The sequence below is a fragment of the Felis catus genome, chromosome C1 (assembly GCF_018350175.1).
Source record: "Felis catus isolate Fca126 chromosome C1, F.catus_Fca126_mat1.0, whole genome shotgun sequence".
In the NCBI taxonomy this organism is placed as follows: Eukaryota; Metazoa; Chordata; class Mammalia; order Carnivora; family Felidae; genus Felis; species Felis catus.
In genome coordinates this window covers 20,442,896-20,508,618 of record NC_058375.1, presented here as the reverse complement: position 1 = coordinate 20,508,618, position 65,723 = coordinate 20,442,896, and the positions used below count along the sequence as shown (strand labels likewise).

The following is a 65,723-nucleotide window of genomic DNA, read 5'->3' as shown; positions in this document are numbered from 1 at the left end:
CTATATTCGCTAAGGTATGTACACACACGTGAATGGTGTGCACGCGTGCCTAGGCTCCACAGGCGTGCACTCACATGTAGACGTACGTTCATATATGCCTACAAATAGGCATGTGTAACATGTAAGTGTACATGTTTGCAAGTCTGTATATATGTGACTATATTTGTGTGCTTAGGTGAGGTGTGTTTGGATGTACATGTGTAAGTGGTTTCTGTGTATCTGGCAGGTACATTTATGTACGTGTAACATGTTTACACACGTACTGGGTTTGTTCATGAATGTACTTGGGTATATGCAAATACATGCATTTGTGTAAAAAAGCAGAGTGAATTCTATCCATTCACATGACTGGGGAGTGTATGTAAATGTGTGTGCAGGGAAGGTTTCATGTGACTGTGTACACATGAATCATAGGGGTGCCCTCCCAAGGGAATATGATGTCAGTGTTCACCTAAGCTCTGGCTCCAGCCAGGCACTGGGCTCATAGCACCCCCACCCCACCCCCGCACTCTATTCCCCAGACCCATCCTGCTTGGCCAATTTGCAGCCTCTCGCTCCCAGCTCCCGAGAAGGCCTGCAGCAAAGTCAAGGGGCTGGTGGCCAATTAGCGAGGGGGTTAATCAGGGATCTGGGGACCCCCGGGGGGCGGGAAGCTGAAGGCAGGCATTGGGGTTGGCAGGAGCACTTGCTGCCTGTCATGGGGGTGGGGGAGGGGAGAGGTAAGGAGAGGAGGCAGAGCCAGCCTACTGGCTGGAAACTGAGGGTCTGCCTGTGAATTCATGATTGCTGAGCACTGATAGCAGCGGGGAGCCTGTGTGACACTGTGTGCAAAAGGACATATATACATGCATTCAAGTCCTTGAATGTGGTCCTATATGCAAATGTGCGTACCTGACCAGATACCATCTGTATATACATGTGCAGTTTTGTGTCTGTATATATGTGGGTGTGCAGTGGTGTGCAGATGGGTTTGCAAGCATGTCTGGACCCTCGTGCACATGTGTATACAGGGGTAAGTCTGTGTGTATACTCTGTGTGAAGGCATGTACATACACTGAAGTAGGTATATCTGCCTGCAAATGTGCACGTGAAGTCGATTAGCATGTGTGCAGTGATATATCTGTGTGCACACTGTATGTACCAGTGTGCAAATACATCTGGGCGTACACGCATGTCTGGATGTATGGGCATATGTGTGTTTGGCCAGGGGCCTGGACCCCCCCATGTGTGCCTGTGTGTGCCCATGTGTGTGTACTCATAGGTCTGCGTGTATAACAGGCCTCAGCATGTAGGAAACTAGGGAACGTGGGGCTGGCGGGCTCCGGGCTCCAGGAGAGAATCTGACAGACGATGAGACTTGCCGCAGCCCCCAGCCCCGGGAGCCTGTTTTCCAGCCCGCGGAAGCTGTGAGCCCGTGAACTCATCTTATATTAATAGCTGCTGTCTCCTCACTTATTGCAGGGAGAGGCGGTCATGGCCCCAGCGGGGGCTCAGCACTCAGGGCTCCTCCCCTCCCCCACACAGGACCTGGGAAGAAGAGGAGGAGAGATGGGCCTTAGGGCCTATCCAAGCAGGAAGGCAGGGCTCTAGACCCCAGCCCTTACCTCCCCCCAATCCTGGGGACTCCCCCTTCTGCTGCCTAGGTCACCCTCCCAAGTCTCTGGTAGGGTGGGATCAGGCACCGGGTTGGAAAAGTGTCAGGGGCTTGGAGACACCCCCAAAAAACAGGTACACACATACAGCCAGGCACGCAGTGCTGAGCAGCTCCAGGCTGAGTACCAGATGAATTGAGGCTGAAAGAGACATAGAAGGCTTCATTCTGAGAGGGCAGGCATGTCCCTTCTCTCAGGGACCCTCAGTTGCAAGAGGACACACAGCCCTGCCTTCGGGGGGGCCCCCATGCTGACAAGAGGTCAAGCTCTATAATGTTTACTCGAGAAGTGTGGCAAGGTATGTTGCATAAAGCACATCTTCACGGCCATAGGAGGACTTAGCCAAGGAGGCTTCCTGGGAGGAAGCACAGGGTGGGGGTACAGGGAGGACCTCAGCTGTATCTACAGAATCCCTGGAAGAAGGAGAAGCCAGCCAGTTCCACCTCACACACAGGCTGCAACCCAAGGGGCAGATTCAGATATCCCTCAGGGTGGGCCCAGAGCCCAAGGCAGAGACACCCCAGCTGCAGGCGCCCAGAAATGCCTCAGATCCACCACACAACCACACCCGGATAAACCGAGGAGGACCCTCGGCACGGGGCACCCTCAGGCCCTCCCAGACAAAAAGGCTTAGGCTCTGCTGAGCCCCGGATACCGAAGCTGGGAAGGGGAGGCCAAAGGCTGAGTCTGCCCAGAATAGTATGGGCACCTGATCTCCTTCTGGTCTCCCCTGGCGGGGCTCCTTGGCCATGGGAGAGGCAGTAAGGAGGCCCTTCTACACATTGCCCACTCCAGAGGTCTGGGGGGAGTCTGGAGACCCCCAGCTTCTCCTCAGCCTGGGGAAAGTGTTCCCTGCCGCAGTTTCTTTGCTTGCCCTTTCTGAGTTGCTCTTGAAACTCACTCCCTTACCCAGGAAAACAAACAGATTTGGAGTCAAATGGACCTGGGTTCAAATCCCAGTTCAACTCTTTACTATGTGACTTTGAGCAGATCAAATGTCCCCTTCAGAGAGGCCTTTTTTTGGGAGCCCTTGTTTACAGAGTACATGTACTCCCTGTGGCCCCCTTTCGTACTTTATTTTTCTCTGCGGATTATTCACTCTCTGACATTGCCAAATCTTAAATTTGTCTCCTTATTACTATCTCCCCGAGCTGAAATTCAAGTTGTCCATAAGGACAGCAGTGAATGAATGAGAGCCTCTACTCTCAGAGCCTCAACTACCTCTTTTGTAAGATGGGAAGAAAGCCATCACCGAAAAGGCCATGGTGATGTGTGAAATGTTTGCACCAAAGCTTGGCATGGGGGAGGTGTTTGCTCAGTGGGGGTCTTTTTCCGGGGACCTTCCAGGAAGGTGGGGAAGAAAAGACTCCACCTGACCTGACCCTGCTTTGTATTTGCACTGGAGCTGGGTCTGCCCTCCACCAGCTCTGACCCAGCCCCTGTTGGCATGTCCACTCCCCTTGGAGTCCTGTGGCCACTATGGGGAAGGAGCCTTGAATACTTGGCGAGAGAGCTCTGGCCAGAGAAATGGAGAAAGACCTGAGTCCTAGCCTGGAGCAGCTGTGTGGGTTTGAGCAAGTGGTTGTTCTTCTCCAGGCCTCAGTCTCCCCATCTGTACAATGGAGGGGTGTGCTCTGAGGGTCCCATCTCTAGGCTTTGCCTACCTGTGAGGCCTGGGAGGCTAAGCTTCATCAGTCAAGAGCTTCCTCTTTAGCCACACTCCCAAAAACCTGCTCCTGCCCTTGCCTGGTGACCATACTCTTTCTGGTTCCCAAACACCCACGCTCAGGGTCCTGCACACTTAGGTCGTCAAATGCACACAAGGGTACATGCGCACATTTACCATCACTCTCCTTTGGATAGGAAAGAAGCTCTTTCCGCTCCAGAATGACCGTATTCCATCCAACCTCCTCCCAAATGTGGCCTCTGGCCCCGAGAATGAACCCCAATACCAACCAGGCTCGGGAAGGAAGGAGATGAGAGGCTGTTGGCCAATAGAGCACACAGATTGTGGAAATGGATGTTCCCTTGGGCCAGTCAGCAGCCCTCCCTCAGCCTCGGTTTTCTCATCTGTAAAACGGAGAAGGGATTACCTGTGCCACGGGATGCTTGTTTGGTGTAAATGTGGTAACATACGTAGTGTGCTGGCACCGTGCCTAGCACACAGTAAACACCCACAATTCGGAGCTGTTATTAAGGAAATGGACATGCTTTGAGCATCTACTTCATGCTAAAGCTCCAAACAAAAGCTAACCTGGGCATCCTCAACCCAAGAAGGGTCTAGCACCCTGGTTCCTGTCCCCAGGATAAGATGGGCGTCCTTGCTTGGCAATGCCCTGGTCTGAGCAGAGGAGTGGGGCCCATCAGATCCTCTAAAGGGGTGGGGATGTCACCTGAGAGCCACACGCCGCTCTGGGTCTCCAGCTCCCCAGATCCCTCAACAGGCTCCCAGGCTTGGCCTAACCCTCCCATTCGGGGCTCACCCCACATCAGCCCCACTCCACCCTCTTCACACATACAGACAGAAACATTTATCACAAAATCATTCTTTATTGAGGGATGGGTCAGGGATGGCATTAGGGAAGCACTGGAGGCCATACCCCGATTGGCAGAGGAATCAGGTGTTGGCTCACACCCTGCCTCCTCTAGGGCACCGCAGGGTGGGGCTTGGCCCCCAGGTCCTGGCTGTGGCGCTGGACGCCAGGCTGGAGTGGAGGTGGGGTCGCGCGGTCCGGTCCGGGCAGCCTGGCCGGGCTGCAGTTCCCCCCAAACGGCCACCAGAGGGCAGCCGGCCCCCAGCGCAGAGGAATTCTCGGTTGCTCAGGTGATGGCTTCTTAAAAAAATAAAAAACCAGAGGCTGGTGTGTTCTCCCAGCAAACCCGAGAGGGGCGGGCCTGGGGAGAAGGCTCTGGTTTCTATGATCTCTTTGATAAAAAATAAGCAAAAATAATAACAAAATACGTGGTTTCTCTTTCTCCCTTTTCCCCCTCTAGGAACTGAGGTCAGCAATGGGGGTCTGGGGACTGGGGATACCCTGGTATGGCCTGGATTTCAAGGTGTAGGTCTCTTGTTTTCCCCTTACCACCCATAAATAAATTCATAAATAAATAAGTAAATAAATAAATTATAAATAGATACTCTTTTTGTATGTGCACATATATAGAGATACATCTTTCTTTCTCCTATCTAGGCAACTGAGTGATTAACTTCTCTGACTCTTTAGCTCAGAAATTCAAAAGTAAAGTGACATGATTAAGGTCAAGGGAGGGGGAAGATCAGGGACTTGGAGTGGCACTGTAAAACCCCCAGCAGCATCCTGGAACTCCAAGCCAGCTGGGCTGTTTCTGAGTGGAACCCTGGCCACCTGAACATTCGAGAACCATGGAGCCAGCTGGGCCCTGTAGGGATCTGAACAGAATCCTGTGAAACACCCAATGTCCTAGAACTCCAGAACCAGCTGGGTCTTCGGGGTGTGGAGCTGGGCGGGGGGGGGGGGGGGGGGGGTTGGAACAAAGCCCTGGAGGACCTAACATTCTGGAATTCTGTAGTGATCAGGGCTGAAGGGTCACCAAGATATGACTAGACATCACTGGGGGAACGGGATCGGAAGGGGATCTTGGAAGAGGAACAACAGCAGCAGATGGCCCACAGCACCTTCTGCACGTCCTGGTTGCGGAAGGCGTAGATGATGGGGTTGATCATGGAGTTATAGGTCGCAGGGAGCAGGGTGAGATAGGTGTAGAGGGGTGGGGAATGGGCATCGCCCAGCAGGCAGTAGACAGTGAAGGGCAGCCAACAGGCAGCAAAGGCGCCAAGCACCACGGCCAGTGTGGCGATGCCTTTTCGGGTGGCCACGTAGTGGGAGGCGGGCAGCAGATGCCGCTGGAGGGCAATCTGCTGGGCATGGCGGCAGACGATGCGGCAGATCTGGGCATAGAGCTGCAACATGATGCCAAACACCATGAAGAAGGCAATGGCCAGGACCACCAGATGGTTCTTGGAGAGTGGATATACCACGCCACAGGTGGCCCGGGCATCCAGACAGTTCCAGGCCAGCACAGGCAGCAGCCCCAGACCCAGGGCGCCCCCCCACACTAGGGCCAGCATCACATAAGTCCGAGTCACCGTTGTCTCTGAATAGTAGGTGAGGGCATTGTACAGAGAAAGGTAGCGATCGACGGTGATGGCGAGTAGGCCGCCGACACTGGCGGTGAAGGCCATCGCCAGCACGCCAACCAGCACCAGGCTCATCTCCGCCGAGCCGATGCAGAACACAGCAGCAAAGTGCAGGACCAGGCCCAGGCCTGCCAGCAGGTCGGCCACGGCCAGGCTGCCCACCAGCAGGAACATGGGCGCGCGGAAGGTGGGAGTGCCCACAATGATGGCCACCACCAGCGCGTTCTCACAGGACACCAGGGTGCCTGAGATGCACAGCACCACATCCCAGGCCTTGGGTGAGGGTAGCGGTGCGCCTGGGCCTGTGGGCCCCTCTGCTGAGCCCACGCTGCTCACATTCACGTTTCCTGAGCCAGCAGAGAGCCAGGCCAGGGGGCTGCCTGCACCCCACATCATGGTACCTGTAGGAGAAAGGCCCTGTGAAAAGTTGGCTGGACCGGGTGCTGGGTGAAGGGGTCTGGAGGGGATGAGGTGCCACTCAGGATACATTGTTAAGAGTATCTCAGAATACCTGGCTGGGTCCCAGTGCCTTGTCCCCCCAGTCATGCCCCAGGGCTCCTTCCAGGATACCTTTGTCTCCCCCACATACACACCCCCAGGCCAGCAGGTCTCCAGCAGACCCCAGGCCTGGGTCTTTTCACTCTCCCTTCCAAACCCCTGGGTCCTGCAGGCCTCTTTCTCCCACGTGTGCGACCAGAGAAGAACCAGATGAAGGACTACCATTAGTGGACGGGGGCCCATAGGATCCAGAAGATGCGAGGTAAGCCCAGGACTGGGGAAGGGAAACATCTCTAGACTGAGGGGAGCTCTACTTCCTCCGGATCAGGATGACGCTCAGTTTCTGAGGCTCACCAGACCCCTCACGATTCTCTGGACTGTCAGTCCCAGGCTCCGCCCCCAGGGAATGCGCGGTGAAGCTCCTGCCAGCCCCCACTCTCCACTCCTGGGGTATCACCACCTAGGAACTCAGCCCCACCTCCGACATACACCGGCCCAGACTTCTGTCCCCGCCAGACCTCTATTTCTTCCTGAATCTCAGGATCTTTGGAACAGACACCCTCTGCTGGAGGCCTGGATCCCTGAGTCAGACCCCTCCTTCTGCCCGGACACCTGGATCTTGGATCCGTAAGTCTGGATCCCTAAGTCAGGCACCTCCTCCTGCTCGGACGCCTGGGTGCCTGCCCCAGATGCCTCCTGCCGGTCTCACCGGCCCAATCTCATAGGACCATCAGTCCCTTCAAGGGCCTCGGGGCCTTGGAGGAGTGCGCACCCCGCGCGGGGTCACCCAGCTGACGGCTCTCAGCACCCGGACGCTGGGTCCCCGCCTGCTACCCCAGATTCTGGGCTCCGGGTCTCGACCTCCGACCTCGGCCAGCCGCTGGGAGCCTGTCCGCGGACCCAGTGCCCCAGCATCCTGCGTGCCCTTCCGGACGCCTGGCGCCCGCGCGGGCCCCCCTACTCACCTCTCGGGACTCGGCGTGGCCGGGCCGCGGGGAAGCTCTGCTCGGGTCCGGGCGGCGCAGGGTGTGCGCGGACCCGGAGAAGCCCCCGCGGCCGCGGGAGAAGCGGCGTGAGTCACCCCGCCCCGACCCGCCCCCGGCCACCGGTTCGGTGACGTAAGTGGCCCGGCCGCCCAATGGGTGCGTCGCGCTGGGGCGCAGCGCGCGTCGCGCGGCATAGTAATGAGGCCTCGCACCGCCCGCTCCCCCATTCATAAAAAGCGACCGTGGCTGCGGCCCCGCCCCCCTCCCCAATCGGCCCGCGCTGTCCTTGACGCGGCGCCCTCTGCGGGCCGGGGTTTCGGGGGGCGCTGGTGGGAGAGCCTCGGAGCAGTCGCAGGGAGGCTGCGGGGAATATGTAGCAAAAGCAGAAAGGGGCCCCGGAAAGGCTGTGGGGTGATGGGACCCTCAGGTGGTAGAGACGGACGGGATTCGGGTGACGGAGACCGAGGGATGAGGCTGAATGGGCGTCCTCGGCGAGGATGACGGGGGTTGCCAAGATGATGGGGCCCTGAGGTGATGGTGACAGCAGCGCGAGGGAGCAGGGAAGTGGGTGGCGGTGACAGTACGAGCATGGTGACAGGATCTTGGGGATGGTGGCCATGGGGCCACGGTGCCATAGAAAGCGAAGCCCCCAGGGCAACCAGAGCAGGGTCAGGTGACTGACATGATGGGGCTCAGGGATCCCAGGGTGTCAGAGGCAGTGGGGAGGGAAAGGGAAGACGGTGTGTCCAGATGATAGGACTTGGGGTCACCATGACCCTGTCACAAGTGTTGAGGTACTGAGGTGACAAAACGACGAGAAGAGGGTTGTAAGGTCCTGGAGTGAAGATACCAGGTGACTGTGGTGAATGAGCCCCAGGGTGAGAGGGACAGGGTACGCGGTCTAGGCGGAGAGTGACCAGGCAAGTGAGTTGCTCTCAGGGCAGGTCCTCGTGATGCTGGGGCTGGGATAAGGAGTTGGGTGACGTCACTCATGTCAGTCCAATAGCACCCTCCCAGCACGGGAGAGGTGGGCCTGGCAAGATTTCAAACCCTGAATTATTTATTCAGGGATCTGGAAAGCCAGCAGGGGTGGGGGGTGGGGGGCACTTCCCCGAAGCAGCAGGAGAGGGGGAGCCGGGAAGAACTTGGAAGCAGAAAACCTGGCAGCTCAGTCCCCTGAGCAGGCCCCTCTTGACCTCCCACCTTAGGCATCCTGGCAGGGTGGGGGGGTATGGAGAAGGGGCTCCGTCTTCCCCGCCCCTGCCTGTCCTTTGTCCCGGGGACATACACTCCCCCCAGCTGACTTTTCCAGATGTGCCAGATGTGCCCAGGGGGAGAGGAACTGGCCACTTCTCCTTCCTCTGTCTCTAGCTTTGGTCCTCAGTGCAACCATCCGGGCCTGTGGGGTGGGGGTGGAGGGCAGGGATCAGGTTAGGGGTTAAGGAATCGAGAGGGGCTCAGATCCCAGGCCCCACCGACTTCTTCCCTCAACACGACACCCCTGTAGTTGTTGGGGGAGGGGGTGACAGGCCAGTGGCAGGGTAGAGGGAAGAGGAGCCGGTAGGAGCTGGGGAAGATGAGGCGGTTCAGGTTGGGTGTGGCGAGTTGGGGGTGGAGATGGTCAAATCCCAATTCCTCCATTTCCTGTGTGACTTTGGGTGAGCTTCCTAGGCCCGTTGTGCCTGTTTTGTCATCTGTGAGATGGGGATAATGTTAGTGTCTACCTCAGGATTGTTGGGAGGGCCTGGTGCCATATCAGCACTGGCTGTGTGGGCTGCCAATTGTATACTTGGCAGGAGGAGGACGCCTGGGAGGCACAGATGTGCAGGTAATAATTGAGGTTCTAGGGGTAGATGATACCACGCAGGGGAGGGAGCGGAGAGTGAGGAAAAAAGCCCCAGGGAACATGGCCGCTGAGGGCACAGACTGTGGATGAGTGTGTCCTTGCCAATTTCCTCCCTCTCCCTAGAACCCCTTCACTTCCTTCAGGACTTTGCCTTCAAGTCACTTCTTCTGAAGCAGGCTTCCCTGACATCTGTCCTCGATTACCCCTCCCCCCATCACTCTCTCCCCCACTTTCCTTGATTTCTTATTTTTCAGAGCACTAACCCCTCCTTACATTATCTGTTTATGCACGTAGCTTCTTTTTTACCATGGGTCAGCCCCACCAGAATGTAAGCTTCATGAAGGTAGAGACTTTGTTCTGTTCTGGGCTGAGAACAGAACCTGGCTATATAGTAGGCGTTCAACAAACACTTGTTGATTGGATGGTTAAAGTAAAAAGCAGTATCTAGAGAGAGAGGAGAATAATGATAGGCACACTGTCAAGAGAGTGGGGTCGCCATCAAGAGAGAATACAGGGCCATCAGTCCCCCAGACCTCAGGTATCTGCTCTCTCCCCCATCAGAGCTGGGTCCCAACAACCACCCAGCTGGTCTCAGGGATGCGTAAAGGTGGCTGGGAGGTAGGCAGGAAAGAGTGGCATGAGGGACTGTCTTCTGTCATTCTCAGTAGCAGTTATGGTTCTTTATTAAAATTTTTTTCCATAAATAAACATTAAAAAAAGACGGGGCGGCTGGGTACCTCACTCAGTTATGCTTCCAACTCTTGACTTCGATTCAGGTCGTGATCTCATGGGTTCATGAGATGGAGCTTTGGGCTCTGCGCTGACATCGCAGAGCCTGCTTGGGATTCTCTCTCTCCCTCTTTCTCTCTGCTCCTCCCTGCTCACGTGAACGCATTCTCTCTCTCTCTCTCTCTCTCTCTCTCTCTCTCTCTCTCTCAATAAGTAGAGGTGCCTAGGTGGCTCAGTCGGTTAAGCATCCAACTCTTGATTTCGGCTCCGGTCATGATCTCACGTTTTGTGGGTTCGAGCCCCACCCACATCAGGCTGTGCACTGACAGTGTGGGACCTGCCTCAGATTCTCTGTCTCCCCTCCCTCCCTGCCCCTCCCCAACTTGTGCATGCGCTCTCTCAAGATAAACATTTAAAAAAAAATGTTCATAGCTTATTAATCCTCTCATGAAAAGTTGGCACAATCACCACAGATAGTCATGGCAGAATCTTTACTTCTTCTGTTTGTCTACACCAACATTGGCCTGTGTGGAGACCTGACTTTCTTCATTCTGTTCTCCTGTGCCATTCGCTCTTTTCTTGAGGTCTTTTTCTTCTCATGCAGCCCACGTTCTGCAAGGCTCTCTTTGGGTTCATTTTTCTTTGCATAATCCAGGGAATTGTAAATCAGGCCCAAGCCAGGTGTGCCACCACCAAAGTGGGTTCTGACTCAAAATATAAAGATGACAGCTGGTGTGGTCTTGTACATTTTGGCTAGTTTTTCTCAAAGTTCTGTCTTAGGTACTGTTGCCTTCTCAGGGCAAAGAACATCAGTGACCATGCTTCCACTGAAGTAGTTGGTTGGTTAGAACGCCCTGATCCATAGAGTTACAGTGTCGTTCAGGATGGAAGTCGGTCCTCAGGCAGCCAGGAAAGAGAAGAGGGCAATGATATTTCTAGTCATGAGAAACCCCAGAGACTCAAGCAAAGTTATGGATTTTCACATGGGTACTCTCTCCACGCTCCAAACTGCCCTATATCAATGGCACGATGGAGGCCAACACTGCCAACTGGGTCTCTCTTCTCTAAAGGGCTACCGTGCGGCCCCTCCTCTTCCTTCCTCCTTATGCCCTCTGCCATACCTCCTTGCTTCCTTCCCACCGCTGATACCCTGTCCAGTCCTTCCCAGCTACCAGGTGCCAGACTAGATCGAAGGGCTTACAACAACCCTGCATCCCCATTTCACAGTTGAAGTCTGAAGAAGCTGAAGGACTTGCCCCAAATCACAGAGTAGATGGCAGAGCTGGGATCTGAAGCCAGTGTATGCGTAGCCAAATCCACTGTGCCTTCCATTCTATCCTAAACATCACCGTCTCCCCTGAAGCAGCGGGGAGTGAAATTTAACCAGGGCTGACAATACCTGCAGTTCCCCCAGGTGACCACCAGATGGCCGTGAGCGCTCGCCTCCAGGTAAGACTTCTTCCTTTACCATTCTCTCTCCAATCAGGGGAATCCCATGGGCCTAGGCTCTCATTGGCGGTGGGTGTGTGGCCGAGGCACAGATAATATTCACACAAGCTCCGTGTCCAAGCCCCAAGAATCTGGGCATCATCAGCGCACACATTCTTAGCACAGACCCATTTGTTCATTCAGCCAGTATTCACTGAAAATTCCCTGGGCTTCGAGTGGGTGCTATGGACAGAGAGATGATCTGGCCACATCCCTGCATGTTATTTCTCTCTCTGTAAAAAAAAAAAAAAAAAAAAAAAAAAAAAAAAAAAAAAAAAAAAATTATTTTGTAAGTAAACTCCATGCCACACATGGGGCTCAAACTCACAACACTGAGATCAACACATCCTCTACCACCTGAGCCAAACCGGCGCCCCCACATCCCTGCATTTTCAACATGCAATAAATAGTTATTGAGCATTGTGCTATTTTCCAGGCATGGTTCTAGGCCCAGGGGATGCAGCAATGAACAAAAATCCTTGGCTTCTTCACAGAGCTTCCATTCTGATGGGGGAAAGAGGCACAATCTATAAGTAGACGCTTAACATGATATTAACTAGGGGGTCCTTGAGGGTCTCACAGACCAGAAGGACAGACTAACATGCACACAGTCACAACACGATACAATATGGTTACTTAATAAACACCTACTTTGTTGGGATGAGCGCTGGCTGATGTATGGAAACCAATTTGACAATAAATTTCATATGAAAGAAAAAAAAGAACCCCCCCCCCCAAATAAACACCTACTTAGCCCTTAAGTGTATAGGGAGTTAACTACAGAAGAAGATAAACAGGGTTGCTCCCTTCATAGGAATTATAGCCTAGGAAACAAAAGAGTAATTCGTTATACATATGATACATATTCTGAAGGAAAAAGGAAGTAGCATGGAGAATAACCAGGGGCCCTCTTTGAAGCAGGGAGGTCATGGAACAAGCCATTGAAGAGAGAAAAGAAGAGTTTCAAGGAGAAGGCACACCAGTACGAAGTCTCTGAAGAGGGAAAGAGCTGATGTGGCTGAGACAGAGAGAGGGGATGGAGACGAGATCTTGGTTTCCATTCAGGAGCTTCCCTGAGTGGGGAAGAGAAAGAGGGCAGTTTCAGAGACCTGAGGCATACTCAGGTGGAGGTGCCCACGAAGCAGATGGACCCACTGGATCCTGGGCTTACATCCTGGCCCCCCTCTTTGCAACTATGTGCCCCTGAGCAGGTGATTTTTACCTTTTTTAGTTTATTTGCTTATGTTTAGTAATCACTACACCCATCGTGGGGCTTGAACTCACGACCCCGAGATCAAGAGCCGCGTGCTCGTCTGCCTGAGCCAGCCAGGTGCCCCTGATTTTACCTCCAAAGCCCACAGATTGGGGATAACAAAACCCACGCCTAGAGGGCAGTTGTGGACATTAGATGAGAAGCTGCAGGTAAAAGCTCTTAGTGGAATGTATATTCTGCTAATAGCAAGAGGTCAAAAGTGTGAAGTATGTATTAGTTACAGGTGGCAGCTGGGGAGGGGGCCGGAGATGGCGCTATGAGACCTGATGGCTTTCAGATGGGAACTAATGGCGGAGGAATGGCCAAAATGGCCCCAGGAGAGGTGGACTAGGGCTCAGGAAGGAACCGGGCCACCGGGGAAGAAGAGGGGGAAAGAGGAAAAGGAGGAGGAGCAGCAGAGAAGGGGCAGGAGAGTGGACGTGAAAGAGGAGGGGGGAAAGAGAGAGAGGAGGTGCCCTCCGAGGAACCTGGGAAGTAGCCGCAGAGGGGGAAGAGCCAGAAGAGGCCGGTGCCAGGGCAGGAGTTGAGGCTGAAGGGGAGGCTGTGTAAAGTCCCAACTGTCCTACTAATAATGAGACCAGAGAGTGTGGTGGGTTGGAGGCAGACGTGGGAGGCTGAGGGGCAGAAGAGAGTACGATGCAAGGGGTGAAGCAAGGTGGGCAGCCGGAGCCTAGGGGCCCGCTGAAGCCAGTCCCCCAGTCGTGGAGCCTGGTTGGTGGGGTTCACTCGACAAGGCCCGGCCTGCGAGGATGTAACCTCGCGTGGAATCCAGATTTTGCCACTGTGACCTCCGCCTACCCACTCACCTTTCCTGAGCCTTAGTTTCCTCACCTGTGAAGTAGGGACAATAACTCTCTACCGAGCAGAGTTTTCGTGAAGCCGTTGGTGGGGCCTCCCAGGACCAGGTGTGAGGCTAGCGTTGGATCCCGCCCCCTTTTGTCCGAGCCCCGCCCCGGATCGCCCAACCGAGTTCCACCAGGCCACACCCATCAACCACGCCCCTACCTGGCCCCGCCCCCTACGACCTGGCCCCACCCCGGCCGCGCCAATGGCTCCGCCCCAGGATGACCACGCCCACCTGGCCACGCCCAGGTTGCCCGGGTCTCGCTCCCCACACCCCAGCGGAGCCGAGTCCGGGAGGGACGCATCACACCAGCTCTCTCCGCCGACCCCCAACCCCCGCCCCGCCCATGGCCGCGCCGGGACCCCGCGCCTTACGGGCCGCGCTCTGTGGCGGCTGCTGCTGCCTCCTCCTGTGTGCCCAGCTCGCTGTGGCTGGTAACGCGGACCAGGATCTGGTTGAGGGCCCAGCCCGGGCTGGGGCAGGGGGAGCGTGCCCTTCATCCAGCCGCCTCTTCTGGAGCAGTCTGGCCTGGGGGTGGGGGGCAGGAGGGGACTTTCCAGACGAGTTCGGGGCTCTAGGGGTAGTTGAAGGGGGTTCTAGCCCTGTGTGGAGCTAGGAGTATGTAATAGGCTCCAGGGGTTGGGGGATTAGGGGCTTCAGGTGTGTCTGGGGGCAGCAGTTCTGCACGGATCAGGGAACCCAGGTGTATGCAAAGGAAGGGGACTCTGGATGAATGTGGGGGAGGTTGTGGGTGTGTGTAGCCATGTGTTTGTGGAAACTCCAGGTGTGTAGTGGGGCTTAGCGGATCCAGGTGAGTGTATGTGTGCAAACCGGGGAGAGCCACGGTAGTGGGGAAGCGGCTGCAGCTCAGTTTCAAGGAGTTGCTCCCACTCCCAGGTAAAGGAGCTCGAGGCTTTGGGCGGGGAGCCCTGCTCCGCATGAACATCTGGCCAGCTGTCCCGGGGGCCTGCAAACAGTTCAAGCTCTGTGAGCATTGTGTGGAGGGGCACAAAGCACACAACCTCTCTGGCTGCGTGTGGGAGCAGTGTCAGCCAGAGGAGCCAGGTATGGAGTTGGGCCCTCCCCAAGTCAAGTGTCCCCAGTTCTGCACCTCAGAGCCTTGGCGGCTCTCCCCAGATCCCGCCCTTACACCTTCTCCCACCAGGACACTGTGTGGCCCGAGCTGAGGTGGTCAAGGAAGGTTGCTCTGTCTACAACCGCTCAGAGTCGTGTCCAGGTAAGAGGACTCCCACTGGCCTAAGTTGGAGAGAGGGGACTACGGTGTCCCCAAGCTAGAGCCTGCCCTTCAGGAAGGAATCGGCCTCTTTCCAGGGTCTCCAGTGACTCCAGGCTCTGGGGGCTTAGGAGTCCTGAAAAGGGACTATATCATCTGTATCTGGGAGCAGACTGCCCACGAAGTGGGGTCCACTTGCGTTTCTGCCTTTAGCTCACTGAGAAATCCCTTCCCCTTTCTGGCCTGTTTTCCCATCTGAAAATTGGCACAGCCAGAGGGTCCAGGACAGATGTGTAGAGGGGATGGAGGAGTTATCTTGCCTAATTTGAAACACAGGACTTCAGAATCAGAAGTTCAGAAGGGAATGGGGAGGGAGGGCTTGTTGGAGGGGGTGGCATCAGAGATGACCCTTAAGGGTAGAGATGGAGAGAGGCCACTTCTGGTGGAAGAGCTGTGTGAACTAAGTCTTGAAAGTATGTCAGGTGGACCTGGACCCGGACCAGGGAGCCTGATCTGAGTCAGAAGTCCGGCCGTTAGCCTGGGCTGGGGTCTTGGTGGGGGCCAGAGAATGGGAGGGCTGGCTTCGTATGGATTCCCTTGTCTTTCCAGCTGCCCACCACCACCCCACCTATGAACCAAAGACAGTCACAACAGGTAGGTGCGACCTGGGAGAACGGTAGCGGTGGGAGGACTAGAGTTGCCAGCAAAGACAGAGCCGGGCTCAGGCACTACATGCTCTGTGACCTCAGCCCTGTGACTTCTGCTGAGAAGAAGTTCCCACATCTGTAAAATGGGTTGGGTAATCCCTCACAGAGTTGCTGCGAGAATTTTATGAGCAGGTGTACGGCGCCTAGTTCAATGTCTGACACACAGAAACAATCGGGAAATGATGGTTGCCATCCCTTCTCCCCAACACCAGCAGTTCTGGGAGCTCGGGCTGACTCTCAGAACCTGCCCTTGGTGCTGAAGGGTGTGTGGCTCAGGTTGCCAACGAGGTGCAGCGCAGTGACTACCTGCCCACTGCAGCCCCCGGGTCCAGAGAGGGTCACAAAGCAGGTTCCTGGCAGAGCGGAAGCAAGAACTCTGCCCCTTGGTTCCCACTGCCCCTCAGGGCCTGGAGGTCACCAGACTTGGTAGGGATGGCTGCAGAGGCTTTTGGTTAATTAAAGCCAGAAACTTGATCTTGGAGGCTGAATTATTGATGGCCCAGCTCCCTCCGGCTGAGCCCCAGATCGGTCTTGGGAAGCTCATTTCTTCCCTCTCCTCCTCCCCCAGTGTCCTTCTCTGGGGCTCCCTGAGCTTGTAGCTGGGACCCCCTTTGCCCTTCCTATTCTCAGGCCCCCTTACACAAGTTATATCCTCCAGGAGGAGGACCCAGCTCCTAGCTGGGCCCCTCTCCAGTGCCCCAGAATGATCTTCTACCTCCAGTCCTGCCCTGCCCTGGCACCTGGCCTAGGGCCTGAAATCGAATCCGTGGTGGGAGTTGATGGCTAACATGGCACAGCTGGGAGCCACCCAGACAGCCTGGCAACCGTGGGCCCTAAGACAGGGCAGGGGAAAGGGTCAGGGGATGCTGTGAGACTGGCTCTGTCTTAACTGTGAGGTGACTGGACAGATCTCACCCTCAGAACCCAGCTTCTCCTTCTGACATACATTGTCTAGTCTCCATGGACCCACTTGGTGGGGTGTGGGCCTCCCCTTCTTCCTTCTCTAAGGGCTCGGATGTTGGGTGACTCCAGGGTCCGGGGACTTAGGAGTCCTGAAAAGGGACTATATCCTCTGTATCTGGGCTTTGAACCCTGAGACCCGAGGCCAAAAGAAACTCTCAGCTGAAGGGCTCTAGACGCTTAACTTCTGGGTCTATCCTCACCCTGCCGGGCCAGCGTGGGATAGGGGGGCTGGAAGGGAGCTCACTGCTATCAGGACCATGTGATCCTGAGGCCCAGAGAGGAGGTGAAAAACATCAAGCCACAGAGCAACTGGGAGCAGAGCCAGGGCTGGAGCCAAGGCCTCACCCTCCCCTGCCCCAGACACTGCCCCTCCCAGCAGGCGCTTCCCAACTGCCCACAGGATTGGGCTGAACTTCTGAGCCTGCTGTTCAAGGCTCCCATTTTGAGGACTGGGGCCTCCAGGTGGTGACCTGTGCTGGTTATTGGGGTAGGGCTAGGATCCTGGTCCACAGTGGCCTGCTATGACCTGCACCCTGCAGGGAGCCCCCCAGTCCCTGAAGCCCACGGCCCTGGCTTTGATGGGGCCAGCTTCATTGGGGGCGTCGTGCTCGTGCTGAGCCTGCAGGCAGCGGCCTTCTTCGTCTTGCGCTTCCTCAAGGCCAAGGACAGCACCTACCAGACACTGTGAGTACCTGGCCTGCCAGTAGGGTCTCAGCTCACTTCCCCCATCTGACTCTTGCCCTTTAGGTCCCCTTTAAGTGCCAGTGCACTGTCTTCTCAATGGGGCAGCACTAAGGGCAGGGCAGCGTGTTCCCCACATCATCACCCATGGGAGCCACGCTTCTCAACGTGTGGGGTTCTCTCTGCCCCTTGCTGGCTGGGGCCAGGACTCAGCCTGGACCCTGTGTCTGAGAGCCCGACTGAGCCCATCTGTCTTTGTCCCTCATGCTGCCAGCAGAGAGGAGAACCAGTAGGTGACGTAGCCCAGGCAAGCCTTCGTTCTGCAGCTCTGGGGCCGCAGGCAGGAGCCTGGGATGTGTGTGCGGTTTGGGTTTCCTCTAAGAAGGGGGGCTGCTCTGAGGCCCCCGTGTGCCGTGTGTGTGTGGTGGGGCGGGTTGCTGCAGCCTCCATTCAAGTGTGCTCTTCCAGCCACTGCCTGCTTCCTGGGGGTGGGGGTCCTCAGCCCGGCTGAGGCAGGGCCACTGCCCTGAGTGCCCTCTCTGTCTGGCCTCTGCAGAATCTGACCCCCTTCAGGCCTGGATTCCACACTGAGGGGAAGGAGGACGAAGAGGCTGCCCTCTCGGCCCCCTTGTAGGTGCCGGGGTGGGAAAAACTTTGGCCACCGATTTCTGGCCCCTGTGGGCATTAAGCAGGCTCAGTGCCTGGCAGCTGACATCCCCTCCTGTCCCGGGCCTGGTACCTGCAGCTGAGAGCATCCTTCAACCACCTCGCGTCTTATCCATTATCCCTGTGGGCCCCCTGCCTGGCACGGGGTCTGTGCCTGCCTCTTCCCACCCACCTGGCACTGCCCCCAAATAAAGGAATTCTTTCCAGCACTGTGCTTCACATCCTGTGTCTTGGGCTGTGTGGATTTGTTGGGGTTGGGGTACAGCTGTTGTCCTCTCCTTAATGAGAATTCAACCTTGGACTGTTGCTGTCGCCTTTTAAAACATTTTCAAGGGTGCCTGGGTGGCTCAGTCAGTTGAGCGTCTGACTTCAAGTCAGGTCATGATCTCACTGCTCTTGAGTTCAAGCCCCACATCAGGCTCTGTGCTGACGGCTCAGAGCCTGGAGCCTGCTTCGGATTCTGTGTCTCCGTCTCTCTCTATCCCTCCCCTGCTCGTGCTCTGTCTCTCTCGGTCTCAAAAATAAACATTAAAAAAATTTTTTTTTTAAATATGTTCATTTGTTATACGTGTTTAACCCTCTTCCCCCGCCCTTTATAGATGAGTCTGTGGAGGCTCAGAAAGGTAGATACACTTGCTCAAGATCATGCAGTAGGACAGGGGAGAGCTGGGATTTGAATCCAGGTTTTTCTGACTCCAGAATAAGCAGAAGTTCAGAGGCATTCCCCCACAGAGGCATCTTCAGGCTCTCTGGGCTCCTAAAGTTAGGTCTCTGCCCCAATGCCAAGGTGGAGATGCCCCTAGGACTCAAAAGCCATTTCTGTACTCGTGGCCTTCCTCACTCAGGCCCTCTTGGAAAGCCCCTGCCCTCCCATGGCCACCTCCTCCGCTTCTCTCCCACCCCACTTCACCCCACCCCTGCCCAGAAGTCTTCCCTGACTGATAACATCTCCCACTGCTGGGGCACTTGCTGGAAACAGGGCATGTGGCTAAGAGTCTGACGGTGTTATCTGATTTCATCCCATGATTGTCCCAGGAAGTGGAGTGGAGAGGCCATAGAGGGTGATGGTGGCGAGGTCAGCAGGTGGAGCCTGACTGCTCTGTGTGAACTGGAGGAAGTTATTTCCCAGCCCTGGCCGTGCTTCCCCATCTGTATAGTGGGGTAACAGCAGTGTCTGTCTCCGTGGGCTCTGGGGAAGATTCAGAGCGGATGCACAAGCTCAAGCCGCATTCCAGACGCCATCACCCCACAGCGTTCGCGCCACTTCCTGCCCCTGGGCCCGGGCTCCCTGCACTCCAGCTGGAAGGGCACTGAGGGACCCTGGGGCCCGCAGCAGTTCCGGCTCCTCCTCGGCCTCACAGAGCGCTCACCTGCCCACTCGTGCCACCATCGACATGCCTAACAGTCACCTCCTCGCCCCTCCCCTTCCACACTTCCACCAAAGCCCCCGTCTCCGACATCAGCCTCCCCTTTGAGCGCCCCTTTCTCAACACTCGGATCTACTTCTTGCTCCCAGCCTGTCTGGCTTTCTCTCTTCTCCAAGCCTTTATACACGAAGTTTCTCCTGCCTGGATCGCCCTCCCTTGGCTTCTCCACCCAGCACTTAGTGCTGGCGGGGATAATGCCCATCCTTTCCAGAGCTGAGGGAGGAAATGCCCCCACCTCCTTCTGATTTTACCATCAGTTAAGGAAATTTCTTTCGGATGTTTGCTTTTTCCGAAGTAGTAAATGCCTGTAAGGAACAAAAGGACGATACAGATTTTTTTTTTTAATAGAAAGAGTGAGAAACCCTTTCCCCCTGGTCCCACTCCCCAGAAATAATTATGCTTAACAGCACATTTCAGGGGTAACCTGGGTGGCTCAGTCGGTCAAGCGTCCAGCTCTCGGTTTTGGCTCAGGTCGCGGTCTCATGGTTCCTGAGTTTGAGCCCTGAGTCCGGCTCCCTGCTGACAACGCGGAGCCTGCTTGGGATTCTCTCTCTCTCCCTCTCTCTCTCTCTCTCTGCCCCTCCCCCCACTCATCCTCTCTCTCTCTCTCTCAAAATAAATAAACTGAAAATTTTAAATTATAAATAGCACATGATAAATACGCTTGTCTGCAAATCTTGGCACACCTGTGGAAGAAAGTGGGGAGGAGAGATCCCTTGAATTGGAATTTCAGGATCTCAGAGTCCATTTCATGGACCCATCCTGTCTGGCAAGCTCGGCCTCCACCTTCTGACACCCGCTTTGTACCCCAGCCCCCCCTGCCCCCACAAGCACTGAGAAGAGAGGGCTTGAGAAGGCTTTCAGGGAAGGTTTGATGAATGAATGAGTGAGTGAAAGAATGGATGAGTGAACGAACAAGCAAATGAGGCTTCTCTCTGCTTTCCTGTCACCTGAGGTCCCTCCCTCTCCAGCTCAGTCGTCAGTCCTCACATCTGGACTGTGGCTACTGCCCCCTCACTGGCCTCCTAGCCTCCAGACCTGCCCTGCACAGTCTGCCCACTCAATGGTCTGCCTATGTTAGTAACTACTCCCTAAGCCCTGCCAGGGGCTCCCCAACAGACTTGAGAGCGGATATGAAGTCCCTTTGTCAAGAGTACCTCTCTCCCTGGCGGGGCGCTTGGGCGAGATCTCTGTGGGCCCAGGCAGACAAGTGTCAGGGCACAAGCCACGTCCTGCCTCTGGGCCTCATTTTCTCCTTGTTTATTCATTCCTTTAACCAATATTTATTGAGCACCTGCTTTGTGCCAAGCATGTAACCCAGGGCCAATAATGACTATGAGCCAAGCTGTGTAAGGACCAGAGGCAACGCACAAACAGCACCCAGCAGGACTTGTGGAGTGCAGTAAGTGCCCAACAAATGGTAGCCGTGGTCATTACAAAAAAATTTTTTTTAATGTTTATTTATTTTAGAGAGACAGAATGTGAGCAGGGGAGGGGCAGACAGAGAGGGAGACACAGGATCCGAAGCAGGCTCCAGGCTCTGAGCTGTCAGCACACAGCCTGATGCGGGACTCGAACCCACGAATGGTGAGATCATGACCTGAGCCAAAGTGGGACACTTAACCGACTGAGCCACCCAGGTGCCCCCTAGCTGTGGTCATTCTTAACACTTGACAAGGACCAGGGAAGGACTCCTGGAGGAGATGGTGTTAGGGCTGGGTCTTCACCAGACCGGGGCGGGGGGGGGGGGGGGGACTTCACAGGTAGAGATGGAGAGGAGGGCATTCTAGATGGAAGGCACAGAACGAGCAAAGGTTCAAAGGCAGAAAAGTCCTATGTGAACCCAAAGGTCTGGAGAGACGGCTGCAGAGCCCTGGAGGCCAGGATCAAAAGTTGGACTCCATCCTGGTCCCGGGGGCTGAGGGAAGAAATGCCTCCACCTCCCGCTGGCTCCGACTTGGAGGAGGGGGGTGTCCCTTGGAAGGGACAATGGGAGGAAGTCTTGTTCCATGTTCTCCCACCAGCTTGGCCCCCTTATAAACTGGTATCCTCTGGGGCACCAGCAAGATGGGCCTCCTGTGGACCCCACTCTCCCTTTTGCTCCTCTTGCTTGGGAAGCCTGCCAGGACCACCCCAACTGCCCAGGTAGCAGCCTAAGATGCTCTCCCCACCCACCCGCCCTCATTCCTTCCCTGGGGGTCCTTCTCCCGCCCAACCTCACGAGCTGCAGCGTGGGCTCTGGACTGTAAATGTATGCAAATTGATGCAAATGGTGCAGCTCTGGAGGCAAGGGTCCTGACAGCTAGAATCTGGGAGATGGAAAGAGAACCGCAGAGGGGCCTGGAAGAGATACACCCGTTCTCCCATGCCCACCCTGTGGCCACCCGGCCCTGCTCCTTCCCCCAGGGGACTGGAAGCCAGCAAAGTGGTCCTCCTGCCCAGTTGTCCTGGAGCCCCAGGAAGTCCCAGAGAGAAAGATGCTGCAGGCCCTCAAGGTGAGAGATGCCGGGGAGAAGGCAGGGACCCGGGGTGAACTGGGCAGGCTGGGGATCAGCGGTTACTGGTTACTGTCTGTGCTGAGAGGCCATGACCAAGAGGCAAGGAACCTAACGTGTGCCGGGCCGTGGGCTGGATGCCCAGCACCCCAAGTTTGACTCTGTGAGGTAGCTGGTTCTATCCCCAGTTTGCTGAGGGGGGTGTGAGGCTCAGAGATGATAAACTGTGTGCCCACGATCACAGAGCCAGGAAGGACTGCAGCTGGGATTTGACTTCAGCCTCCAAGTCGCTCATTGCCTTTTGGCCCTGGGCATGGGGTGGGACTTAAGGCACCTTGGTCTCTGGGATTTCAGGGCAACCTGGACCACCTGGCAAGATGGGCCCCAAGGGTGAGCCTGGTGGAGTGTGTGGGACCATGGACTTCCTCTGCTTTCTTTGTTTCTGTCCCTGGACTAGAGAGGGGTGTCTCTGCTTAGCCATGGTTCAACAATCCACTATGATCGCCCCCTGGGGGGCGGGGGGGTGGTAGAAGGCTGGGAGAGGAGGGGAAGATTAGGAAGGAGCCTGGGCACCCTCCCTTGGGTTTGAGGGCCCTCCCTTGGGAGTACTCAGACCTCAGATCCAACACTGTCTTTCCCTGGGGAAAGACTCCCTGTGTAGAGTCCCTCTTCAGGAGCCATCGAGAGGGTTCCTGGGGTCCCACACTTGGCCTGTTCCATTGCCCGCAGGGTGAGGGTTGGGAGATACTGTGGCAACACATCTCGGCCCATCTCTCCTTCCCCAGGCCCCGGAAACTGCCAGGAGCTGCGGAGCCGGGGTGCCACGTTGAGCGGCTGGTACCGTCTATGCCTACTCGAGGGCAGAGCCCTCCCAGTTTTTTGTGACATGGACACCAAAGAGGGCGGCTGGCCGGTGAGTGCCAGGGAGACTCCGGGGCTCAGAGGCCAGGCCCAGTGGGCACTTCTTCCTCTTGGACCCTAGGGGGAGCCAGAGCCCTCTGGAGCTAAAGCATTCCTTCAAGTCCTTCACGGACCAATACTTACTGAGCTCCCAGAGGGCCTGAAGAAGTCTGAGAAGGCTCCTCAAAGGAGATGCCATTTGAAAGGGCCTTGAAGGCTGTATAGAAGTTCTCTAGATAGATGCGGAACTGAAGGGCATTCCAAGTAGAAGGAAAGACAAACACACAGGGAGGCAGGAGAACACAAGACGGTTTGAGGAGACCTTGTGAATGAGCTGGGAGCAGATAAGAGGCCAGCTAATGTCTACAGGTGTGGGTCAAGGACAGATTAAGGGCCTCTGCAAAGGCCAGTTCGTGGAGGGCATTGAATAACTGACTGAGGAGCACTGGAGGCATCAGGCAGCCATGAAAGTGTCGTAAACAGGGGAGGGACCTGGTCAGACTTATGTTTTAGGGAAAAGACCCAGGCTGCACCATGGAAGGTGCACGGCAGTGGGGGTAGGATGGAGGCAGGGACACAGGTTAGGAGGAATTCAGGGGCCCCGGGCCACAGTGGAAGGGGAGGTGCTTAGACTGAAGGATATTGAGGAGGGAAACTACAGGGCCTAAGGGCAGCTTAGCCTGCAGTGGGGACCGAGGGGCATCAGGGTAAGGCCAGGACTCGAGCTTGGGCCTCTGGAGGTGACCTCTCTGCTCTAATATCTCGATTCCCATAGTAAGTTAAGGAGGTTATTTTGACCTGGCTTGATCAAATTTGATCCCAGCACGACTGACCGTCCTCTAAGGACAGGGCGGATGTTCCCAATCATTTCAGTCTCTCTGGGACTTGTCAGGCTTTGGCAAGAGGTTGTCAGTAGAAGTTAGTAAGGGAATGTGGAGTTCATCACTATTCACAGGCAAAGATTGGGGCGCCAGGCTGGCTGAGTCGGTGGAGCGTGCAGCTCTTGATCTCGGGGTCGTGAGTTTGAACCCCCATTGGGTGTAGAGATTAACCTAAAAAAAAATCTTCAGAAAATAAAAACAAAAGTCACTTGGACTTACACGTTACTAACAAGCCCCCAATCCAAAGAGGGGGCTGGTGTCCGCCCTCCCCTCACAGTGCACCCACTCTCCGCTGCCACAGACCCCCCACCCCCACCCCCGGCTTCTCCTCATGACCTGCCCGGCCTGGAGTAATGGCCGCTGAGCTGGCCTTCTCTGCCTCCTTAGGTGTTCCAGAGGCGACAGGACGGGTCCGTGGATTTCTTCCGCTCTTGGTCCGCATACAAAGCAGGTTTTGGGAGCCAGGAGTCTGAATTCTGACTGGGGAATGAGAATTTGCACCCAGCTCACTGTTCAGGGTAAATTCCCAGCAGGTCCCAGGGAGTTTGGGGGGCATTTCTCTGGCATTCTGAATCCTCACCCTGGATCTGAGGATTCCTCCACCCGTGCCTCCTTCTTCCCTCCAGGTACCTGGGAGCTGCGGGTGGAGTTGGAGGACTTCACTGGCAACCACACCTTTGCCCGCTATGAGGCTTTCCGCCTCCTCGGGGAGGCAGATCACTACCAGCTGGTACTGGGCAAGTTCTTGGAGGGCACTGCAGGTGAGTGAACCTGAGGTGGGGCCCAGAGCAGGGAAAGAAGGTGAGGGAGGCTGGATCCACTCCCAGTGTGACCACGGCCTCCATCACTGACCCAGGGCAATTTCTTCCCCTCTGCGAGCCTTGGTTTCCTCATCTGAGAAATGGCACCCATGAAACAGAATGGTGCAGGCAGGAGTGAAGAAATTGGGCTCTGGAGGCCAACAGTCCTGAGTCTGAATCCAGCCCTTTCATTTACTAACAGCGTGACCTTGGGCAAGCTCCTTGCCTGTCAGTTTCCTCCCCTGTCAGTTTCCTCCCCTGTAAAATGGGCGAAGAGGCAGGGAGGGAGGATGTGGGAGCCATCTAAGCCCCTGCTGAGCATCTGCCCTATCTGCTTCAGAAGAGGAAGCAGGGAAGGTTTGGTTTTTTGGGTTTTTTTTGTTTTTTTTTTTTTCAGAGAAACAGTGACTGTTGAGGAGAGACTTCAAAGAGGGAAGTGGTTGTGGGGACGTGCCTCAGGATCCCCCTTGCCCGGGCATTGAGAAGTCCCTCCCAGCTCCCCCAGGCAGAGCTGTTCAGGCTGCTGTTGGGAGCTGGGGATTCTGGGAGGGAGACAAGGCAGAGGGAGGAGCAAGTGGCCTTGGAGCCGCAGTCCCCAGTTCAAGTCCCAGTACCACCGTGACTAGCCGAGTGACCTTGGGAGAACACTCTGGCTCCTTGGTACTGCTGTTTCCTCCTGGGGCCTGATAACGTCCACGGTGGCTCTGAGGCTCCTGTGAGATCATCTCCTCAAGGGTGCCAGGCATGGTGCCCGGCTCCAAGGTGCCTCCATCCCCTGTCAGGAGACTCCCTGAGCCTCCACAACGGGAAGCCCTTTACCACCTACGATACTGACCACGATACGAGCAAGAGCAACTGTGCCGTGACTGTCCACGGTGCCTGGTGACACGGATCCTGCTACTGGTCCAATCTCAACAGGCGTTACGCAACGTCTGAGGCCACCGCTCACAAGTATGGCATCGACTGGGCCTCAGGCCGGGGCGTGGGCCACCCTTACCGCAAGGTTCACATGATGCTTCGCTAGGACACCGTGGCAGCCAGCACCCTTATCTATCCTGTACAGCTTCCGGACCGAGGGCTACACTCCCCGTTGCCAAACGTCTCTGCTCCCCCGTCCACGTTTAAAAATAAAATCACTTTAACCCTTTCCAGGCTTGCAGGACTCTTCCAGTGACTGGGAAAAACTCAAGAGGGCAGAGCAGACAGTTGGCCAAGTGTCGGACTTCGGCTCACATCATGATCTCAGTTCGTGAGTTCGAGCCCCGCATCGGCCTCTGTGCTGCCAGCTCAGAGCCTGGAGCCTGCTTCAGATTCTCTGTCTCCCTCTCTCTCTCTGCCTCCTCTGCTCGTGCTCTTTCTCTCTCTTAAAAATAAATAAACATTTAAAAAAATTAGATTAAAAAAGAGGGCAGAGCAGAGACACGGGGTGCAGCTCTATTTAAAGAAGATCTTCCAGTCAGGAAGATGGAAGGGTTGGTCTCATAAGGTAGTGAGGCTTCTATCTCTGGAGGTGTGCAAGACGAAGCCAGAGGAGCATTTAAGGGAGGACTCAGAAGGATTCAAGCATCCACTGACAGCACCCTTGCATCCTCTGGGTCCTACGAGTGTACAGTTTTGTGGGGGGATTTGTGCAGTTTTCTCCCCCTGTTGACCCATGCCTGTCCCTTCTAAGTCATCTGTTTTCCACCCTCTCCTCTCTCGGCAGCCAAGTTCTCATTCTCTACTACTTCTTCCCTGTCCCATTCGGGGCTCGTTTGAACTCTGAGTCAAACGAGGGAAGGTCCGTTTTTCTTCCACAGGGTAACAAGGCAGCGAAACAGCAGTTACTGAGTTAGCATTTATTAAGCACTTAATTCGCTAGAGTCACATTCTAGAAAGTGGCAGAGCAACACACAGAGCACAATAACTGCAGTCTGACAGGCAGTCGTGGGCTTGCATTCTGCTCCGTCATGGAACTGAGTGATCTTGGAGACGAAGTCCCCAGTTCCTGATTTCAGAGCCCACTGAGGTTTGCTGCCTCGCCAACACCAGGAGGTTAGGGATTTGGGGAGCTGCGCGGGTGTGGCAGGCCAAGGGCTGAGGTTTCTGGTTCTTTTTCGGGTAGGAAGAGAAGTGTGGGTGTGGGGACTCAGGTCCCATGGTCATATTCCGGGTGGAGGTCAAAGGTCAGCAAGGCTCCACAGCAGATTGGATGCTGGGGAAAGCAGCCTCCTGGCAAAAGGCAAAATAAAGCCTGGGCTCAGATGCCAAGTACCATGTTCCTGGCAGGCAAAAGAGCAGGTTTCTCCCATTCTAGTCCCTCTGCCTGCGCAGTGGAGCCCTGGAGAATGTATGTCCTTCGCTGTGTTCTGCACACTCTGGTCTTCTCTGGAGATCCATTCATTCCACAGACACCTGCACGGCGCGGCGGGGCGGGGGGGGGGGGGGGGGGGGGGGGGCGGGTTCTGAAGTTCACAAGTCCCTCCTAGCCCTTGCCTGGGCACACATCTTAAAAACTCCTGCCGTGTAGTAGACCACAGTGGTTGGCTGCACAGGGGCACAGGCTGTTCCGGAAGCGGCCAGTCTCAGAGGTTCTGGCGGGAGAGGAGGGAGGGGAGAGGCCAAGTCCCGGGCCGCTAGGGAGCGGCGCTGCCCCAGGGCCGAGGGTGGAGCTTTCCCAGTCGGCCGGGAAAGGGCTGGGCCCGGCCTACATGTGAGGGCAGGAGAGAGCGACGGCGGACTCTTTCCTGCGGAGTCCGGGTGGTGGACACGGCCAGACCGATTCCCGGGACTCCGAGCGGCGGATCACTGGATGCCCCAGATTCTCGGGACCCAATCCCCACTTCAGATCTTCAGGACCTTTGGTCGGAGCCTGGCTTTGGCCCTGGGCTCCAGATTCCCGGAACAGGGCCTCTGACCGACTCTGGGTTTCCAGATTTCGTAGGAGATTCCCAATCCTGAGATCCCTGGATCCGTAGCCACTGGCTCTTGCCCCGCCCCGGGTGCCCAGAGCCGGGCGCCAGACACCGGAGCGCCCCCGCATGGCAGGGCCGTGCCAGCGGTCTGGAGCCCTGGAGCGCGCCGGCAGCTGCTGGCAGGACCCGCTCGCCGAGGCGCTGAGCCGGGGCCGGCCCCCCACCGCGCCCGCCGGCCGGGGCTGCGCGCGAAGCCGGCCGCTCAGCGTGGTTTATGTGCTGACCCGGGAGCCGCAGCCCGGGGTGGAGCCCGAGGCTGGAGCCGAGGCGGAGCCGCTGCCCCTGCGCTGCCTGCGCGAGGCCTGCGCGCAGCTCCCCGGGCCGCGACCGCGACCTCAGCTGCGCAGCCTACCCTTCGGGACGCTGGCGTTGGGAGACACCGCGGCGCTGGATTCCTTCTACAACGCGGGTGAGGGCGCGCTGGGGGCGGGGTCAGGAGCCGGGGCGGGGCTTGGGGGGGTCCCGGGGAGGGCCGAAGGGGGCGTGGTTCGGCGATTCCGGAGAGACCCCGAGATGGGTATGGGGTCTGGGGGGCACAAGGTGAGCTAGGCTGAGGGGTCGAGGTAGGGCCACGATAAAAGTGGAATTTAGGGGATCTGGAGCGCGGCCGGCCTTGGATCGGGGCTTAAAGCACCCTGGAGTCGGCACCATGCCTGGGGTTAGGATTGGGGCGAGGCTGGGAGCGGGACAGAGTGTGGTATCTCAGGAGTGAGGTTGGAGGGCTCAGCCTCAAGACGATCTCACGCGGAGCTCGTGAGGGAGGATCCTGGGAGGTGGAGCTTGGAGTAGGGAAAGGGGCCGTACTTGGGGGGGCTGGAGTTCAGGGGAGGTAGCATACTACTTGGGAAGATCGGGCTAGAGAGGCCGAAAGAAAAGCCAAGGGATCCTGGGCGAGGGGGTTTAGGTTGTGAGGCCCCAGTGGTTGCGAGGTAGTGGGCGGAACTGGAGGCAGGGCTGGGTCGCTCGGGGGCGGGGCCAGACAGGCGGCTATTCCCGCTCTGGTCACCCCTCCCTTCCGCCAACCCAGGCGCCCCGCCCCTGACACTTATTTGTTCATCCAAGAGTCTGGGAACCGGGCTTGCCTGATGGCCCTAAAATCGCAGCCTAAAAATGAAGGCTGACGCGACCTCGAGGACACAAAGACACGCATACTCTTAGACTCACAAATCGCACATATGTTGATTCACGCAGGCCCTCGCAGCCACTGTCACTCACAGAGGTAGAAACATTAAGCGATACACACACAGGCACAGCCTTGTCTAAACACACTGCTGGTGCCCGCCCCTCTCAAGAGACTGCGTTGAGGACTCAGGGTAGGGGACTTCTGTGTTTGCGCCACACCTTTCGAATGCCTTTCAAATGGCGCGGAACAGGCTGTTGGCTGGTGCACAGCTCCTCTCCTCCATGCTCAGTGCTCACTGGTTCTGAACAGTGGGATGAGGGTCCCAGCCTGTTGAGCCCAATCCTCTCCTGCAACACCACAGATATCATCAGTCCTGTAGAAGAGCTAGAGGGGCCTAGAAGGGGAAAACTGAGACCCAGAGCAAAACGGGACCCTGCGGGAGTCACATGGGAACACCGACCGAGCCAGGGTGGATCCCCAGGCTCCTTCCCCACCCAGCCAGGCTTCAAGGCTCAGAGCCTCCACCTCTGTGCCCACAGATGTGGTGGTGCTGGAGGTGAGCAGCTCCCTGGCACAGCCCTCCCTGTTCTACCACCTCGGCGTGCGTGAGAGCTTCAGCATGACCAACAACGTGCTCCTCTGCTCCCAGGCTGACCTCCCTGACCTGCAGGCCCTTCGGGTAGGTGGCCAGGTGGCTGGTGGGGGTAGGCACAGGGCCTGGGGTGGTGCCTACCTAGAATACCAGTATCTGACTGTCCCCTGCAGGAGGATGTTTTCCAGAAGAACTCGGTGAGCAGAATCCACCCTTCCCTCCAATGTGCCCTTTGACCTCCACTACCTTTTCTGGCCTCCTCAGTCACCTCTGACCTCACTAGTTCCCCACGTGGGCCTCTGTTCCCTGCGGCCAGCCTTCATGAAGTGTGCCCCTTCTCTTTTGTCCCCATCCCCACTGGTGCTGACCTCTGACCACTTCAGTGCCCCTCTCTGACCTGGTGCTGACCCCTGACCTGCACTGATTCCTGCCTCCCTCCCACCAGGATTGTGTTGGCAGCTACACACTGATCCCCTATGTGGTGACAGCCACGGGTCGGGTGCTGTGCGGTGATGCAGGCCTCCTGAGGGGCCTGGCTGATGGGCTGGTACAGGCCGGGGTGGGCACGGAGGCCCTGCTAACACCCCTGGTGGGCCGGCTCGCCCGCCTGCTGGAGGCCACGCCCACGGACTCTTGGTAATGGGGCGCAGAGAGGGCGCAGGAGGAGGAGGCCGGTGAGGGCCCGGTGGGCTGGGGCTGAGGGACAGGCCCCATCATTCTCTCCCCCTCCCTCCTCTGCTGGGGGCGATAGTGGCTACTTCCGGGAGACCATTCGGCAGGACATCCGGCAGGCCCGGGAGCGGTTCTGCGGGCAGCAGCTGCGGCAGGAGCTGGCTCGCCTGCAGCGGAGACTGGACAGCGTGGAGCTGCTGAGCCCCGACATCATCATGAACCTGTTGCTCTCCTACCGCGATGTGCAGGTGTGTGGTGCTCAGAGAGGCAGGCAGGGCAGCGGTACTCCGTGTCAGAGGAGCCCGAGTCCATCCCCGGGCTGTGCCCCTCGGTCACCGGTGGCTTTGAGCAAATTACCTGATGTCTCTGAGCCTCAGTTTCCTTACTTGTGGCCGGGGACGATCATGTCGCTGTCTCCCAGAGCAGCAGGGAAGTTGGGGCACACGGTGGGTTCTCTGTGAAAGGTGTGGGGTCTACACTGCCTCCTGGGCCTTAGGTGTGGTGGGTGGGAAGATGGGGTGTCAGGGATGGGAGGGGACCCCAACTCAAGGTTTTCCTCAGGGTCTGGGGGCCGATGGGACCCCCCCCCCCCAGAGGCCATCGTGCCAGTGTGTGCCGTGCCCTCCCGCAGGACTACTCAGCCATCATCGAGTTGGTGGAGACGCTGCAGGCCTTGCCCACCTGTGACGTGGCCCAGCAGCACAACGTCTGCTTCCACTACACGTTCGCCCTCAACCGGTGAGTGGCAGAGCCACGTTCAGGTCACAGCCACTTGAGGACATGGGTCTCTGCCGTGTGACGTCACCACAGTCTGGGATCAGTGCCATTCAGGGAATTTGCTGACCAGGGTCACACCGAGGTCAAATGGTCCCTGTTGTCCTGTCACTGCTGCCTCTGGGGTGGAGTGGGGTGGGGGTGGCGCTGCTGCCCTTGGAGCGGTCGCAGTTCCCGCCATCACTCTTCCTCCGAGTCACAGCTGCTAGGAATCACTTCTCTCTGGGATCGTTACTTCTAGAGACATCCGTGCTGACCAGAGTCACAGCTATTCTGGGTTCATTACCGTCAGGCCTCTGGAAGGGGCCCTGCCGTTCAGGGTCTAGGGGTTCCTGGGTAGAGAGGGGGCGGGGCCGTCGGGTAAGTCCCCAGCCTATCTTCCCCTTTCCCTAGGAGGAACAGGCCTGGGGACCGGGAGAAGGCCCTGGCTGTGCTTCTGCCGCTGGTACAGTGTGAGGGCTCCGTGGCACCTGACCTGTATTGCATGTGCGGCCGTGTCTACAAGGACATGTTCTTCAGCTCTGGCTTCCAGGACGCTGGGCACCGGGAGCAAGCCTATCACTGGTAAGGGGCGCCAGTGGGTAGACAGTGGGCTGAAGGACGGGCCTGTGGGCATCAGTCCAGCCCTGAGTCCCCACCCGCACCCCAGGTATCGCAAGGCCTTTGATGTGGAGCCCAGCCTCCACTCGGGCATCAACGCAGCTGTGCTGCTGATCGCTGCTGGGCAGCGCTTTGAGGACTCTGAGGAGCTCCAGCTCATAGGTGAGTCCGTCCTGCACCCCTCCTCCCACCGGCAGGGCCTCAGAGGGGCCAGGGGAGAGCATAGGCAGAAAGGACACTGGGCCGGAGCTGGGACTGGCCTTGTCCCCTTTTGGACTTATTCTTCCCGAACCCACATCTGGACCCTCATACCTGTCCTGGGCCCTCATGAGCCCTGAACCCACAGGTGTGGCCTTTCCTTATACACTGAATTCTGCACACACTTGTTCCCCAAACCTTCCTTGTGCCGAAGCTCCTACTCCCATCTGAGAGTCCCACTAAAGTTTTCAGCTATTTCTTTTTTTTTTAAATAATTTTTAATGTTTATTTATTCTGAGAGAGAGAGAGAGAGAAAATGCACCAGTGGGGAGGGGCAAAGCATCAGAGGGAGAGGGAGTGAGAGATTCCCAAGCAGGTTCCGTGCTATCAGCGCAGAGTCCGACGCGGGGCTCGAGCCCACAAACCGTGAGATCGTGACCCGAGCTGAAATCAAGAGTCGGGCCCTTCACCGCGCCCCTCACCTAGTTCCACCTTCCCGCCCACACGGATGCTGTGGCCCACACCTGGGCTTTGCCCACACCTGCCGCCACACTCCCTAGGACCCGTACCGCTCTCTTCCAGGCATGAAGCTGGGCTGCCTGCTGGCCCGAAAAGGCTGTGTGGAAAAGATGCAGTATTACTGGGATGTAGGCTTCTACCTGGGAGCTCAGATCCTCGCCAATGACCTCGCCCAGGTGGCGCTGGCTGCAGAGCAGCTGTACAAGCTCAATGCTCCCATATGGTAGGTGGTCCCCTCCACAGTCTTGGCCCGGCCTGGGCTGCCAGCCCCCGCGCTTATGTCCACTGGCATTCCAGCCTGAGCCCTGGAGCCAACGACATGGCCTATTCCAGACCGGTGCCCGCCGTACCCAGTGCCCATGTTCTGGCCTCGTCCAAGCCAGTCTGCCCTCCCTGGCAGTGCCAGCCGGGGCTTGGGCTGAGCTGAGCACGAGGCCGTGCCTGCAGGTACCTGGTGTCCATGATGGAAACCTTCCTGCTGTACCAACACTTCAGACCCACGCTAGAGCCTCTTGAAGGACCCCCGCACCGTGCCCACTTTTGGCTCCGCTTTTTGCTACAGTCCTGTCAGCCACTCAAGACGGCTTGTCCCCAAGGGGACCAGTGCTTGGTGAGGCCGCCCAGTGGGAGGGTGGGACTGGGAGAGGGGCAGGCCCCTTCTAACCCAGCCCCTTCCTCATCACCTGCAGGTGCTGGTCCTGGAGATGAACAAGGTGCTGCTGCCTGCGAGGCTCGAGATTCAGGGTGCTGACCCGGTGAGCGCAGTGACCCTGAGCCTGCTGGAGCCCGAAACCGAGGTGAGGTCACCGCTGAGGTCCCCCACCCCTCACTGCTGTGCACCCCTTCTCTAGAACCTTTCTCCCATCCCCAAGCCACTCTCCCAGTCCCCAGCAGCCCCCTCAGACCCACCTTCTTCTCCCAGGACATTCCATCCAGCTGGACCTTCCCAGTGGCCTCCATCTGCGGGGTCAGGTGAGGGGCGAGACCAGGGGCGTCCAGGTCCCCGGAGGGGCGGCGCTGCCAGCCACCGGGCGCTCACCGGGGATCTTCCTCCCTTCTCAGCACCTCGAAGAGGGACGAGCGCTGCTGCTTCCTCTACGCGCTCCCACCGGCTCAGGACGTGCAGCTGTGCTTCCCCAGCGTAGGACACTGCCAGTGGTGCGCGCAGCCTCTCGGAGGGCGGCGGGGGTGGGGCGTGCCAGGGGAGTGAGGAAAAGGAAGGGACATGTCCCCTGGGTGCTCCCGGGCATCGGAGGGGACGGTTCCGCCCAAGCTACCCCTCCCGTGGGCCTGACCTCCCTCACCCTCAGGTTCTGCAGCCTGATCCAAGCCGTGGTGACGAATCCGGATTCCACGGTGCCCACAGAGGAGGCGGAGGGCGTGGGGGAGGTGCTGGAGGTGAGGAAGGGGGCTGGGAGGGCGGGGAGGAGGAAGGGCCCGGGCCCCTGCTGAGCTCCCATGTCACCAATCCCCCCCCCCCCTCCGCCCCCCAGTTCGATTACGAGTACACGGAGACCGGCGAGCGGCTGGTGCTGGGCAAGGGCACCTACGGGTTGGTGTACGCGGGCCGCGAGCGGCACACACGGGTGCGCATAGCCATTAAGGAGATCCCGGAGCGGGACAGCAGGTGCGGCGTGCGGGGCCGCGCGGGCGGGGCTCGGCGCTCGCTGGGGCCCAGGTGGCCGGGACCACGAATTGAGGGGGGGTCCTGTGGGCGCGGCTGTAGGCGCGGGAACCGCGGATGCCCTCCTGGTCGGGCTTACAGATGCCCGGTGGGCCCGGGCCTGTGGGCAGAACGGCAGGGACCAGGAGGGCGGAAGGGTCCGGAGGGGCCTGTGGGCTGGGTGATAGGGTGGGGACGGTCAGAGAGGGGAGTGTGGTTGGGGCAGGTCCTGGGGGCGTGGCCTGGCTGGTGCTGGAGTTGGGGGAGCGTCTCTGCCCCCAGCTCGCCTGTTGGTCTCTCCCTACCTGCCCCCAGGTTCTCTCAACCCCTGCATGAAGAGATCGCGCTGCACAAACGCCTTCGCCACAAGAACATTGTGCGCTATCTGGGCTCCGCCAGCCAGGGCGGCTACCTCAAGATCTTCATGGAGGAAGTGCCCGGAGGTACCTGCCCTGCGTGGGATGGCAAGTGGAACTGGAAGTGTGGGGCATGGAGATGGAGCCAGGGAGGGGTGGGAAACCCTTGGGGAAGATGAATCCTAGCGTGTGTGGGTGGCGTAGCCTGGCATTAGCTGACACAGTGCGGCTGGGTGGTGATGGAGTCTGGGTCATGGCATGGGTGTGCCCGGGCCTTGAGCAGAGAGCTGAGGGCGGAAGTAAGTGGGCGCCAGTGATGACCTCGGATTGCTTCTGCCCAGGCAGCCTGTCCTCCTTGCTGCGGTCAGTGTGGGGACCCCTGCAGGACAATGAGAGCACCATCAGTTTCTACACCCGCCAGATCCTGCAGGGACTCAGCTACCTGCATGACAACCGCATTGTGCATCGAGACATCAAGGTAAGCAGGGCGCCTGGGTGGCTCAGTAGGTTAAAGCATCCGACTCGTGGTTTCAGCTCAGGTCGTGATCTCACGGGTTCGCTGTCAGCGAAGAGCCTGCTTGGAATTCTCTCTCTCTCTCTCTCTCTCTCTCTCTCTCTTTCTCTCTCTCTGCCCTTCCCCCTGCTCATGTGCACGTGCTCTCTCTCAAAATAAATAAATAACCATTAAAAAAGAGAGAGCGCACGTGAGTGGACAGTCAAGCGTCCAAATCTTGATTTTGACTCAGGTCATGATCTCATGGTTTGTGAGTTTGAGCCCCGCATTGGGCTCAGCGCCGATGCGCAGAGCCTGCTTGGGATTCTCTCTCTCTCTCTCTCTCTCTCTCTCTCTCTCTGCCCTTCCCCTGCTCTCATTCTCTCTCAAAATAAATTAAAAAATAATTTTTTAATAAAAAAAATTAAATTAGGGGCATCTGGGTGGCTCAGCCGGTTGAGCGTCTGACTTCAGCTCAGGTGATGATCTCATGGTTCGTGGGTTCGGGCCCCACGTTGGGCTCTGTGCTGACAGCTCAGAACCTAGAGCCTGCTTCGGATTGTGTCTTCCTCTCTCTCTCTGCCCCTCCCCCACTTGCACTCTGTCTCTCTCTCTTAAAAAAATAAATATAAAAAAATTTTAATAAAAAAATTAAATTAAAAAGAGAGAGAGTGACATCAGAGTAAGCCCTGTAGAAGCAAAAATAAGATAAAAACAGAGAGGGAAGCAAACCATCAGAGACTCTTAAATACAGAGAACAAACTGAGGGTTGCTGGAGGGGTGTTGGGTGAGGGGATGGGCTAAATGGGCGATGGGCATTAAGGAGGGCACTTGTTGGGATGAGCACTGGGGGTTATATGTAAGTGATGAATCACTAAGTTCTATTCCTGAGATCATTTTTAAAAAAGAGTATGAGGGAATCCTTTGGGGGTAATGGAAATGTTCAATATTATTATTTTGGTTGTGGTTATACAATTGTATAGATTTGTCAAAGCCATTTGACTTATGCTCTGAAAATGGTAAAAATTGCTGTATGTAAATTATATCCTTGGCTTTTATTATAAAGTAATTATAAAGCTGACTTTTTAAAAAGCATCATCAGCATAATAATTTTTAAAAATGAAAAAAGGTAAGCCCTGTAGCTGGCCCACCCTGGCTCACTGGTGAAGGGGGATAGGAGGAGATATGGCTCCATACAGAGACTGACAGTTTAAATTAAGAGTGCAGACCCCTTTGCAAAGGGTGGGGAATTTAATCAAGGAGGCTCCCTAGGGAAGGAAAGAACTTCAGACCTGAAGGCAAACCAGGTGCCAGGTCCCAGGAGTCATAAGTGGGATCTCAGAGGGAGGAGGCCGATAGAGGTGGGGTCAGGCTGGGATTCTAGGAGATGGGATCCCAGGATAGGGTCCGGTTTTGCCATCAGAAGCCCAGCCTGATGTGCACTGAGCACAACGTCTACTCTACTTAGGGGGACAATGTACTGATCAACACCTTCAGTGGGCTGCTCAAGATTTCTGATTTCGGCACGTCCAAGAGGCTGGCAGGCATCACACCCTGCACGGAGACCTTCACAGGTAGTGGGGTGTGGGGTGGTGAGTGGGGTGCTGACCTAGGACAGAAGAACTCTTGAGACCTTTCAGGGAATGGTGTTTCTCCTGGCCACGGAGTTAGAGCCCTAATGGGGGATGTAACCCAGGGCTGGTGACTGAGCCAGAGGTGAGGTGATAGAATCTAGAACTGGAGCTCGGATAGCTGATGATGGTGAATTTAAGTGCCTGAAATGGAGCTCAGAAATGTCGATGCGGGCTAAAGTGTGTGACAGAGTTCAGAGTGGATGATGCTGTCCAGGATATATGATGGAACCTCCAGGGGGTGAAGGAGTCAGAATATGATAGAGCCTAGGATGAGTGAGGAAACTCAGGACAGGTGTTTGACCACCAGGGTAGGTGATGGGAACTGTTTGGATGATAGAATTCACTGTGGGCGCAGGTGGCCAGAGGATGATAGAGCCCCCTGCCATCCCCGCAGTGATCAAGCCTAGGTGAGCCCTATTGCTACTGCTCCTGCCCTAGGGACCCTACAGTATATGGCCCCAGAAATCATTGACCAGGGCCCACGAGGGTATGGGAAGGCAGCTGACATCTGGTCACTGGGCTGCACTGTTATCGAGATGGCCACAGGTCGCCCACCCTTCCATGAGCTAGGGAGCCCGCAAGCCGCCATGTTTCAGGTGAGACCCCCCCATGGCCTGGCTCATGAGGTCGGGTGGGGACAGACTGGGCCCTGAACACCTCTAAACTTGACCTCTGTCTACCCTCCCCGACCCTTCCCAGGTGGGCATGTACAAGGTGCATCCGCCAATGCCCACTTCTCTGTCAGCGGAGGCCCAAACCTTCCTTCTCCGAACTTTTGAGCCAGACCCCCGTCTCCGAGCCAGTGCTCAGGCACTGCTGGGGGACCCCTTCCTGCAGCCTGGGAAGAGGAGCCGCAGCCCTGGCTCCCCCAGACCCGCACCGCGGCCCTCAGGTACTACACAAGTGGAGGGAGGGGGCACGCTGGGGTGAGGGCAGAGGAGCTGTGGAGGTGACAAGACTGAACGGGGGCCCATGCTGACAGCCATGTCCCTCCCTCAGATGCCCCTTCAGCCAGCCCCACTCCTTCGGCCGACTCGACCACCCAGTCCCAGACATTCCCGTGCCCGCAGGCACCCTTTCAGCATCCACCGAGTCCGCCCAAGCGCTGCCTCAGTTATGGAGACACCAGCCAGCTCCGGTGAGAGCCCAGGGTCTTGAGAGTGACTTTGCCTCATCTGGGTTTGCCCTTGTACTCCCTCCAGAAGAAGCCCCCCACCCCGCCCGGCCTTGGCACCTCCAGCCACCTGCAAGGATGGCATTTGGTGCCCCCTCCCAGATGCTCTGACTTCTATTTATTGTGCCGCCTCAGTGCCAGGCTTATCTCTTGAATCCCTGTGAGGGAGGCATAAAAATACAAGAACCAGGATTCAAACCCTGGGGTGGAGGTGGCTGGCCGGTGTTGCTACCCGCCCTCCACCGGCGGCTCCCCATTACACTAGGGTGCCTGAGGAGCCCGGGGCGGAGGAGCCCACGTCCCCCGAGGAGAGTTCTGGGCTGAGCCTGCTGCACCAGGAGAGCAAGCGCAGGGCCATGCTGGCCTCGGTGCTGGAGCAGGAGCTGCCCACGCTGGCGGAGAATCTGCGCCTGAAGCAGGAACAGGTGGGTGCGGCCGCCCCAGCGCTCCCTGGCGGTCGAGCGCGGACGGACGGGAAGCCTGCTGACCGCCTCCCTCACTCCTCCACCCACCGGCAACTCTCTTGACTCAGGCGGCAACACCCACTGACAACCCCTCTTCCTTCTCAGGGTCCCCGTCTGGGCAGGAATCATGTGGAACAGCTGCTGCGCTGCCTCGCCGCGCACATCCACACGCCCAACCGTCGGCAGCTGGCCCAGGAGCTGCGGGCGCTGCAAGGGCAGCTGCGGGCCCAAGGCCTCGGGCCGGCGCTTCTGCATGGACCGCTCTTCGCCTTCCCGGATGCGGTGAGGGAGCTTTCTTGAAGTTAGGGCTGCCTAATAAGAGGTAGTGAGCTCCCTGTGCCTGGGAATGTGCAAGGACTTGGTGTTGCAAGGTTGCATGTCCTCCCTGTGAAGATAGAGCCCGCAGGAAAGGGACATCTATCCAGTTCTAACTTCCCAGCCCCTCCCTCGGCCCCAAGTCCGCCTACCCGACTAGCCTTTGGCAGAAGGCTTTCTAGGGCTTTCCAGCTCGAGCCCCACCTCTATCTGAGACTCAGCCAAGCGCCCTTTCTCCCTCTCCAGGTGAAGCAGATCCTCCGCAGGCGCCATATCCGCCCACACTGGATGTTCGTACTGGACTCGCTGCTCAGCCGAGCTGTACGGGTAGCCCTGGCTGTCTTGGGCCCAGGCGGGCCGACTGGAGCTGGTCGGCGGGCCAGCGAGGGTAAAACCCCTTCGGGGGCGTGACGAGCACAAATGGGGCCGGGAGGGGGCGTGGCCCGTAGGGGTTAGGCTCTGCAGGGGCGGAAAGGAACGGGTGGGGCGTGGCCAAACGGGCCTATCCCAGACTGGCACTGCCTGGCGGGTACCCAGCGCCTTGGCGCCTTGCGCCTTACCCCCAGTGTTTGGGGATGTGTTTGGGGATCCCAGATGGGCGTTCCCTCCCTGCCTGACCTCACCCCAGTCACTTGGCTTGGCAGAGGTGGAGACGGAGGCGGTCCCACCGAGGTCAGAGGAGTCAAGTAAAGAAGAGGAACCCCAGTCTAAGCAGCAGGAAACCTTGGTCCAGTTGAGCCGGCTCCCTGGGGAACCAGAGCAGGGATCCCCGCCCCTGATGGTGCAGCTGAGCCTCTTGCGAGCAGAAACTGACAGGTAAAGCCCCTGGGCCTTGTCCATCCCCTCTGAGCCAGCTTCACCCTCATTCCTCCGGCTATTCTACTCTCCCAGCCTCTGCATTCTCCAACAGGCTTCGAGATGTCCTGGCTGAGAAGGAGCGGGAGTGCCAGGCCCTGGTGCAACAAGCTCTACAGCAGGTCAGCGGGAAGGCAGGGATCTTTGCCCTGGCCTCCGAGCCCCCAGGTGAGCTGGTGAACACTAGCTGTGAGTGTGAGGCAGCTTCTGGCAGGAAGTACCCCTGGATTCACCACCTGACTCCTCCTTGACAGCTGCTCTCACAGTGGATCAGGGCCTGGTGCAGTGGCTACAGGAACTGAATGTGGATTCAGGCACCATCCAGATGGTGAGGGGGAGAGTGCTGGCTATCCTTGACCCCCACTAACCAAAGACTCCACCTCTGCCCGTCTTTCAGCTCTTCTCACTTCCCCTCTCTCTTCCCCTCACACAGAGAATTCACTGTGGGAAGAGCACTTAGTATACCCCCCCACCATGGTACAGATGAGAAAACTGCGGCCCCGAAAGGGGTATTTGCCCTAGCATATTGGTGGTACTACACAGCTAGTACCTGAGTCTCTGAACACATCTTTCTCTGATTTTTTCTTCCACTGTTTTTGCATCCGGGTCTCTGTCCGCAACCAGCTGCTGAACCACAGTTTCACCCTCCATACCCTATTGACCTGTGCCACTCGAGATGACCTCATCTACACCCGCATCAGGTATGTCCTGGGCCCTCCAAGGATGACCCATGCAAATGGCTTCGTGTTGGTCAGATCCTGACCCCCAGCTACATGCCTGCCTGGATTCCTCCCTGGAAATTACAGGGAAACCAGTGTCCTCTGGGGACAGAGAGGGCATCAGGCAGACAGTGGGTATTAGAGAGGGCCCAGGACCTTATTCTGGCAAGCCACATTGAGCCTGCTATCCCCAGGGGAGGGATGGTATGCCGCATCTGGAGAGCCATCTTGGCACAGCGAGCAGGATCCACGCCGGTTACCCCTGGCCCCCAAGAGGCTGAATGAGAGCTCAGAGACAAGAGGCTAGACCCAAGGATGGATGAATGGAGAAGACACGAGAAGCTTCTGATATACCTGCCCCAGGACTCAGGGTCAACTGGAGGAGGCCAGGTGGATGGGGGGCAGGGTAGGGCCCAGGCCTAGCCCCAGTGGGCAGAATCAACCATAGAGATGCCCCAAGCATATCAAGTACCGCCAGGCAAAGACTATTAAACAGAACACCTTTGTACGCTTGGGCCTTGGCAACTTCCGAAGTAAGGGGTGGGGGCAGGGGCTCCTGGGCGCAGCTCCCCAAGGTCTTTCCGTCTGAGTCTAAAGTTCCTTCACCTGTTCTCCTTCACTTACCATCACCCTTTCCCGACATCACCCTCACCCCCAAACAGACACCAGCCCCTTGCTGCCCTTAGAATAAACTTTATTGGTTTTAGCCAAGGGCAGGCCCTGAGATGGGGGTCCCGAGAGGAGTTGGGTGGCTTATAGGAGAACTATGTCCTGGGGACCAGGTTGGTTCTGAGTGGCAGAAGGCCATCCACCCACTCGCATGGTCGCTCCAGGAGTGTCTGCCACAACTGCTTCTCCTCTGGTGTGGAATCCATCCAGGGCACCTGCAGCCCATAGCTGCTGCCTAGATATGTGCAGACAGGGGTGGAGGCCGTGGTCACACCGGACACCCCAGGTCTCAAGGAACACCTGCCTGGTCCCAGATTATGCACTTCCACTCCCAGTTCTCAGTGGACACCAAAGCCCAGGAGAGGGCAGAGAAGTGCCCGAGGCCACACACGGAGCCCCTGCTTCTCAGCATCAGATCTCCCCAGGGCCCTGCCCCACTCACCTGTGCCCAGGCTGAGGCGTGTACCCCCCAGCTGGCGGCTGGCCAGGGCCCCATGGTCCCAGAGGGAGAGCTCAGCACAGGCCTGGCGCAGGTCAGCAGGCCCGAAGCCATCATAAACCATGGTATGGTTGAACACAGGGCTGAGGCTGCGTCGCACCACCCTTGTCCTTTGGCGGCTGGCCCGGCTGTCATCAGGCAGCACTGAACTGTGGGGGGAGGTGGGCTGGCAATCACATGACCCAGAACCAACCATTCACTGAACCCTACCCATTTTCCCTCACAATGTCCATGTCCCCTGGCTGCTGCCTGAGACCTCGGCCTCAAACCTTCCCAGCTCGGGGATCTTTGCGCCAGCCACCTCTCAGGCCTCCTGCCTTTAAAAGTTACAACTCCCCCCCCCCCCAAAAAAAAATAAAAAATTAAAGTTACAACTCTTATTCACAAGACCCTGGAGTAATGTTTCTGCTACTTCCCCACACAATGACCTTCATTGGCTCCCTGTTGCCCCCAAAAGTTGTTTCCAAACTTTTTAAAGCCTCAGAACCCTTTCTGCAAGATAAAATATCACTGAAAAAGTCAAAGCACAACACTGTCCGTGGTGGAACCTGGGTCTGCAGCTCAGAACCTGATCCGCTGAACTCCATTTCACTCTCTGAGTGTGGGGTACCACCTGGAGGCACCCCTAGAAGACCCCTAGAGGGTACTTTGAAAACCACTGAACTGCAAGTTCAGGGCCAAGCCCCACAGCCTGGCCTTCCAGGTCTTTTCAGGGAAGAGCCAGTCACTCTGAAATGCAGCTCCTCAAGGGTGTCCTTCCCTGACAGGCCTTTGCTCCAGTCGTCCCTTTCACCCCCGCTCAGTAGTCAAAGATCAGACTGGGGGGATCAAGGGTGGTTGATTAGGAGGGGTTTGTCGGAGGTGGGGCGCTCCCGAGGAGGGGGCTCGGAGGAAGGGAAGCGCGAAGGTCCCGATGCCCCTCACCATTGTACGTAGGAATCCAGGGTTCCTGAGCGCTGCGGCACGAGGCCCTGAGCTTCCTTCACCCAGAAGTGCAGCTCCCCGCTGGGGGGCAGTCCCGCGCCTGCGGAGAGGCTCGGCTCAGGCCCGAGGCTCCACGCCCTTGCGCGACTGGAGGTCCCCTCCTCCCAGGGCCGGTCCAGCACGGCCTCTCGCCGGGCGGTCACTCACCCTCGGAGCCGGCGGGGACGTACTTGACCGACAGAGAGAGCAGCCCGCGGCTGGGAAGGTCGTCGGGAGAGGGCGGGACCTGCGAGAGGCGGTCTCGTCAGGGGCGGGGGCAGGCCCAAGCCGAAGGGGCCGCAAAGGGGTGGGGTCTCCATACATCGACCGGGCGCGGCCGGCCGGGGGCACCCAACCGGCCGTCGGGGGCCAGGCCCTCGCAGGGAGCAGTAAGGTGGCGAGTAAGGTAGCCCCGAGGGGAGGGGAGGCCTAAGGCGGAGTCTGAGTGGGGCTGGAGGAAAGCTCGGTAGGGTGCAGGTGGGAGATCTCCCCATGCGGGCCAGCTGCCTCACCCGGGGCTGCAGGGGGAGCCAGGTGGATGCAGAGCCCCAGTCCCACGTGTCCAGAGGCACTTCGACTTCGCCCAGAAAGATGTTGCGACCAAGGCTTTCGCGGTGCCACACGGATAGGCTCAGCACGCGGCCCCGGAGCTCGGCCTGCGGGACGGAGTACTGGGGACAGGAAGTGCGCTTTAATGGACCACCGCGGCTGGCCCCGGCTTCAGCGCTGCGGGAGTGTACGCCCCTGTCCTACCGCTCTCCTTGCACGAGGGAATCCGGGGGAGCCCCGAAGGCCATTAAATGGGGGTCTGGACTAGCGCCATGCCCACCACTAGACTGACCCACTGGAGAACGCATGGACGGAGGGCCTCCCTGCCGTTCCTCCCGCAGAACGGAGGATCGGAGCGACCTGCAATGACCATACTATGGCGGTCCCTGCCACCCGGCCCCCGCAGGAAGGGCCGTCGGGTTCATTAATGGGGGAGTCTTTTGGTCGTCGCAGCCTCACCCGCAGAGTCTCATTGAAGACCGGGTTCAGATTTCTTTTCTTCACCGCCGTCTTGCGTTTGCTCTGCTTATCCGGGAGGAGGTAGCTTTTGACATAGCTGAGGCAGGGGGAGGGGAGGACTGGAGCTGAGTGGGGGGGCCCTTCCAGCGCCTACCTCCCCCCCCCCAGTGGGCCTCCCCAGCTCCAGCCGGGGGAGCACGGCTTCCCGTGCAGCGCTTCCCAGGAGTTATCTCACCCACGCCTCCCGTGGACATTGATACTCCCCATTTTGAAGACGAGGAAACTGAGGTCACGAAGAACGGTGGGGTGGGGCGGCGAGAGCGGGTCGGGCACTCACGGGTCCGAGCGGCGGCGTCGCGCGGCCGCCAGGCCCTGGCACTGGATCACGTGCACGCGCAGCTCCGCGGTGCCCGGCTCGTAGCGCAGCGCGAAGTGCACGGAGCCGCACACTTGCACGGCGCCCGCCTCCGCCTCCCCGGACAGGCTCAACTGGCTGCCGCTCAGCTGCGGGCGAGGGTGCAGGTCAGGGAGAGCGTGCAGGCAGGGCTCAGGTCGCCGCAGGGGAGGGGGGGGGTGAGGGAGGGGTCAGGCCCGGGCCACGCGCGGAGTTACGGAGGGAAGGCGCCCCCCTCCCCACCGGTCTCCCGCGTCCCCAGGTCCTCGCCCTCACCCCTCACCGTGGAGGAGTTGAGGCTGGACACGGAGGAGCTGCTGCTGAGCATGCGGTCGAGTGAGGGGCCGGGCCCCGGGGCCTCCTCTCCGTTCTCCAGGATCTCTGGCGCCGCCTGGGTCTGGGGAGGGGGGAAGTGACCGGGCGCCCCCTCTTTCCCAGCCCCTTCCCAGGCGGCTTAAAGTCTGGGGCAAAGGGCACTGCCCGCCCAGAATCCGCTCCGGGTCTTGGGAGCAGCCGCGGGCGGTTCCCGCCTACCTGGGCTGTAGTAGGCGGTGGCTCCTCTCCCCGCGACCGCGGCTTGGGCTCCGGGTCCGCCTCCACCGCGTAGACCTGTGGGGCCCCTGGGCCCGGGGCTGGGATGGGGCACAAGCTGCTGAGCGTGGCCCTCTCCTGCCCGCCCCTGAGCCAATTTGGAGGGACTGATTTGCGACCTTGGTGACCTGCAGATTCAGGCCCCAGTGCTGCGGGAGGCCCAAGGAGACCACACACACACACACACACACACACACACACACACGAGAGAGAGAGAGAGAGAGAGAGAGAGAGAGAGAGAGAGAGAGAGAAGAAAGAGAGAGAGAGAGAAGGTGAGAGAGAAGGTGACCCCCACAGGCGGTTGGGGTCACTTAGACTCTGATCCCCGAAACCTCCTTACTCCCCAACACACACCCTCCCACTCACCTTCCTGGGCCTGGGGCTCTTCCTCATGCTCTGAAGTCTTTAGGGGGACATATGGTGAGGGAGAATCAGGTTCCTGAAAGAAGCAAGGAGTAGAGGTCACAGTGGGGTCTAGTGACAAAGGGGTCAAAGGTCGCAGTGGGGTCAGAGGTCAGAGGCTCCAGCTGGCTACTCCAGACAGATTCAGCACAGCCCTCAAGGCAGGGCTGGCAAGCAGCTGCAGGACCAGTTGGGCCTGTACTTCACACCCCCTCACATGTCAGGGCCTGCCCTGCCTGACTCCCAGGGTCCCACTGGTGGCACAGTAGTGTCTGAGTCCTGGACCTCGCCCAGCTCCGTCCCCCACCGCCTCTAGTAGCCGGCTTCTGAGATTCCCTTAGAGGCCAGGTCCATATCTCCACTGGACAGAGGAGGATGACAGCGGCCCAGACCAGGGTCTCCTGATTCTCACATCCCATTCATTCATCAGCTCATTCAGTGACTCATTACTCACCTCAGCCTTGCTGAGCATCTCTTGGGGGGCCCCGTCCGTGGGGAGCCTAGAAGGGAGAGGTGGCTGTCGGGGGGGATAGGCCCCAGGGGACTGGTAGGCACCCTCCCCTCCCTGTCACCCCTCCTCACCTGGGCTCCAGCTCCTCCTCAGTTTCTTCTTCAGCAGCCTCAGCCTCCCTATCGCTGCCTGGAGCCTGGTCTCCCGTGCCTGGGTGAGAAGTTCTGTGAACCCTCAGTCTCAGGAAGTCTGGCCTTTGAAGATGCTCACTTACCTCCTGCTCCTGGGAGGGGTGGTGCCCACCCAAAGACACACAGTACCAGGGGCCCTCTCTTCCTGTCCATGTATACCCAGTGCCCCGGGCTGTGTGCAGCCAGCCCGACCCTAGGGATCTCCTCTCACCCCTGGAGCTCTTCTTTCTGCGGATAGAGGCTCGGACAAGGTCAGAGCCAAGGTGGGCATGGTGGTGCCTTTGTGAGCGCGCTTCCTGGAACCAGTCTCCCGTCAGGATCTTCAGCTGCCCGGGGTCTGCCAGCGAGGCCCGGAGCTTGCTGGAGGATGAGGGAGGGGATGGCTGTCACCCAACCAACATTCCTGCCACCCACTCTGTGCCAAGCCCTGGACCCGGACCCAAGGACACAACAAATCAGACTCGATCCCTACTCTGGGTCAAGGAGCGCGGGTTGGTGGGAAGACTGCATCCAGAGTAGATAAGTACACTATAATGAGGTAGGTGCCATGATGGATATGAGAAGGGCCAGCTTTGCCTGTGGGAATCTAGGAGGACTTCCCACTGGAGGTGACATTTGAATTGCTTCTTAAAGGACAAATTGGAGTTCTCCTGGCAGAGAAGGAGAATCATTAGCATTCATTAAATGACTACTGTGCATAATCCCTCCTCCTAATTCTATGAGGTAGTGCTCCTTAGGCCCCTTTTACAGATGAGGAGAGTGTTGCTAGGGAGGTCGGGTAAGCTGCCCAAGGTTACATGGCTGAGAGGTGTCTGTCCCCAAATGCTACTTGTAAGTCCCATGCTCTTCTGCCACTGTACTCTTTCTTCCAGGAAGAAGGGACAGCATAGGAGTGAAGGGTGTGTTCGGGGACTGTTAAGCACTTGGGTGGCTGTAGTGGACACTTTATGTGTGTCAGGGGTGGGGCTTGCTGGTGGAGGAGGAGATCGGGGAGGCTGGCAGGGACTAATCAGGGAGGCTTTGCAGACCACACTTAGGAGCTTGGCCCTGACATGAGATGCTGAGGAAACAGAGGAGGTTTTGCTAGGGGATATTAAGAACAGATCCGGGGAGCTCCGGGCACGGCATGACCAGGGGCTCAGTGAGGGCAAGCTGGGAGGCAGGAAGGCTGGTAAGAGAGCTCGTGCAGCCACCTTGGGAGGGGTGAGGAGCTGAGCTGGCTAAGGGCGGAGGCAACCAATGGGCAAAAACAAGAACTACCCAGATATTTGGCGCACCTGAGCCTCCCAGAGCTGGGGCCCCTTCCTCCTGGGCTCCCCTGCCCTGCCTCACCTGACCCGGCCCTCCTCCAACTGGCGAAGGCGGGCATCTCGCTTCAGGACGTCGGCAATGGCCTCCTGCTCCTCTTCTGTCAGGAAGCTGAGGTCTAACAGTCCATCAGTCTCAGGCTCTGGCTCATGCGCCATGAGGAGGCAGGGCAGGGTCCAGAGTCCCTCTTGAGACGGGGGACCCCTGTGGGGCATCAGCTGGGGCAGTGCCCCAGCTGGGCACACGTGGCTCCCTGGGGGCAGACCAGAGGTCAGGTCAGGCCCTGCCCGAATACGGGGCACATCCAGGAGCTGACTGTCTTTCCTTTTTCTTTGTTAAAGTAGGCTTCACGCCCAGAGCGGAGCCCAGCGCAGGGCTTGAACTCACGACCCTGAGATCAAGACTTGAGCTGAGATCAAGAGTCAGACGCTTAACCGAGTGAGCCACCCAGGCGCCCCGACTGCCCTTTTCTGCCCAAATATACACCCAAATGTTGGGCAGATCAAGGTGGCATGATGCACCCCCATGGACACGTGCATACACCGGCTCATGAATACACGCATAGACACACTTGAAGACGTGTACAGAGTCACACATGCACACACACGACACTGAAGACACAACTACCCACGGGGAGGTGTACACATGGGCACACTGATACCTGCATAGACAGGCACGTGGACACATGTTCCCGTGCCTGCATAGACAGGCACGTGGACAAAGGACCCTATGCAGTTATAGTCCCATATAGACCCATGCCCAGACCAGGACATGTACCTAACATATTCTTAAATTAAAAAAAATATATATGTTTATTTACTTTTGAGAGAGAGAGAGACAGAGTGGGAGTGGGGGAGGGGCAAAGAGAGAGGGAGACACAGAATCTGAAGCAGACTCTAGGCTCCCAGCTGTCAGCACAGAGCCTGACACAGGGCTTGAACTCATGGACCACCAGATCATGACCTCAGCCGAAGACAGAGGCTTAACCGACTGAGCCACCCAGGTGCCCCTGTACCTAACATTTTCTTAAACCTGCACACGAGGACCCACAGAATGTATAATAACCCTGGGGACAAAAACATGACCTGAGATTCATACGAATCACACTGACTTTTGCACAGAAATTGCCCCTCCACCAACTGGACTGTGAGCTCCTTGAAGATAGGGACAGGGCCTCACCCCAAAACCCCGTATGTTATACACAACAGATAGTTGGTAAAAGTTTGATTAATTGAATGCAGAAATATACCTGCATACACATGGGGAAGGCACACACACACACACACACATCTGCTCACCCTCCTGCCCCAGGGAACCTCCCAATATGGGTTCCTTCCCTCCACCCTTCACCTCCACTCTGCCCTGGCCCATTTGGCCTTCCTGTTTGAAGCAATCTCCTCCCCAGCCACACCCCCACTTCCTCCCCTCTGAGGTAACCACTGCACCCACTCCCACTGAGGTCTCCAGCCAGGGACGCCCCTACTGCCACCCCTGCCCTCTTCCCCGAGCCCCTGAGCCCCTCTCCTCTGGGCCACGTGGGTTCTCCCCCTTGCCCTGACCCAGGACCTGGCTGGGGTCCCAGAGGTGGAGGCCAAGTTTGGCAAAGCCGCCCAGGCTGCTCAGGTACCATGGTGACTCCGGAAGGAAAACATTTGCCAAGCTCAGAGGGGCATGTGAACGCGGCAAGAGACCCATGACTGGGCCATGGGCAGAGCAGAGGCATGGCGTGAGCCCGCTGGGCAGCCTCTCCTCCCCTGCTGCCCCTCCCGGCCTCTCCCACACCAGGGCACCGGGCAAGGCTGAGATGAGAAGAGGGTGCTCTGCAGGCAGGTCCCGGCTTGTGCCCGCCCAGCTGAGTCAAGCCCGAGAGAGCCCTCTCCCTGTGCTGCCCCACCCTCACCCCAGGGCTTGGGGTTCCCGAATGTCTATATCGAGTACCACGTATAACACTGTGAATGCCCATGTGCCCAATGTTAACAATACTTCCTGCACATCTGCTGTGTTCAAAGTGCTGGGTGTTGCAAATGCACGGTCGGGGGCTCTTCTGTGGCACGGTGTGCAAGGCTGTGTTGAGGTCTCTGTGTTACGTTGTGCCCTTGTGAGAGTCTGCATACTGTGGGATCTAGGAGGCTGTTTATTGTGTGGGTGTGAATATTGTATCAATGCGTGTGTGTCTGTGCATCATGTCACAATGTGATGCCGCGTGGGTGACTGTTGTCTGTGTTGGTACGTTCAGTAACTTTCCGGTGACAGCGTTGTGTGGCGCGTGCACTATTTCCTCCTGTGCTGTACGTGTGACTGGGCTGTGTTGTGGGGTGTGCTCTGGTGCCCTGGGGACCACCAGGTGTGTGTGATTGAGTAGGGAGGTGGGGGATGTTCTGCAGAACCGACCCTGCCCTTGTCCTGCAGGTCTGAGCCTGGGGTCCCCAGCAGCGCCTCCCTCCCTGCAGCCCCTTCTCCTTCTAGAGGCAGAACCAAGTGTCCCGTCCTCCCCACTCTGTTTCGACCCTATGGGACAGACCCATTGGTCAATGTGTTCCAGTCCCAGACCCTCTCCCACCTCCTCCCACACCCAAGGCCCCAGAGGGTACCCAGGATACCAGGTGGAAGTGCCTACCCGTTGGACACTGGCAGGGAACCCTGGCCCTGAGGTATGTTACCTGGAGGGGTCCAGTATGGCTCAGACACCTTCGTAGGATGACTTCGGCTCCCCTGGCAGCCGAGTTTCAGGGCTGAACTTCAGGAGACGTGCAGTGAGGGACTAAGGCTGACTCAATCAGCAGCCCAGAGCAGCTGCCCCAGGAGGAGGAGGAGGAAACACCTTCTCACCTTCTCAGCAGGGCCCGATGCAAAACCAGGCCTGGACTCTCGGCACCCGGGGCGGGGGGTGTGGTGGGGTGCTGCGAAGCCTTGCCTTGCAGAGGACCCAGAGCCAATTTGGTGGGCGGGAGGCACCCGGGGCTTGGCCCCAGCTCCACTGCGGACTTATTCTGTAATTCCTGTACCACAGGGCAGAGCGGCACCAACCCCTCAGAGCCTTGGTTGTCTCAGCTGTGGAATGGGTGGTGCCCCCACCCTGCCTGCTGCATCGCTGATAGGAACTTGCTTTGAAAGCAAGGTTAGAGACCTTTCTAAGAAGCAGGGTTGGAAGGGTTGCAGACTGCAGTCAGAGGACCCTTAGTAGAGCGAGTTCTCGCTCTGCCACTTTGTGACCTTAGGCAGGTGTCTCAAACACGCTGAGTTGCAATTTCCTCTCCTGCACACTGTGGATAGAAGTGGGAAGAGCCTTATTCTAAGAGACAGGAGAGCGCCCAGCACAAGCGGGCATGTGGTAGGTAGCAGGTGTCCCCTCTCCAACACAGTCCACAATCACTGCTCCTCCCTGTCCTCATGTGCCTCCTGGGAAGCGCTGGCCACAGCCAAGCTGCTTGGTTCCCTGACTCTGTCTCCACACCCCTCCCCCTCACCTACCAAATCTTAACTTCCAAGTTTCCACTGCTGTGAACAGCCCCCGGCCTCCTGCTACTTGCTGCCAGTTCCCAGACTGCCCCACCCCATCCCCATCCGTCCCCGTCCCCCATCGCTGTTGCCCTCCCAGGGGTCAGTACCGGCCCAGCCTCTTCTGGAACCCTCCTCCTCCCTGCCTCCTGGCCTCCATTCAGCTTCTCCAGCTCTGCCTGTGCACACGGCTGTCAGAGGACCCTTTTAGCACCCCACTTTTATCTGTCATTCCTCAGCTTTGGAAGGTGCTGGCAGACAACCAGGGTGACCCTGTGTCCGGTTCACAAATGTGCTCCCAAGCGGCCCAGCCTCCCTTAGACACTTTAACTCTTGGGCTGTCCTCCTCCTCAGCCTCACCCCCAGACACCCCACTCTGATGTCCTGGTCTCCCACATCCTTAGGGCCCTCCCCAAAGACTCTGCTTCCTGTCCCTTCAACACCCCGGTCTGCTGGCACGCCCTGGTCCCCAGCTGCAGGAGTGGTCTCCCCACTTGCCGCCGCTGTCCCTCCAGGGCTCCTTGCCTCCATGCTGCGCTCTGCACTTCGACTGGGCAACTCTCACCGTGAAGAGGCAGGGGCCTGGAGGCCAGTGGGTCTGGCTTAAACTTCTGGCTCTGCCACATGGTCCCCAGTGGACTTGAATCAACGACAATCTCTTTAAGCCTCACTCTCTGCCTTTATAAAACAAGGGCAATGACAGCAGCCATCTCAGGGGACCGCTGAAAGGAGTGTCCCTTTACTCCATTCTCCTTTTTGATCATAGTACCCAGCCCTTTGGAGAACAGCCCCTCCCCACTTTACCCCTTGTGCTCCAGCCAGGACATCTTGTGGGGTGGCTCTGGAACCAGGCTACTGAGCTTGAACACGGTTCCACTCTTCCTACCTCTGTGCCCTTGAGCAAATCACTTTACCTCTCTGTGCTTATTTCTTCATCTGTAAAATGGGGACCATAGCACTGACCTCACTGGGCTGTGGTGAGGATAAATGATACTTTATTCCAAGGCCTAGAGCACAGTAAGCACTCAATAACTATCGGTGATTTTTATGGCCCCTTTATATCCTGTTTTCCCAAGGCTAATTTAAAGTTCTGCTGGGCTGGAGCAGGCCTTACAACTTTTTTCTGTTTTGCTGTGGTTGTCCTCTGTACAGGAACTCCCCCCCACCCCCAACTCTCAGATGGATCCCAACATGCAAAACGGAGTCTTGAAAATGCAACTGCTCTCAAGTGGGGAGGGAGTGGCTCTGTCTTGCCCTGGAGAAACCCCAGCCCTGCAGGGTCAGGGATGAGTTGACAGAGGCTTCCAGGGCCCTGAGGGCCAGCAGCTAGAGCTGCCCTCAAGATCATCCTCAAGATGAACACAAAGGGCCCTCAGGATTCAGAGACCAAATCCTCGGCTAGTTCAACTAAAATGATAGATGCCATAGAGCAAGTTAGGAAAGACGTCACTAAGGAAGTGGCTTTTAAGCCAAGCCTTGGCAAGGAGGGCCGTAACTTCAACAGGAGGAAAGCAAAGCAACAGAAATGCTGCCGTCGTGCTGGAGAGGAGGGTCCTGGAGGGCCCTGAGAAGTGGGGTGCCATGGGGCGGGGCGGTGAGCTGATCGCTGGGGGTCAGCACGAGGAACTCGGCGACATGACCGATGGCTAAGGTAGGGGCCAGGGCTGGGGTGATTCCCAAACTGTGTACCCCTGGTTGCCCAGGGCGCTGGTCTGCACAGCCCCACCTGCCAATCAGTACTCATCTGCATGGAGGAGAAAGCCCACGGATGGTGGACACGGGAGGGTGCGGAGCTCCCACAGCCCCGGGCAAGGGCCGGGGGTACCGGAGGGAGGCGGACATGCCTGCCAGCTCTGCATGAGGTAAGCACTGGACGAGGACTCCACCACGGCCCTGCCAACCAGACCGCTCTCCAGGGGGCAGGACAGCAGGGAGAAAGGAGCTGAAGGGGCAAGAGACCGCTGAAGGCAGAAAACAAGGACAAGACACCTTGGAGTCTGGAGTCAAACTCTTTATTGCCCTGCCCAGGGAGCCCCGCACAAGGAATCCATGGAGCGGGAGTGAGGGGCAGCACGTGCCCCTTCTACAGCTTGAAGATAAGGGGAGCTATGGCAGGTGGGAGGACACGGCTCCCCTCCCGCTCCCTGATGGCACTGGCTGCTCTGACGGCTCCCCACATCCCGGATGCACGGGGTGCCCTCACCGATGCGAGGCCCATACCTGGGGCTGGAGCCCAGTTCTGTTTACATTGCTCTGGGCTACAGGGGGTCGCTCTGGACATGTCAGCATCACGCTACCTGTCCAGGAAGGCTGGGGGAGCCCAGGCCCCAAACTGCAGGGGGAGATGGGCTCAAGTGCCGGGAAGCCCAGGGAGAGTAGGAAGCAGGGGCTGCAGGGGCTGGAGGACACCAGGAGACAGGGCACAACCTGCCCCTGGTGCAGCTTCTGGCAGACACTGATTGGGGGCCCATCCAGCCCTACTAGACCGTTCTAGAGGCTAGTAGTCAAGGTCCCAGAGCAGCTTAGCTTATGAAGGTTTCTCGGTGTCCTCCACCCACCCTGGGACCAGAGCCCTGGCAGGCAGATGTGCTCCAAATCCAGCTCTGGCCCCTTGTGCTGCCTTGTCCGGTGGTCCAAATGTGCTCCCCTCCCCACCGGGCACTGGGCTGAGGCAGAGGGAGCCCCGCAGGCAGTGGCAGGAGCAACGCTACAGAGGGAAGCTAAGGCTTTTCCAACAGATGAACAAAGAGGGTGCCTCAAGGGCGGGGGTCACAAGCCTGGGAAGGAGGGGACAGGGAGCTTCTTAGTGACCAGTGAGACACAACAAACACCCCCGCCCCATGCTCATCTTCAGCCCTTATTCCATCCCATCCAGCCCAGACCCCTGGGTCAAAACCAGCAAACCCATCCCTGCCTTTTGGGGTGAGAAAGAATCTGGAACCAAAAGGGGTGGCGACTGCCTCCTCAGGAGTGTGGTGGGTTCAGGCCATGAGGCAGCCATCACCGAAGGTTAAAGACGAGGCTGACAGTTAGGATGATGCCCAGGAGGAGGACGAAGGGCAGCCAGGTCTTCACGAAGGCCCCGACACTGACGGAGAGAGGGGAGTCAGGATGGGAAGGGCCCGATGAGTGGGAGCACTTCACAGAGCCCTGTCCGGGGCTGCTCCCGCTAAGGAAGCTCCTGGAACCACGACTTAACCCCCAAATTTGGTCAGGTAAGGGAATGGGGCCACCCCAGCTCGGCACTGACTACACAGGACCACCAATCACAGTCCTATGCAGGGGCTGTTCCAGGTTCCTGGTGGGCATCTGACACCTCACTGGGCAGGCGTGTCTGCCATCTCTGGGCCTCACTGCTCCATCCACAATCACCCCTCTCTAGGGAGGCCTTCAGTCTCAGCGTGGAAGCCAGGCTGCCCTCTGCCCACAGCCCTCAGAACGAGGCCCACTGGGAGGGGAGGGATTGGCAAGAGTTAGCATAATGTTGTGGCTGGAGCTGAGGGATTGGGAGTCAGGGCTCTGCCTCAGTCTCTGTGTGACCACAATTATGGTCTCAAGGAGCCTCTAAAAGACTTTTGGACTTTAAAAAAACAAAAAAAGACCCCTAAGTGTCTCCTTTTTAGACGCTCTTAATGATGAGTGCAACTACAGGAAAGCTCAGAGAGGTGGCCAGGTGAGCCCAGGTGAGTGCTGCCTCCCAAGTGGGTGAGTCGCTCAACCTCTCTGAGCTCCCTTTACCTGTTAATTGGAAAACTGCCTTTGACCTTACAGGTTGTCAGGCTCTGGCTTCAAAGGTCCTCCCAGGCCACCACTGAGGCCCACCTGCCCAGAACCCTGCCTCTGCTGAGGGATGGGGGGAAGGGATCCTTGGGGCAGTTACCACACCCTCCTTTGAGGGTCTACCTGTTCACCTGACCTGAGCAGGCTCTGTGGACTCACAGCCTCTCCCAGGAGCCAGAATCATGATCTCCATTTTATCAAGGGGGGTTACAGCTTAGAGAGGCCAAGGCAGGTGGCTGAGATGTCACGGGTGGGACCCAGGTGGAGGTGAACTTCAGCAGAGTCACCTTCCTCTCCACCAGGAACTCAGCTAGTCGCTCTAGAGATTTCATGGCTCCAACCAGCATCTGCTTTGTCCCTGTTGGCTACAGGACTCCACAATGGCCCTGCTGGGATCCTCGGGAGAGAGCAGCCCCAGGGGTGAGCGGTAGGTGGACAGCTCACCTGACGTACTTCCCATAGAGCAGGCAGAAGAAGCAGAGCGTCACCATATTCCAGTTGGTGCTGTTGTTATAGCGCATCAGGTTCAAGGCCAACGCCACATGTGAGTGGCAGTTGTCACAGCAGAGACTGTGCTAGAGACGCAGGAAGGGCTGGGTCAGGCTGGGCTGTGGGGGCCTTGCCACCCTGGCTCCCGCTCTGAGGAGCAGCTCACCTACCATGCGGTGCTTGTACTCCTCAGAGGCGTCGTGCACGGCGGTGTCCCATGCGTTGGGCCCACTAGCGTAGACCTGAGCGGGGTCCAACTTCCAGTACCTGGGAAGAGAGAGGGAGTTCTGGGCACTGGCTCACCTCTTTTACGGTCACTCAGCTTCACAGATGTTCCCTGACGCCTGCTCCGTGCAGGGCCCTGAGCTGGGTGCTGAGGCTGTAGGGGTGAGGCGAGTCCAGGGAAAGAGCCAAACGGTGGACAACTGTAACCCAGTGTGACATGCCCAGTGCCATGTGGATCCTGGGGAAGATACAGACTAGCTGATGTGGGGGGTATGAGAGGCTTCTGGGGTGACATCTGAGTCTAGTTTGAAGGAAGAGGGGTTAGCCACGCACAAAAGAGGAAATGGGCACGCTGGCCAGAGGAAGGAGCTTGAACAGAGGGAGAGGCACAAGACTGTGCGGGGTGCACCAGGAATTAAGTGGCTGGGCACTGCTGGGGGACTCACAGGGAGAAACAGAGCGATGGGACGTTGGAAGGTGAGTTGGGAGATGCAGGTGGGGCCATGTCGTGGGGGATGTGAATGTCACCTTGAGTTTATTCGCAAGCAGCATTCTCCTAGTCCCTCCCTCCCCCAAATGCCCGATGGGGATGAGGGGGAGAAGAGCCCATGGAGCTGAAAGCTCACAGACCTCAAGCTGAGACCGGCTGTTCCAAGCAAGGGAGTGCCCAGAGGGTCTCAAGTCAGGAAGTGCTGGGAGGGCAGGGTGCCCTCTGGCGGTTGTGTGGGGAATGGCTTGGTGGAGGAGCCTAGAGGCAGGACATGGACTGGGGCTGCTCGGAGGCTCCTGTCTGGGAACGGGTACCCTGAAAATTGACCTCGAAAAGCAGCCTTGCAGCAGACATACAGCCCAGAGGTCCCTGGCCAACATTTCCACCTGCCTGAGGAAGTAAGCAGGGGTCAGGGAGCCACTTTCAGGCTGCCTCTGCTGTGTGGGATACCAATTCCTCCCTGGGACCTGACCAAGTGGGGGCAGCCTCAGACCATAGGGGCTGTTCTGAGCATACTGACTGAGGCACTGTCACTAGGCCCATAGCTGAGGTGGGCCCCCAAGACAGAGAAAATAAAGGGGCGCCTGGCTGGCTCAGTTGGTGCAGCATGTGACTCTTGATCTTGGGGGTTGTACATTCAAGCCCCAAATTAGGTGTAGAGATTACTTAGAAAAGAAAAGAAAAGAAAAGAAAAGAAAAGAAAAGAAAAGAAAAGAAAAGAAAAGAAAAGAAAAGAAAAGAAAAAGAAAAGAAAAAAAGAAAAGAAAAGGAAAAGAAAAGAAAAGAAAAGAAAAAGAAAAGAAAAAGAAAAGAAAAGAAAAAGAAAAGAAAAAAAGAAAAGAAAAGGAAAAGAAAAGAAAAGAAAAGAAAAAGAAAAGAAAAAGAAAAGAAAAGAAAAAGAAAAAGAAAAAGAAAAAGAAAAAGAAAAAGAAAAGAAAAGAAAAGAAAAGAAAAGAGACCAAAAATCCCAAGCAAAGTATAGCAATAGCTCCTAGAGGACCTGACTACTTTTATTTTCTCTAACCAGAATTCCAAACAGTGCCTCCTTACACCTTAAATGGCTTGTTCACTCCTGAGGGGCAGAAGAATCTAGATTTTGGAATGAGACACCTGCATGTGAGTCTCAGCTCTGTTACTTCCTGTGCAATCTTGACTAGACCTTTGTCTTTCCTCATCCTTCCAGTGGAGCTGAATATGACCTAGCAGAGCTGAGACAAAGTCTCAGAGTGTAGGCGGAGTGTAGGTAAAGGACCCGGCCAGCGACTGGTGCAGGAAGACGCTTGGCACAGGCTGTATGCTCTGGTGGGGCCTGGCCACCCTTCCCCTCGCCCCCTCCTCAGGGGGCTGGCTCCTGCTGTGTCTCAGAAGGCCTGCCCTGCTGCTTCGTGCAGGAGCCTGGCCCTAGGGCTAGTCACACGGGTGCTCTTCACTTACTTGGCAGGCTTCCCAAAGGCCATGTTGTCTTCCTGTTGAGGGAGAAGTGCAGAAGTCAGTGGAGAACGCGCATCTAGCCTGGCAGACAGACCTGGTCAGCGGTGGAAGTGCAGGGACTAAGAGGGGGTATGACAGGCGGGCAGAAGTGGGGCTGGGCTCTGCTCTGGGGCTGCCACAGCAGCTGAGGTGCCAGCAGCAGTTTCTCTGTGAGAAGACAGCGCTGCGGCAGGAGTGCACAGAAACCCGAGACTTGGAGGGGCCGCCACAACTGCCCCTCTGTGCGGCTCCCAGGCAATTTTCTCAGCTTCTCTGGCCCTCATTTGCTCCAAGTTCTCCAGTCAACCTCTGACTGATCACAGGGAGGCAGTCCCCTCGGTGGTAAAAATGACAACACCCTCTGCGTTCCTGACCCAACGGTGGTGGCCCACGCAGTGGCAGCCTGACTGCATTCAGAGCACGACTAGGGGTTGGGGAGGGGGCCCGAGAGGCTTCCTAGGAGGGACATGTTTCACTCAAGTCCTGGACCTGCCGCATAAGATCTGGGTACGGGAGTTATGCGGGGACAGATGCTGGGTTCAGAATCAGGAAGACCAGCTGACAGAGCTGGTCAAAGATGAATTGCTATAAAAATATACGAGTAAAAGACCTATGTCATGTTAAGATGATCACGACAACTATTAATATAAACATCTTGGTACCACCACATCTCTTCATCCCAGCCCATAACGGAGATGAAGCTGCCACCTGCCAACAGGCAGGATGCTGCCCACTCATCTGGAGGAAGCCCACCGTACCCATGTTGGGCACATCCCCAGGAAACAGACCTAAGAACACAGTGGGTTCACTCTACAAGCCCCACCTCCTCTTCTCCGTGGCCACACCAGGGGAACCATGTCAGCCTCCCCTGTGCCCCCACCTTGTGACTCCCACCTTCTGAAGGTCCAGAGATGTGCTTCCTGGATGATCTGACTCTCCACTCTTGCCTCTAACCCCTACCCATGTCTCGGAACCCCAGGGGTGGGCAAAGGACTGGGTCAGTTAGTTAAGAATCCTTCTGGCCACAGTGCCCTCCTGGCCTGTCCTGGAGGCAAGAGAAGGGGGAAAGGGGTCAAACACTGGTGAAGAGCAGAGGGCCAGGGCCAGGACTGTATGGGGCCTGCATTCTCCTGGGCCTCGGGGAGACTGGAAGGCTGCTTCAGACAAGACAGGCCAGCCTTCTGCTTAAGGCTTGGAGCCCACCAGAGGTGGGCAGAGTGGGAACTCACCGAGACGAAGTAGGGGCCTGCAAAGTCCCGAATGACTCCTGTGGATGTGCAGATGCCCATGTGGCCGATGATGGGGAAAAACCACCTGTGAAAAAAGGACAGGGAAGGTACAGGGCTTAGGGGGTTTTCCAGCTGGTCAGACAGACACTGGGGACACTCCATCCGGTGTGAGAATATGTGAATATAATTTTATACAGTGAGTGCCAATTAGGGTGGCCGGGGGGACTGGGGAAGCAAGAAAAGAGGGGCAAGTACAAATGAACAGAACAATGGAACGCCACTGCATGCCACGGAATGGCTGAACCCAAAGGACAATCACGTGGAGTGTGGTGAGGGTGGGGGGTGACCGGAGCTCTTCTCCGTTGCTGGAGGGCGTTTTTACTGCCTTCAAAAACTGGCAATTAGGCTATATGCCTCAGCAATCCCACTTCAAAAAAAATTTTTTTAACATTTACTCCTGTTTTGAGAGACAGAGAGTGATAGAGCATGAGTGGGGGAGGGGCAGAGAGAGAGGGAGACACAATGTGAAACAGGCTCCAGGCTCTGAGCTGTCAGCACAGAGCCCGATGTGGGGCTTGAACTCACGAACCATGAGATCATGACCCGAGCCGAAGTCGGATGCTTCACCAACTGAGCCACCCAGGTGCCCCTCAATAATCCCACTTGAGAGCATACACCCAACAGAAACAAATCCTTATGTCCACCAATGCCGTGTGCATGAACATTCATGGCACCTTCATTCAAAATAGCTGGAAACATTTGTCAAAAGTCACTGAACTGCACACTTAGAATGTGTGCAGTTTATTGTATATACATTATACCCCAATAAAATGGATCCCTCCCCCCAGTTTTTATTTAAATTCCAGCTAGTTAACATATAGTGCAATGTTAGTTTCAGGAGTGAGATTCAGTGATTCATCACTTACATACAACATCCAGTGCTCATCACAAGTGCCCTCCTTAGTCCCCATCACCTGTTTAACCAGCCTCTCTCCATACCTCCCCCAATAAAGTTGTTTTTTTTAAGTTTATTTATTTATTCTGAGAGAGACAGAGCTCAAGTGGGGCAGGGGCAGAGACAGAGGGGGACAGAGGGTCTGAAGCAGGCACTCTGCTGACAGCAGAGAGCCTGATGAGGGGCTCGAACCCACGAACCGTGAAATCATGACCCAAGCCAAAGTGAGATGCTTAGCCGACTAACCCACCCAGGCACCCCAATAAAGTTGATTACCAAAAAAAAACCTAGAAGTAATCCAATGTCTAACAATACTAAAAGGAGTAAGTAAATTAGAGTATAGTCATAAAATGAAACAGTATGTAACAATGAAAAAAGAACAAACTTTTACACACAACACATATTCTCAAAGACATTAGGCAGTGAAAGAAACCTTACATAAAAGTACATGTATAAGAGGCACTTGAGTGGCTCAGGTAGTTGGGTGTCCAATTTTTGGTTTCGGCTCAGGTCATGATCTAGCAGTTTGTGAGTTTGAGCCCTGTGTCAGGCTCTGCGCTGACAGTGTGGAGCCTGTTTGGGATTATCTTTCTGCCCCTCCTCTGCTCACACACACACACACACACACACACACACTCACTCTCTCTCTCTCTCTCTAAATAAATAAATAAATAAATAAACTTAAAAAAAAAAGTACATGTATAAATCATTGAGCCACGTACTTAAGATTTGTCCCCTTTATGGTGTATATCTCAGTAAAAAAGCTTAAAAAAAGTGGAGGGCATTTAAACCAATCTGTGTGCAGGTTTGGGGCGGGGATTGGTGGGTAAGGTTTTAGGGAAGGCTGCTCTAAGGAAAATAACAGTAAGTGGAACGATAAAAGATACGGATAAAAGCATGGTATATTCCAGGAACTTTTAAAGTTCAAATTTTTTAAAAACCAAATTTCAGTTGGACCCCAATATGCAAAACATACAGGAACCCCTAAGCTGTCTGTAGTGTGAGAACCATGGTATTCCGGGCTCTACCTAGGTGCTGGACCAACCGATTCAGTTTAAGGACTCACAGGGGACAAAACAAAGGACTCGTTACAGGGCCAGTGGCCAAGTGCTGGGTTCAAAGCTGCACCTTGCTAGGGAGGTGGAGGCCGAACCTGGAGGGAAGCGATTATTAGGGGCTGGGGCAGTTAGCAAAGACCTTCACGGAGCACGTCACTTTTAACCATGGCCTGTGAAACGACAGGATGTCAACAGGCAGATGAAAGCAAAACTCCAAAGCAGCAAAGTGCTGCACGTGTCTGGAGAACGTGAGGGGACGAGAGTGGAGGGAAGAAGCGTGGCCAGTTCAGAGGCTATTCTGGAATATTGGCCAGAGATGAGAGGCTAACTAGAGTATTGCTGGTAGGGTGGTGAGAAAAATGGATTCAAAAGGTCCTTAAAAGGCACACTGGGCGGTTTTATGACTGATGAGACAGAGGTCTTCCTAGGTCTGCAGCCCAGGCATCTGAAAGGGTGGTGCGGCCAGAGTGGTCTTTTGAGAACATAATTCAGGTTCCATCATTCCCTTGCTTAACACCCGTTCATGGCTTCCTATGACACTTAACATGCACTTAAGACTCCTTCTGACAGTTTGGCCCTGCCTATCCCTTGAAATAACCTCACTCCTCTTTCTAGCTGCTGTCTGCTTCTGGTTCCTCAAACACACCAAATCCTCCCACCTCAATGCTCTTTTTGCATTTGCCTCCATCTGGAACACTCTTCCCCTAGATCTTCACACAGCTGGCTGCCTCTCATCATTTAGGCCTCAGCTTAACTATCAACTTGGGAGGGCTTCCTTGGCCAGGCCTTCTAGAACAGCCATATACCACCCCAGATCTCATGCCTCTGCTTTAATTTCTTCACAGTATCTGCTGCTACCCGAAATCATCGTTTACTTACGTGGTTACTGTCTGTCTCTCCCGTGTATAGAAGCTCCAAGAGAGCAGGGATTTTCTTATTTACTATGGTCCCCAGAGCAGTGCCTGGCACGCAGCTGGAGCTATGAATTCATTGACTGATAAATGATGAATAAATCAATGTCCTGCATTTAAGAGTGGAGTCAGGCTCTGACGGCAGAGCTGGGTTGCGTCTTTGTTTTGGGCAAGTTACTCATTCCCAACTTTGTCAGTGAGGGGTGGAGAGGAATAATTACCTCAACGTGGGGCAATTGTTGTGAGGATTAAGTAGGCTATGTTTGCAAAGTGCTTGACACACTTCCTTGCATTTGGTAGTTGCTCAATGTTGTTACCATGAGGTGTTTATGATAAACACTTGCTATCTAATTGGCCAGACTGGCATAGAGTAAGTTGCTGAACAGCCACAGTGGCCACAGGATGGACACTGAGAATTACGGGAAAGTAGCTCCTCTGGCTTCTCAGACCCTGATCTCACCCGCCTAATTCTTTCGTCCAATTCCTTTCATCTGGTTTGACCAGTACCCCACATACCACAGCTGTGTCACAAATCAGAGTAGAGGCTGGAGACAACAACTCTCCAAGTAGTTGTCTGTCTGGAAGCTCCATGAAGGCAAGCTCCAAGGTGGCTTTATGGACTACTGTCTTAGACCTAGTACATAATAGACCCTCAATACTATTCATGGAAGGAAGGAAGGAAGGAAGGAAGGAAGGAAGGAAGGAAGGAAGGAAGGAAGGAAGGAAGGAAGGAAGGAGGGAGGGAGGGAGGGAAGGATGAATCAGGTATTGACCCTTAGAGGGTTCTACCTGGTAAGGTAGACTGTCTCAGTGGAAAAAGCCCCATACTAGCTTCTAAGCCTTTATTTCCTCATCTATAAAACGGGGATGACAGTATCTATTTTCATTAGGTTGATGTAAGGACTGAACAAGATAATGAATATAAAATGTTTAGAATAGAGCCGAGAACAGAGTTCGTATCCAATCTTAGCTGCTTTTATTAGTAGCAGCAGCTATCATCTGGCTTTTCATGCAGAATTGTCAACATCTCTGAGGGGGTGGGCAAATCTTTGGATTCAGTTGCCTCCTTTCTGATCCCCCTTCCAAAGACACATGACGGTTCCTTGTGCCACATCTATTCCTAGCTCTGCACTCTAGGTCAGCAATCATCACAATGCACTACAATGGTTAGGTCATCTCTCTCTCCCCCTCCTGCTGGAGGTTTAACAGGGAAACTATGGCTTATTTATCTTATGAACGCATGCATATAGATGTGAATAAAAAGGGGGTGTGAGCTGCTTCTAGCCGAGATGACTGGGGATCATGGTGTCTCCACCTTATGTTGCTATCAGTTCTCTGAAGAGCGGAGGACTCTACGAATGTGTTTCTGAGAACCGAGAAAAGCCAAAGAGATCTTAAGAAAACAAGATGGGTTTCAGGGGACGCCTGGGTGGCTCAGTTGGTTGAGCATTTGACTTTGGCTCAGGTCATGATCTCGCAGTTCATGGGTTCAAGCCCCACATCAGGCTCCGTGCTGACAGCTCAGCCTGGAACCTGCTCCAGATTCTGTCTCCCTCTCTCTCTGCCCCTTCCCCTGCTCGCACTCTGTCTCTCTCTCAAAAATAAACACACACACACACACACACACACACACACACACACACACAAATTAAAAAACAACAAACAAAACCAAGACAGGTTTTTAGCAAAACCAATATATTCCCTATCTCTTCCAGTTATTCTCATGTTGCCATTTTATTTTCTTCATAGCACTAATTATTATCAGAAGTTCTCTTATTAGCTTATTGTTTACTGTCTATCTCCTTCCACCATGATTTAAACTCTATGACAGCAAGCACCATATCTGCTTTGTCTCTTCAAATCTTTATCACTCAGAACTACTCTAGGCACAAAGGGGTCACTGAGCAAATGTGTTACAAGCACACTCAATGAATAAATGAACACTCTTTCTTAAAATTTTTATTTTTAAAGGATTCAGACTTGGATGCTTTAAACAAATGCATAAACAGTTGAAAACACAAAGCAAGTGAAGCATTTTAACGTGATACAGAAATTAAAGTCATTTTTGGATCAGCAACATATAAAGCCAAAAAACCATCCCTTCTCCACACCACCACTTGGCTCTTTATGATGGAGGGAACAAATTTCTCTCATCAGGTGAGGGGAAGTAGTCAAAAGAGAGCATGTTGTGGAGTCAGAAGATTGAGTTTGGGATGCCCTTGCTTACTGGCATGTGAACCTGATCCAGACCTTTAATGGTGCAGAGGAAGCCCAGCTTCTTCATCAGAGAAATTCCCACCTTAGAAAGTGACTGTGAAATTCAGAGAAACTGTGAGGTTTTGTGTGGTTTTCATCAGTTGTCAAGGCTGAAATAGGACAGCAAGCCAGCTCCCCCCCAACCCAGAAGCTCCCCACTAAAACAGGCGGCAGAACTAGAGGAGCACCTGCTCTCTCTCCTGACAAAAAACGAGGCCACAGAAGGAACACTGCTTTGAGAGGCAGACACTCTGGGACCTAAACTCGCCTTAGAACCGAACTGGTATGTGATCTCCAGGCTCATCATCTTTGAGACAAAGGGTTGGACTCCCAGATCTCTGGGGGCCTTTTCAATGTTGACATCCCAAGAAGCGGTGTGGTCCCAGCCACACTCCCACTCTCGCCTCGGGACTCCGTCTTCTTGCGTACAGGAAGTGATCAGCAAGCATTTGCTCAATGAATGAACAAAGCAGTGAATGAATGGAGATGTCTCCTCAGACCAGGTAAGGGGCCCCTCTTCTGCACGCCCACAGGTCCTGAGCTTCCCAGCCACGGAACCTTTCCCGCCAGTCTACAATTGCCTCTCTCCCTGACTAGACCAGGTGTAACGAGGGCGAGGAGCGTGTCCCATTCGTCAGCAGAAACTGGCTCCGCGCAGGGGGCGAGGAGTGCGGGCCGGACCCTAGAGAAGGGCTTGCAGGGCGTCGGAACCGGAGGCTGGCCTGGGGCCGCCCGACACTCCGCGTCCCCGGGTGGCCGCCGGGGGGAGACTCACGTGAGCACCGGGATGGGCGTCCACACCACGCAGTAGGGGAAGCGGCTCCGGTCCACGTCCATGGCGCTGCTGCCCGAGCCGCTGAACTGCTTCTTGTCCGTCTCGGCCGCCGTCGGCACCTCCACTTCCGCCATCCCGGGCGGGGGTGGCGGCGGCGGCAACAGGAGCGGCGAACTCCCTTCCGCTTCCGCCATGCTGCGCGCGCCCCGCTCCGGCAGGCCCCTGCTCCGGCGCCGCTCGCCCCGTGGCGTCACTTCCGGCAGGTGAGGTCCGCTGGCTTCGCCTTCCCCCGGGGAATTGGAACCGTATGCCTCCGGGCCGGGCCTGCCTGACTCCCGGTCTCGGCGCCCGTCAGCCCGGAGTGTTTGCGCCTACACTGCACGGCTGCGGAAGGGATGCCCTCAGGCAGCGCGGAGTCTAGCGCGAGAGACTGAACAAGGAATTCATAATTCAGTACGCTGAGGCCTCCCAGGAGGTGTGATATAGTCACTATTTATTGAACACTTCCTAGGTGCCAAGCACTTGACATACAATGTTTTGCTTTTAATCCCCATAAACTGGTCAAACATGCGAATTTGGGTTATTTCCCTCAGGTTACAAGTGAGAAACTGAGGCTCATCAGGTGAGGTGAGTGGCCACGACTCAAACTCAAGTCTATCTCCCATGTCCTTTTCATTGTGGTCTCTGACGAGGCAGTGGTAGGGTAGAGGAAGGACAGACTAAAACGCTGTGCGTGGTGTGTGTATAAGCAGGGGAGACTTGCCGGGAGATATTTGAGCTGTCTTGATGTTTGCCAGGTGGCACGGGGGTGGGGGTGCAGGGATGCGTGCAGCCGTGCAAAGAAAGAAAAAGGCTTTGCAGAGCGCAGTGTGCAGGAGTGTGAATATCACCTTGGCTGGAACAAATCACAAACCTTAGATTTGATCCGATCCCTTCATTGTGCAAATGGAAAACTGAGGCTTAGGGAAGTTAACCAATTGTCTGAGATCACACACCAATATAAAGAAGATAGGCTTAAATCATGGATACATTGGGCTTTTAAAAGATGCCAAGATAGCCGAAGAAAATGGGATCTGCTGGGATGGGAAGGGGAAATGTAGGGTCAAGAAGAAAGGCAGCAGCTAAAAATCATGCTAGAGGGAAGTAGGGACAAAATCAGAAAAGTGGGAGCTATGCCTTTTTGGGAATGTATTTTTCTTCCATTGAATTACCCCCCCGCCCCCCAATGCTGATCTATGAAAAGCCTGCTATCCTTCCTGTTTCTAACAGCTAATATCTTAATACATTTTGGGGGTTATGTCTCATGGAACTCTAAGGTCCTGATTTCAATGAGCTAATATAGTTTCTAGTACAGATGTCCACTAGATGTTTATTGATTTAATGATTGAATGGGTGTTTTATAAAGGCCTTACAGGGGCGCCTGGGTGGCTCAGTCGGTTAAATATCAGACTTGGTTTCCCCTCAGGTCATGATCTCGCGATTTGTGATATTGAGCCTCCTGGAGCCTGCTTGGGATCCCCTTTCCCTCCGTCTGCCCCTCCCTCACTTGCACTTTTTAAATAAATAAACACACATTTAAAAAATAAATTAACAAAAAAAGGCCTTACAGAGATCACAGCTGATGATGATTCTAACCTAGTAAAAACATTTTGAGTGGGTTTGTGCTTCTCCCATGATCCACGTGTAGTGTGTGATCCTTGAAGAACAGCAACCAGCATCTAGCACAGAGTTTGGAATAGATTCAGTGTGCAGTATATGTTTGTTGAATGAGTAAGTTACACTACTTCTTGATTCAGTCATTATAGCTAATCTCTTCTGGATTACAAGCTCCGAGGAAGGTCTTTGCCTTATACATTCCTCCGTCAGTGATGGTGGGTGCCCTTTAATCATTTATTGTACATATGGAGGAATAAACAATCAAAGAAGTCTTTCTCAGGGTCTGCCACAAATTTGATAGCACTAACACAAGTACCACATTTACGCTGACAACCTTCAGTGGCTTCTCATTGCACTTAGGCTAAAACACAAATCTCTTCCCGTGGCTTACGAGGCCCCACGTCATGCCCTTTGTCTTACTTGTTCACTACACTGCAGCCACCCTGGCCTTTTTTTCAGTTTCTCTCATGTGCCACACACTTTCATGCCCCCAAGGACTTGGCACACATTCGTCTGCTGAATGTTCCTCACCTCCTTAAACTGGCTAACTTCTATTTATCCTTCAAGTCTCAGATTAAATGTGGCTTTCTTGGAGAGTCCTTCCCTAAATCAGAAAGTCCCTGTTAATCTCCCTTGGAATACCCTGTTCTTTTCCTTTATAGTACATTTGTAGCTATGTGTTGCTGGATTCCCCCACTAGGCTGGAAAGTCTTTGAGGGCAGAGACTATATTTGTCTTGTTTACTTCTGTAAACCTAGTGCCTAGGAGTGTCTAGCACATAGCATTTGCTTAATAAACATTTGCAAAAAATGAATGAATGGCACACACAAGCTTGGTATCATAGGCTGGCTACAGACAGTCCCAGGGCAGGAGCCTAGCTTATCACCTGCTACTTTTTGGTGTCCCAAGCTTCTTAAAGAGGACCATGGAGGCTGCTGGGCATGTAGTTAGGAGTAGTGTCTGATCAGAGGTCCTTAGCTCCTTAGCCTAGGCAGCTACAGAAGCAGAGTCATGAAGAGGGCCAGGTACCTGGAGGAAGAAGCCAGCTCCTATGACTCCTTTGGGACGTCTCTCCCAGGTTTCTCCCCCAACCCCTCAGCCTG

General features: G+C 56.1%; 6 protein-coding genes across 16 annotated transcripts; 3 read left to right on the top strand and 3 right to left on the bottom strand.

The window, feature by feature from the left end:
* Positions 1–5,139: 5,139 nt before the first annotated feature.
* On the bottom strand, positions 5,140–13,630 carry GPR3 (G protein-coupled receptor 3). Of its 3 annotated transcripts, none has more exons than XM_045035376.1 (3): positions 13,481–13,630; positions 11,288–11,609; positions 5,140–6,230 (listed from the first exon to the last, which is right to left on the bottom strand). In XM_045035376.1, exons 2-3 carry the CDS (start codon positions 11,514–11,516, stop codon positions 5,233–5,235), a joined length of 1,227 nt encoding a protein of 408 aa, XP_044891311.1. In that variant the 5' UTR covers positions 11,517–11,609; positions 13,481–13,630; the 3' UTR covers positions 5,140–5,232. The 3 variants fall into 3 exon arrangements, with proteins under 3 accessions (XP_044891311.1, XP_044891312.1, XP_023114131.1); XM_045035377.1 differs by having other exon boundaries at positions 13,456–13,615; XM_023258363.2 differs by lacking the exons at positions 11,288–11,609; positions 13,481–13,630 and adding an exon at positions 7,293–7,419.
* A 129-nt stretch (positions 13,631–13,759) lies between these two features.
* Positions 13,760–17,963, top strand: CD164L2 (CD164 molecule like 2). 4 transcript variants are annotated; one of them, XM_023258361.2, is made up of 7 exons: positions 13,760–13,927; positions 14,278–14,304; positions 14,391–14,558; positions 14,659–14,730; positions 15,337–15,381; positions 16,889–17,081; positions 17,635–17,963. In XM_023258361.2, the coding sequence occupies exons 3-7, from the start codon at positions 14,432–14,434 to the stop codon at positions 17,639–17,641; spliced, it is 444 nt and encodes a 147-aa protein (XP_023114129.1). In that variant the 5' UTR covers positions 13,760–13,927; positions 14,278–14,304; positions 14,391–14,431; the 3' UTR covers positions 17,642–17,963. The 4 variants fall into 4 exon arrangements, with proteins under 4 accessions (XP_023114129.1, XP_019692020.2, XP_003989798.3 ...); XM_019836461.3 differs by lacking the exon at positions 14,278–14,304; XM_006934460.5 differs by lacking the exon at positions 14,278–14,304 and having other exon boundaries at positions 13,764–13,927; positions 16,937–17,081.
* Positions 17,964–21,014: 3,051 nt separating this feature from the next.
* FCN3 (ficolin 3) lies at positions 21,015–25,394 on the top strand. The gene is given in 9 exon segments (XM_003989748.5): positions 21,015–21,290; positions 21,293–21,317; positions 21,572–21,666; positions 22,021–22,065; positions 22,452–22,579; positions 23,835–23,948; positions 23,950–23,965; positions 24,074–24,208; positions 25,030–25,394. Coding segments are annotated over 9 exon segments (852 nt in total). The 5' UTR covers positions 21,015–21,238; the 3' UTR covers positions 25,272–25,394.
* Positions 25,395–26,733: 1,339 nt separating this feature from the next.
* Positions 26,734–40,907, top strand: MAP3K6 (mitogen-activated protein kinase kinase kinase 6). 3 transcript variants are annotated; one of them, XM_011284512.4, is made up of 29 exons: positions 26,734–27,610; positions 28,864–29,003; positions 29,090–29,113; positions 29,362–29,552; positions 29,668–29,836; positions 30,220–30,326; positions 30,756–30,926; positions 31,012–31,124; positions 31,743–31,902; positions 32,127–32,289; positions 32,369–32,476; positions 32,602–32,651; positions 32,742–32,837; positions 32,990–33,077; positions 33,173–33,306; positions 33,658–33,806; positions 34,040–34,176; positions 35,660–35,765; positions 36,264–36,421; positions 36,525–36,717; positions 36,825–36,963; positions 37,265–37,424; positions 37,569–37,745; positions 38,025–38,166; positions 38,423–38,594; positions 38,689–38,801; positions 38,888–38,961; positions 39,258–39,334; positions 39,547–40,907. In XM_011284512.4, the coding sequence occupies exons 1-29, from the start codon at positions 27,268–27,270 to the stop codon at positions 39,635–39,637; spliced, it is 3,945 nt and encodes a 1,314-aa protein (XP_011282814.3). In that variant the 5' UTR covers positions 26,734–27,267; the 3' UTR covers positions 39,638–40,907. The 3 variants fall into 3 exon arrangements, with proteins under 3 accessions (XP_011282814.3, XP_011282815.3, XP_019692018.3); XM_011284513.4 differs by having other exon boundaries at positions 26,735–27,610; positions 33,658–33,785; XM_019836459.3 differs by lacking the exons at positions 26,734–27,610; positions 29,362–29,552 and having other exon boundaries at positions 28,865–29,003.
* SYTL1 (synaptotagmin like 1) lies at positions 40,030–48,645 on the bottom strand. 3 transcript variants are annotated; one of them, XM_045035365.1, is made up of 15 exons: positions 48,489–48,645; positions 45,853–46,081; positions 44,732–44,880; positions 44,461–44,539; positions 44,333–44,378; positions 43,843–43,915; positions 43,420–43,625; positions 43,169–43,282; positions 42,829–42,995; positions 42,492–42,588; positions 41,996–42,154; positions 41,652–41,730; positions 41,445–41,544; positions 40,464–40,669; positions 40,030–40,256 (listed from the first exon to the last, which is right to left on the bottom strand). In XM_045035365.1, the coding sequence occupies exons 2-15, from the start codon at positions 46,041–46,043 to the stop codon at positions 40,117–40,119; spliced, it is 1,806 nt and encodes a 601-aa protein (XP_044891300.1). In that variant the 5' UTR covers positions 46,044–46,081; positions 48,489–48,645; the 3' UTR covers positions 40,030–40,116. The 3 variants fall into 3 exon arrangements, with proteins under 3 accessions (XP_044891300.1, XP_044891301.1, XP_044891302.1); XM_045035366.1 differs by having other exon boundaries at positions 43,420–43,517; XM_045035367.1 differs by lacking the exons at positions 45,853–46,081; positions 48,489–48,645 and having other exon boundaries at positions 44,461–44,583; positions 44,732–44,866.
* Positions 48,646–51,322: 2,677 nt separating this feature from the next.
* TMEM222 (transmembrane protein 222) lies at positions 51,323–63,206 on the bottom strand. 2 transcript variants are annotated; one of them, XR_006584086.1, is made up of 7 exons: positions 62,965–63,206; positions 57,010–57,094; positions 55,745–55,776; positions 53,766–53,862; positions 53,551–53,681; positions 52,241–52,414; positions 51,323–52,103 (listed from the first exon to the last, which is right to left on the bottom strand). XR_006584086.1 is itself a non-coding variant. In XM_003989701.6 (6 exons), the coding sequence occupies exons 1-6, from the start codon at positions 63,156–63,158 to the stop codon at positions 52,327–52,329; spliced, it is 627 nt and encodes a 208-aa protein (XP_003989750.1). In that variant the 5' UTR covers positions 63,159–63,206; the 3' UTR covers positions 51,323–52,326. The 2 variants fall into 2 exon arrangements, 1 of the variants encoding a protein (XP_003989750.1); XM_003989701.6 differs by having other exon boundaries at positions 51,323–52,414.
* Positions 63,207–65,723: the final 2,517 nt, after the last annotated feature.

Excerpts from the sequence above, each read along its gene's own strand:
- SYTL1 (XM_045035365.1), bottom strand. The coding sequence starts at position 46,043 with ATGCCCCACAGGGGTCCCCCGTCTCAAGAGGGACTCTGGACCCTGCCC. Across the intron at positions 42,589-42,828 it reads CGACGCCGCCGCTCGGACCC|CTATGTCAAAAGCTACCTCC; the intron begins GTGAGTGCCCGA and ends CCCCTGCCTCAG. Across the intron at positions 42,155-42,491 it reads TCTTCAATGAGACTCTGCGG|TACTCCGTCCCGCAGGCCGA; the intron begins GTGAGGCTGCGA and ends TCCTGTCCCCAG.
- TMEM222 (XM_003989701.6), bottom strand. The coding sequence starts at position 63,158 with ATGGCGGAAGCGGAAGGGAGTTCGCCGCTCCTGTTGCCGCCGCCGCCA. Across the intron at positions 55,777-57,009 it reads CAGGCCCCTACTTCGTCTCG|GAAGACAACATGGCCTTTGG; the intron begins GTGAGTTCCCAC and ends CTCCCTCAACAG. Across the intron at positions 53,863-55,744 it reads GCCTTTGGGAAGCCTGCCAA|GTACTGGAAGTTGGACCCCG; the intron begins GTAAGTGAAGAG and ends CTCTCTTCCCAG.
- CD164L2 (XM_019836461.3), top strand. The coding sequence starts at position 13,840 with ATGGCCGCGCCGGGACCCCGCGCCTTACGGGCCGCGCTCTGTGGCGGC. Across the intron at positions 13,928-14,390 it reads TGCCCAGCTCGCTGTGGCTG|GTAAAGGAGCTCGAGGCTTT; the intron begins GTAACGCGGACC and ends TCCCACTCCCAG. Across the intron at positions 15,382-16,888 it reads ACCAAAGACAGTCACAACAG|GGCTAGGATCCTGGTCCACA; the intron begins GTAGGTGCGACC and ends TTATTGGGGTAG.
- GPR3 (XM_045035376.1), bottom strand. The coding sequence starts at position 11,516 with ATGAACAAATGGGTCTGTGCTAAGAATGTGTGCGCTGATGATGCCCAG. Across the intron at positions 6,231-11,287 it reads GTCACCTGGGGGAACTGCAG|GTACCATGATGTGGGGTGCA; the intron begins GTATTGTCAGCC and ends TTTCTCCTACAG.
- MAP3K6 (XM_011284512.4), top strand. The coding sequence starts at position 27,268 with ATGGCAGGGCCGTGCCAGCGGTCTGGAGCCCTGGAGCGCGCCGGCAGC. Across the intron at positions 32,290-32,368 it reads CCCAAGGGGACCAGTGCTTG|GTGCTGGTCCTGGAGATGAA; the intron begins GTGAGGCCGCCC and ends CATCACCTGCAG. Across the intron at positions 36,964-37,264 it reads GGAGACACCAGCCAGCTCCG|GGTGCCTGAGGAGCCCGGGG; the intron begins GTGAGAGCCCAG and ends CCATTACACTAG.